At 45.9% G+C, this 60,908-nt stretch overlaps 4 protein-coding genes across 4 annotated transcripts; 2 read left to right on the plus strand and 2 right to left on the minus strand.

Annotated features, from left to right (window-relative positions):
• Positions 1 to 18,311: 18,311 nt before the first annotated feature.
• Positions 18,312 to 24,496, plus strand: LOC307088199 (visual system homeobox 2-like; the record flags this gene model as incomplete). The annotated part of the gene is made up of 5 exons (XM_079754018.1): positions 18,312 to 18,735; positions 18,961 to 19,051; positions 19,641 to 19,764; positions 22,957 to 23,137; positions 24,138 to 24,496. 5 exons carry the CDS (start codon positions 18,312 to 18,314, stop codon positions 24,494 to 24,496), a joined length of 1,179 nt encoding a protein of 392 aa, XP_079610144.1.
• Positions 24,497 to 28,887: 4,391 nt separating this feature from the next.
• Positions 28,888 to 39,446, minus strand: abcd4 (ATP-binding cassette, sub-family D (ALD), member 4). The gene is made up of 19 exons (XM_079754196.1): positions 39,169 to 39,446; positions 38,830 to 38,948; positions 38,146 to 38,273; positions 37,361 to 37,500; positions 36,006 to 36,122; positions 35,357 to 35,482; positions 34,869 to 34,919; positions 34,570 to 34,664; positions 34,329 to 34,450; positions 33,723 to 33,814; positions 33,516 to 33,605; positions 32,878 to 33,083; positions 31,960 to 32,051; positions 31,698 to 31,734; positions 31,537 to 31,586; positions 31,382 to 31,434; positions 31,038 to 31,114; positions 30,516 to 30,631; positions 28,888 to 29,363 (listed from the first exon to the last, which is right to left on the minus strand). The coding sequence occupies exons 1-19, from the start codon at positions 39,207 to 39,209 to the stop codon at positions 29,256 to 29,258; spliced, it is 1,860 nt and encodes a 619-aa protein (XP_079610322.1). The 5' UTR covers positions 39,210 to 39,446; the 3' UTR covers positions 28,888 to 29,255.
• Positions 39,447 to 40,717: 1,271 nt separating this feature from the next.
• Positions 40,718 to 43,497, minus strand: LOC307087771 (sphingosine-1-phosphate phosphatase 1-like). Its single transcript, XM_079753416.1, has 3 exons — positions 42,342 to 43,497; positions 41,789 to 41,878; positions 40,718 to 41,316 (listed from the first exon to the last, which is right to left on the minus strand). Exons 1-3 carry the CDS (start codon positions 43,026 to 43,028, stop codon positions 40,765 to 40,767), a joined length of 1,329 nt encoding a protein of 442 aa, XP_079609542.1. The 5' UTR covers positions 43,029 to 43,497; the 3' UTR covers positions 40,718 to 40,764.
• Positions 43,498 to 44,201: 704 nt separating this feature from the next.
• On the plus strand, positions 44,202 to 60,299 carry LOC307088362 (voltage-gated delayed rectifier potassium channel KCNH5-like; the record flags this gene model as incomplete). Its single annotated transcript, XM_079754219.1, has 12 exons — positions 44,202 to 44,274; positions 45,412 to 45,535; positions 45,967 to 46,073; positions 46,443 to 46,574; positions 47,866 to 47,978; positions 48,300 to 48,698; positions 50,329 to 50,758; positions 55,037 to 55,236; positions 55,907 to 56,159; positions 58,188 to 58,384; positions 59,093 to 59,413; positions 59,553 to 60,299. The coding sequence occupies 12 exons, from the start codon at positions 44,202 to 44,204 to the stop codon at positions 60,297 to 60,299; spliced, it is 3,096 nt and encodes a 1,031-aa protein (XP_079610345.1).
• Between the last annotated feature and the right edge of the window lie 609 nt (positions 60,300 to 60,908).

Consider the following 60,908-nt stretch of genomic DNA (forward strand, 5'->3'; position numbering starts at 1 on the left):
TGATCATCTTGCTTCAAGTATCAGTAGTAGGCCTACTAGTAGCATCCCTATAAACATATTTCATTCCTTGTTTTACTTTCGAGCATACTACATTAAATAAGTGTGGACCCGCTGTTCAAGTACAACAAAAAAAAACATGAATACCTCCAACGACCAATAGGGGGCAGTCTTGTACACATGTTACCAAATGGGATACGGAGTGTTAAATGAAAACAAGATACTATCCACCACGGATTATTGTGGTCATGTATGAACCAAAGAGACCACCAGTACGTACATATTTTGAAATGTCCTAAAAAGACTGAGTCCCGCTGTATTATTCAGGCTGAACTACAGCGTCTATTCACGGGCGCGAACCCACTACTGAGCGGCACGGGGGCTTTGACCTGCTCCGTTTCCGACCTGGGCCGATTCACCCCTCCTTAGACGACCTGGTAGTCCCGGGCTCCCCCAGGAGCACCATATCGATACCGAACTTAGCGCGGACACCCGATCGACATAGCCCACTGCAGCCCAGAACTCCTGAGCTCAAACGATCCTCCAGCCTCAGCCTCCCGGTAGCTTGGATTACAGGCGCACGCCACTGCGCCCGACGAGTGATGACAGCGCCAGTAGGAGATAGGACTCGTTTGCGTGTGACGTCATACAGGTGTGGTACGTGGTTTGGTTGGACCAACGCCTCTAGGTTTTCAGATCTCGAGTTAGGGTTAGGGGTTCCGATGGGAGGGGTTTTAAGGTTGGGTTTTTTATTTGAAGGATTGGAATTAGGGTTTGGGTTTCCCACTATTAACCCTAAAACAAACCCTGGAACCCCCCAAAAAACGTGTTGTTCTCGGTGTGATAGCGCCATCTAAAGGAGATTATATGGTAGAACACCGGTGGTATTAGACCTAATTTAGAACTCTCAATTGTATTGGTTCTTCTAGCGAGCCATTTAATATTAATGTTTTTATAGAATAGGACGTATTGTTTCTCCCTTAAATTAGGCAATGTGCTTTTACTGCTACAACCAATTGTCTTTTATTATCTGTCTTCCAGCCAGAGTAGAGACAATGTAGACCCGCCCTAGCTACTTTTAAAATAAAAATAGGGTTAGGGTTATGGTAAGGGTTGAATACACCTGCCATTAACATCTGCCGGATAAGAAGCAAAATGTATTAATTTGGTGTTTTACCTATTGATTCTTATTTTGGAACCGGCTCAAAGAAGGCTAATTGCAAAAGGAAAGAGTGAATAAAATACAATGTAGACTACCACAATATCTGAGGCCTTATTGAGTTAAAGTGTTGGATAGTCAATGGAAAAGCCAACGATATTAGTCCAACTTCATAGCACAATAGTATTTTCATAGTTAATGATCATCTTGCTTCAAGTATCAGTAGTAGGCCTACTAGTAGCATCCCTATAAACATATTTCATTCCTTGTTTTAGTTTCGAGCATACTACATTAAATAAGTGTGGACCCGCTGTTCAAGTACAACAAAAAAAAACATGAATACCTCCAACGACCAATAGGGGGCAGTCTTGTACACATGTTACCAAATGGGATACGGAGTGTTAAATGAAAACAAGATACTATCCACCACGGATTATTGTGGTCATGTATGAACCAAAGAGACCACCAGTACGTACATATTTTGAAATGTGCTAAAAAGACTGAGTCCCGCTGTATTATTCAGGCTGAACTACAGCGTCTATTCACGGGCGCGAACCCACTACTGAGCGGCACGGGGGCTTTGACCTGCTCCGTTTCCGACCTGGGCCGATTCACCCCTCCTTAGACGACCTGGTAGTCCCGGGCTCCCCCAGGAGCACCATATCGATACCGAACTTAGCGCGGACACCCGATCGACATAGCCCACTGCAGCCCAGAACTCCTGAGCTCAAACGATCCGCCAGCCTCAGCCTCCCGGTAGCTTGGATTACAGGCGCACGCCACTGCGCCCGACGAGTGATGACAGCGCCAGTAGGAGATAGGACTCGTTTGCGTGTGACGTCATACAGGTGTGGTACGTGGTTTGGTTGGACCAACGCCTCTAGGTTTTCAGATCTCGAGTTAGGGTTAGGGGTTCCGATGGGATGGGTTTTAAGGTTGGGTTTTTTATTTGAAGGATTGGAATTAGGGTTTGGGTTTCCCACTATTAACCCTAAAACAAACCCTGGAACCCCCCAAAAAACGTGTTGGTCTCGGTGTGATAGCGCCATCTAAAGGAGATTATATGGTAGAACACCGGTGGTATTAGACCTAATTTAGAACTCTCAATTGTATTGGTTCTTCTAGCGAGCCATTTAATATTAATGTTTTTATAGAATAGGACGTATTGTTTCTCCCTTAAATTAGGCAATGTGCTTTTACTGCTACAACCAATTGTCTTTTATTATCTGTCTTCCAGCCAGAGTAGAGACAATGTAGACCCGCCCTAGCTACTTTTAAAATAAAAATAGGGTTAGGGTTATGGTAAGGGTTGAATACACCTGCCATTAACATCTGCCGGATAAGAAGCAAAATGTATTAATTTGGTGTTTTACCTATTGATTCTTATTTTGGAACCGGCTCAAAGAAGGCTAATTGCAAAAGGAAAGAGTGAATAAAATACAATGTAGACTACCACAATATCTGAGGCCTTATTGAGTTAAAGTGTTGGATAGTCAATGGAAAAGCCAACGATATTAGTCCAACTTCATAGCACAATAGTATTTTCATAGTTAATGATCATCTTGCTTCAAGTATCAGTAGTAGGCCTACTAGTAGCATCCCTATAAACATATTTCATTCCTTGTTTTAGTTTCGAGCATACTACATTAAATAAGTGTGGACCCGCTGTTCAAGTACAACAAAAAAAAACATGAATACCTCCAACGACCAATAGGGGGCAGTCTTGTACACATGTTACCAAATGGGATACGGAGTGTTAAATGAAAACAAGATACTATCCACCACGGATTATTGTGGTCATGTATGAACCAAAGAGACCACCAGTACGTACATATTTTGAAATGTCCTAAAAAGACTGAGTCCCGCTGTATTATTCAGGCTGAACTACAGCGTCTATTCACGGGCGCGAACCCACTACTGAGCGGCACGGGGGCTTTGACCTGCTCCGTTTCCGACCTGGGCCGATTCACCCCTCCTTAGACGACCTGGTAGTCCCGGGCTCCCCCAGGAGCACCATATCGATACCGAACTTAGCTCGGACACCCGATCGACATAGCCCACTGCAGCCCAGAACTCCTGAGCTCAAACGATCCTCCAGCCTCAGCCTCCCGGTAGCTTGGATTACAGGCGCACGCCACTGCGCCCGACGAGTGATGACAGCGCCAGTAGGAGATAGGACTCGTTTGCGTGTGACGTCATACAGGTGTGGTACGTGGTGTGGTTGGACCAACGCCTCTAGGTTTTCAGATCTCGAGTTAGGGTTAGGGGTTCCGATGGGATGGGTTTTAAGGTTGGGTTTTTTATTTGAAGGATTGGAATTAGGGTTTGGGTTTCCCACTATTAACCCTAAAACAAACCCTGGAACCCCCCAAAAAACGTGTTGTTCTCGGTGTGATAGCTCCATCTAAAGGAGATTATATGGTAGAACACCGGTGGTATTAGACCTAATTTAGAACTCTCAATTGTATTGGTTCTTCTAGCGAGCCATTTAATATTAATGTTTTTATAGAATAGGACGTATTGTTTCTCCCTTAAATTAGGCAATGTGCTTTTACTGCTACAACCAATTGTCTTTTATTATCTGTCTTCCAGCCAGAGTAGAGACAATGTAGACCCGCCCTAGCTACTTTTAAAATAAAAATAGGGTTAGGGTTATGGTAAGGGTTGAATACACCTGCCATTAACATCTGCCGGATAAGAAGCAAAATGTATTAATTTGGTGTTTTACCTATTGATTCTTATTTTGGAACCGGCTCAAAGAAGGCTAATTGCAAAAGGAAAGAGTGAATAAAATACAATGTAGACTACCACAATATCTGAGGCCTTATTGAGTTAAAGTGTTGGATAGTCAATGGAAAAGCCAACGATATTAGTCCAACTTCATAGCACAATAGTATTTTCATAGTTAATGATCATCTTGCTTCAAGTATCAGTAGTAGGCCTACTAGTAGCATCCCTATAAACATATTTCATTCCTTGTTTTACTTTCGAGCATACTACATTAAATAAGTGTGGACCCGCTGTTCAAGTACAACAAAAAAAAACATGAATACCTCCAACGACCAATAGGGGGCAGTCTTGTACACATGTTACCAAATGGGATACGGAGTGTTAAATGAAAACAAGATACTATCCACCACGGATTATTGTGGTCATGTATGAACCAAAGAGACCACCAGTACGTACATATTTTGAAATGTGCTAAAAAGACTGAGTCCCGCTGTATTATTCAGGCTGAACTACAGCGTCTATTCACGGGCGCGAACCCACTACTGAGCGGCACGGGGGCTTTGACCTGCTCCGTTTCCGACCTGGGCCGATTCACCCCTCCTTAGACGACCTGGTAGTCCCGGGCTCCCCCAGGAGCACCATATCGATACCGAACTTAGCGCGGACACCCGATCGACATAGCCCACTGCAGCCCAGAACTCCTGAGCTCAAACGATCCGCCAGCCTCAGCCTCCCGGTAGCTTGGATTACAGGCGCACGCCACTGCGCCCGACGAGTGATGACAGCGCCAGTAGGAGATAGGACTCGTTTGCGTGTGACGTCATACAGGTGTGGTACGTGGTTTGGTTGGACCAACGCCTCTAGGTTTTCAGATCTCGAGTTAGGGTTAGGGGTTCCGATGGGAGGGGTTTTAAGGTTGGGTTTTTTATTTGAAGGATTGGAATTAGGGTTTGGGTTTCCCACTATTAACCCTAAAACAAACCCTGGAACCCCCCAAAAAACGTGTTGTTCTCGGTGTGATAGCGCCATCTAAAGGAGATTATATGGTAGAACACCGGTGGTATTAGACCTAATTTAGAACTCTCAATTGTATTGGTTCTTCTAGCGAGCCATTTAATATTAATGTTTTTATAGAATAGGACGTATTGTTTCTCCCTTAAATTAGGCAATGTGCTTTTACTGCTACAACCAATTGTCTTTTATTATCTGTCTTCCAGCCAGAGTAGAGACAATGTAGACCCGCCCTAGCTACTTTTAAAATAAAAATAGGGTTAGGGTTATGGTAAGGGTTGAATACACCTGCCATTAACATCTGCCGGATAAGAAGCAAAATGTATTAATTTGGTGTTTTACCTATTGATTCTTATTTTGGAACCGGCTCAAAGAAGGCTAATTGCAAAAGGAAAGAGTGAATAAAATACAATGTAGACTACCACAATATCTGAGGCCTTATTGAGTTAAAGTGTTGGATAGTCAATGGAAAAGCCAACGATATTAGTCCAACTTCATAGCACAATAGTATTTTCATAGTTAATGATCATCTTGCTTCAAGTATCAGTAGTAGGCCTACTAGTAGCATCCCTATAAACATATTTCATTCCTTGTTTTAGTTTCGAGCATACTACATTAAATAAGTGTGGACCCGCTGTTCAAGTACAACAAAAAAAAACATGAATACCTCCAACGACCAATAGGGGGCAGTCTTGTACACATGTTACCAAATGGGATACGGAGTGTTAAATGAAAACAAGATACTATCCACCACGGATTATTGTGGTCATGTATGAACCAAAGAGACCACCAGTACGTACATATTTTGAAATGTCCTAAAAAGACTGAGTCCCGCTGTATTATTCAGGCTGAACTACAGCGTCTATTCACGGGCGCGAACCCACTACTGAGCGGCACGGGGGCTTTGACCTGCTCCGTTTCCGACCTGGGCCGATTCACCCCTCCTTAGACGACCTGGTAGTCCCGGGCTCCCCCAGGAGCACCATATCGATACCGAACTTAGCGCGGACACCCGATCGACATAGCCCACTGCAGCCCAGAACTCCTGAGCTCAAACGATCCGCCAGCCTCAGCCTCCCGGTAGCTTGGATTACAGGCGCACGCCACTGCGCCCGGCGAGAGAGTACAGCGCCAGTAGGATATATGTCTTTGAGGAAAACATGACGTCAGTCAATCCAGTTACCGGTTGTGATCGCCATCTAGGGGAAATAGGCGGAAGTTACGAACCTTTAAAACCTTTCAGTTCATTGCATCTGTTGTAATTTCTGTTTCCAACACACGGTGACTCTCTCGGACAGGATACATGCTGAACTAACCGGATAAATTACATATTTTCTATTAAAACGTTTAATGTTCCTGCAATTTCACCTAGGTATTTTTTATTTGTTTCTGATTGCAACTGATTGTAGCCCTTATATCATGAATAATACTACATAGGCATAATATACATTACTTTCAGGCGTAACATAAATAACAGGTAAAATATAAAAGGATTCCTATCAGGAGTTGAATTGTATTTTTTTGGATCCAGTGTTTGTTTTAGGGTTATAAGTAGGAAACTCCAAACCCTAATTCCAATCCCTAAAATGGAAAACCAAACCTTAGAACCCATCCCATCTGAACCCCTTACACTAACCCTAACCCTAATACCAAACCTTAGAACCTAAAACCAAACCTGAAACAATAGGAAACCCTAACCATAATATCAAACCCTAACCCTTATACCAAACCCAAACCTTATAGGGAACCCTTACTCTGATACCAAACCCCAGAACCAAAAACATAACCCTAAACCAATAGTCAAGGCAAGTCTTTATTTTTGCCAAACGACGCAAATCGTCTGCAATTCATTTGGGTAATTTGGCTCACTCAGGACAGTACAAAACCACACAAGGGAGACAACAAGTCCGACCTGACATGCACAAAATACATCACATTAAAACTGGACACATGCGTTTTTACCTGTGTGAAAATACAATAAATAAAAGTAGCTAAGACAAAGTGCTAATGCGTTTAAATACATGAGGACATAGCTTTGTAAGCAAGATTCTGGATGCTGACCTAACCACCCTCATACCAAACCAAAGAACCAAAAACCAAACCCCAAACCTGACCTAATACCAAACCCTAACCCTTATACCAAACCCTAGAATCAAAAACCAAACCCCAAACCTGACCTTATGGGAAACCCTAACCCTAATACCAAACCCTAACCCTAATACCAAACCCTGGAACCAAAAACTAAACCCCAAACCTGACCTAATACCAAACCCTAACCCTAATACCAAACCCTGGAACCAAAAACCAAACCCAAAACCTGACCTAATACCAAACCCTAACCCTAATACCAAACCCTTGAACCAAAAACCAAACCCCAAACCTCATCCTATCAGAAACCCTAACCCTAATACCAAACCCTAACCCTTATACCAAACCCTAGAACCAAAACCAAACCCCAAACCTGACCTAATACCAAACCCTAACCCTTATACCGAACCCTAGAACCAAAAACCAAACCCCAAACCTGACCTTATGGTAAACCATAACCCTAATACCAAACCCTAGAACCAAAACCAAACCCCAAACCTGACCTTATGGTAAACCCTAACCCTAATACCAAACCCTAGAACCAAAACCAAACCCCAAACCTGACCTAATACCAAACCCTAACCCTTATACCAAACCCTAGAACCAAAACCAAACCCCAAACCTGACCTAATACAAAACCCTAACCCTAATACCAAACCCTAACCCTAATACCAAACCCTAACCCTAATACCAAACCCTAACCCTAATACCAAACCCTAGAACTAACCCTAATAGTAAACCCTGATATTAACACTAACTAAAACCATACAATAAAAATTCTTAGCAATTATACCAGTTTGCTAATTTTATGAACGTTATTTACCGAATGATTCTTCCATTTCTTCTTATATATCCATTGTTGAATGCACTTGTTATGAACTACTTTTGACAAGAGTGTTAGCAAAATAAATGTAATGTACCTCAATTAACCCTTTTACTAACCCTTCGCCTTAACCTTAACACTTAATCTTTACCATGACCTTACCCTATTACCCTAAAGGCACCGTTATAGGCTACGGCAAGTTGTATTTTCACCATTCCACAAGATTCAAACATTTGATATTCGTCTTGGAAATCAAGACGACACACTGACTTCTGTTTGCTGTGTTGGTAATATAAAATGGATAACAGGTTGCCATAGAGAGTTGATTGATCACTGTTGTACTTCACCGTTTTTCTTAAGCTGAGTTCCTTCAGTCAATCAAGTCAAATGGATTCTGTTAAGTAGCAGCAATCGTGAGCTGCATGTGTCTTACATGCAGCTCACTTACACATACAAATTCACCAGCACACACACGCGCGCACACACACACACACACACAGATGCACACACAAACCAGTGGGAGTGAGACACACCCACACACACACACACACACGCAAACAAGTGCGAGTGAGTGCAAACACACATGAACATACACACACACACATAAACATAAACACACATGCACACACACATACAGGTGCGAGTGAGTGCAAAGACACACACACACACACACACACACACACACACACACAGACACACACACACAGACACACATACATACACACACACACACACACACACACACAAACCTCCTTATCTTATGGCTCCCCTTGGGGATTGGCGTGTGGCGGGCCCCGGGGCCTCAGCTGTTGTCTCGTGATAGGGGAGGGGGGGGTAAAAACGGTGGAGTCCCCCAAGGGAGGGGAGATGAGTGGAGTAATGAGTCGGGGACAACGCCAGCATAGCTGAAGAAGCGTGGCTCCCAGGGGCCCTCAGAGACACGTGGCTCACCTGTGGGGCCCCTATCTCTGGTTGGAAGCTGTTACACTGAGAAGCCCCCCCCATGGAAACACATATTTATGATAAGATTATCGAAGAGTAAAGCTTAGAGAGGTCAGTTGAACCAAACGCAGTCGCTTGGTCAAATGAGAACTGATGAACTACTGTCAGCAAACCGATTTTCATCTATTTGTTTTATGTGACGGTAAACTGTTTCACTGTCTCTGAAGTGCGGCCAAAAGCACATTTCGTGCAGGACAATCAAGTCCTATTCTGTTCTCTATCCATCCGACGTTTTAATCATTAAAGTTAATCACAATTGTATCATTTGTGGTGTTTCTGTTTCTGTTTCTGGTGGGGGGCGTAGTGAACATGGATTTGGCAACACCATGGAAAGCATTTATCTTGCGTAGAGCTATCGCGTCACACACAACCCCCCCCCCCCCCCCCCCCCACCCCGCGATTAATTACATTTTATAAATCGGAAACAAATTAATCAGAGTATTTCACACACCCTTTTACCTTAATGCCTAACAAACGTAAAATATTTTCATCCAACAGTTTTTAACGGTGTTTGTAGTCCTAAGGAAAACCCAAATGAAACCAAAGAAGTCTTGGCGAGGGAAACAAAAACCTCGATACACGCCATGCTTAAACACACAACAGTAATACCTCACAATACGCCGAAAACAAAAAAAGTGAAATCATTCTCGGTGAGACCAAGTGAACGTGTAATAACCGTGGGGATGCTGTGTGCATGAACGCACGCGTCTCTGCCTCTCGGTGCGTCGGCGAGGCCCCCCGTGACGCCGGGATATGTAACCCGGTGATGATGACAAGCCGAGATCCAGCTGGAGATGTGCGGCCCGGAGAGCAAGCGGCCTCCTGGGAAATCACCGGAGCCCCAGCCCAGCCGCGCGTCCACTCGTTTAGCACCCTGACGACGTATCAATAATGTGGGTAATTGAATTTTTAGCACAAACACACAGGCGTCAGGTTTGGGTGGGGATTGGTGCACGTGTGTTTGTGTGTGTGTGTGTGTGTGTGTGTGCGTGTGTGTGTGTGTGCGTGTGTGTGTGTGTGTGTTTGTGTGTGCATGTGTGTGTGTATGTGTGTGTCAATGTGTGTGTGTGCCTGACGATATATGTGTGTGTGTGTGTGTGTGTGTGTGTGTGTGTGTGTGTGTTTGTGTGTCTGACAATATATTTGTGTGTGTGAGAGAGGGAGAGAGAGGGAGAGAGAGAGAGTCTGCATTTGTACGAGGACGGTTGGGAGACAGAAGGTGTATGTCTATGTGTGTGTGTTTGTTTATGTGTCAGACAGAGAGTGTGTGTGGGTGTGTCTGTTTGTGTGTGTGTGTGTGTGTGTGTGAGTGTGTGTGTGTGTGTGTTTGTGTGTCTGACGATATATTTGTGTGTGTGAGAGAGGGAGAGAGAGGGAGAGTCTGCATCTGTACGAGGACGGTTGGGAGACAGAGAAGGTGTATGTCTATGTGTGTGTGTTTGTTTATGTGTCAGACAGAGAGTGTGTGTGGGTGTGTCTGTTTGTGTGTGTGTGTGTGTGTGTGTGCGCGCGTGCGTGCGTGCGTGCGCGAGAACTGTTGTGTTTTGTGTTTAGCTGTGCAAATACCCTGCTTCCCTCAGGGCAGTTGGTCAGGAAGGATGATCCATTAAATAACAATTATACTCTTGGAAGACAGAGTGGCCGAGGCAGAGGAGGGGGGGGGCAGGGAGAGGGAGGGGGGGGAGAAACCATATAAAGCGGGGAAGACCTCCTGACCACCAGTATATGTGTTGCTTCTAGACGACACATCGAGATCTATGTAGCCAGATGTCTACCAGACGGACCATCACAGCAAGATTGTGAACATATCAATAACATAGAATCTTGACCCTAATATGGGGAATTTCGTGTTTTTTTGGGATTGGTGGGGGGGTTGGACCTACATGCGTCTGACGATGCATGTAGGTCCTCCACAGGAAAAAATAACTTGAAGAGCAACACCGGCCCTGGAACCTGATAGTTAACACTTATTCCTCTGTAACATCTTTTGGACATCCCATGTTAATGTTTGATGTTTTTTGGACAAAAGGGCAAGATAAAACGTTCATCATACATTTCCACATGCATGGAGGTTAACTGAATAATCCATTCTCTACAGCACCGCTATTCGAAAATAGAGGCCTTATCAACGACCGGACTGGGTGAATTAGTAGTCCTTATTGCCTTTTGACCTTTTAAATCCTAAAAATGAATGTGTTACATCTGTTATTCTTCATTAATTTCAGTTTCCCGATGTGTGTGTGTAAGTGTGTGTGTGTGTGACATGTTTGTGCGTGCAAATGTGTGTTTGTGTGTGTGTATGTGAGAATGTCTTCTTGTGTGTGTGTGCTTGTGGGTTTGTGCGTAGGTATGTGTGCATGAGTTTAATTAGTGCATGTATATGCAAGAGTGCATGTGTGTGTGTGTGTGTGTGTGTGTGTGTGTGTGTGTGTGTATTTGCACGTGCTACCAATCACTCTCGATTGAACGAAACAATAATAACTGTCAATAACCGAGCCGTTGACTTCCCGTGTCCGAGGGGCAGTTTCTCAGGTCTCAATGGGTGCTGCTTAACCTCCCGTTGGAGGAGCCCATCCAGCCAATCCAATTAGGGCCAGGGTGTATTGACTCATAAAGCCTGCGCCTCGGGGAGGAGGTGCTGTCTCATGCTCCCTCCCTACCCTGCTGCCATTAAGACGCTAAGCATGTAGCATCTTTCCTCTCTGAGCGTCTGACCGTAGCTACGTTCAGGAAGACTACGTTGTTCGTAGAGGAAGTAGCGACGATGCATCTGGAACAGTCTGCCAAAAAAACTGAGCCCCCCCCCGGAATCAGTCCATATATGTTTTTTACTAACTGACTGCTAACTACATAGCAGGAAACAAGATTTTTTGTTGGCTTTCTTTGAATTAAATATTTTGTCATATTTTTTTTTTATTGCTGTTGTCATTTTGTTCCAAGTTCTTGATTGTGTTGTGTGGTTTTGTGTAAAACAACATTCACAGCCAAACATAAAAAGCACGTTGCGTATCAATAAGATTTGGATAGATTGATCATCTCAGTACCGTAATGAAACGGCTCCATCTGAAAGGGTTTTGGGGAGGGTGAGTTGATGAATTGTATATGAGTGTACATTATATTTAATGAATGGATTGCATACAATTGATATCCAATCAGATACAATGTTGTCTCTTTCAGGGTTTCCAGCCATAGGATAGTTTTTTCAACTCATTTAATGTTTTTCCTCTCTACCACGCGATGAGGTGTTCTCTACAATGCAAAACTGTCTTTGCATAAACACTTGAGTGTTTAGTCTGTGTGTCTTTGAGTTCATGGATGCATGCACTGGTGCGTTTGGGGGATGTCACGGTCACCATCAATATCTCCAACTTAAAAGCTGCATAATATGTCAGTGGTGAAAAACACGGAGATTCAAATGTGTAAACAGTTGGTGTATTAAAACTTTGAAATACGTTCAAACTTCTGACCATTAGTTATGGTCATTGTTGTCTACTAAAGCTGTTTCCGAAGCATGCAGACAGACTCATACATAGACACACACTAACAGTGTCACACACACACACACACACACACACACACACACACACACACCCACACACACATACCATTACACGCATCGACAGTGCGATCGGTGAGTTGCACTTGTGATCCAAATTGAGTTTGCTAGCTGGGGTTTTCTCATGCTGCTCACACAATGGCATGTATATAAGAGCTGCCTGGTGGCATTGCTTAATTAGGCGAACAGTTGATTCATTTGCACTAATTGACAGCTAATTAAAGGACCAGGGGCACATCAAATTGATGTTCCCTAAGCCGCGAGGCCTTGACCGCAGGGGGTTGCTTGTTGCCGAAGTGTGTTTGCGCGTCTGTGTGTGTGTGCGTGTGTCTGTGTGTGTGTGTCTGTGTGTGTGTGCGTGCGTGTGTGTGTCTGTGTTTGTGTGTCTGTGTGTCAGTGTGGTTGTATCTGTACATGTGCATGTGTCAATGTGTTTGTGTGTGTCTGTCTGTGTGCATGTGTCAATGTATTCGTGTATGTGTGCATGTGTCAATGTGTGTGTGTGTGTATGCGTCTGCATGTGTGCGTTTGTGTGTTTCTGTGTGTGCGTGTGTGTGTGTCTGTGTGTGTCTGTGTGCGTGCACCTGTGTGTGTGTGTTATGCAAACTGTCGAGGTGGCTGCAGGGGGTAGCACCTGTCTCTGTGAGTGACCCCGAACATATGCAAAATGTCTGGAGCTAGAGCCTGCTAGCGCTTCAGCCTACAGTGCTGCAATGCGGAAGAGTTGAGCAGACACATGTAGCACTAGCCTTCTCCCCCTGCCGACACTTGTAGCACTAACCTTCTCCCTGTGTAGACACTTGTAGCACTAGCTTTCTCCCACTGCTGACACTTGTAGCACTAGCCTTCTCCCTGTGAAGACACTTGTAGCACTAACCTTCTTCCCATGAAGACACTTATAGCACTAGCCTTCTTCCCTTGTAGACACTTGTAGCACACTTGTAGCACTAGCCTTCTCCCCGTTAAGACACTTGTAGCACTAGCCTTCTCCCACTGCCGACACTTGTAGCACTAGCCTTCTCTCCATGCAGACACTTGTAGCACACTTATAGCACTAGCCTTCTCTCCATGCAGACACTTGTAGCACACTTGTAGCACTAGCCTTCTTCCCGTGAAGACAGTTGTAGCACACTTGTAGCACTAGCCTTCTCCCCGTGAAGACACTTGTAGCACTAGCCTTCTCTCCATGCAGACACTTGTAGCACACTTGTAGCACTAGCCTTCTTCCCGTGAAGACAGTTGTAGCACACTTGTAGCACTAGCCTTCTCCCCGTGAAGACACTTGTAGCACTAGCCTTCTCTCCATGCAGACACTTTTAGCACACTTGTAGCACTAGCCTTCTTCCCGTGAAGACAGTTGTAGCACACTTGTAGCACTAGCCTTCTCCCCGTGAAGACACTTGTAGCACTAGCCTTCTCTCCATGCAGACACTTGTAGCACACTTGTAGCACTAGCCTTCTTCCCGTGAAGACAGTTGTAGCACACTTGTAGCACTAGCCTTCTCCCCGTGAAGACACTTGTAGCACTAGCCTTCTCTCCATGCAGACACTTGTAGCACACTTGTAGCACTAGCCTTCTTCCCGTTAAGACACTTGTAGCACTAGCCTTCTCCCACTGCCGACACTTGTAGCACTAGCCTTCTCTCCATGCAGACACTTGTAGCACACTTATAGCACTAGCCTTCTCCCACTGCCGACACTTGTAGCACACTTGTAGCACTAGCCTTCTCCCCGTGAAGACACTTGTAGCACTAGCCTTCTCTCCATGCAGACACTTGTAGCACACTTGTAGCACTAGCCTTCTCCCCGTTAAGACACTTGTAGCACTAGCCTTCTCCCTGTGAAGACACTTGTAGCACTAGCCTTTTCCCCCTGCTGACACCTGTTATAACGTCACTACCGTTGACATCTCAACTAACTAAACGCCTGTTATAATGTCACCACCGTTGACATCTCAACTAACTAAACGCCTGTTACAACGTCACCACCGTTGACATCTCACTAAATGCCTGTTATAACGTCACCACCGTTGACATCTCAACTAACTAAACGCCTGTTACAACGTCACCACCGTTGACATCTCACTAAACGCCTGTTACAACCGACACCACCGTTGACATCTCAAGTAACTAAACGCCTGTTACAACGTCACCACCGTTGACATCTCACTAAACGCCTGTTACAACGTCACCACCGTTGACATCTCACTAAACGCCTGTTACAACGTCACCACCGTTGACATCTCACTAAACGCCTGCTACAACGTCACCACCGTTGACAGTGTGAGGCAGTAGAATAGTATTGTATTCTAACACCCTTACACGGAACATTACTAAACCACGCAACAAGCGGGTCATCATCCACCCTGATCCGGCACCGGGGCCAAATCCCAGCGTGCTCCACTTCCGAGGATAGGGAGTCCCAGCAGCTTACTGGGGGCCAGCTCCAGCTCCAGATCCTAGCAGTCCTCTGCATTGCTGCACGCAGGGGCCGCGGCTGCACGGCAGGGGATCGGGGCCAGACCGACACGCTGTCTGCTGGAAGGGCCCGCTGATAACCCGGGGGACAATGATGAGGGGGACAGGGGGAGACGGGGGGGACGGACAGGCCTTGGGAGATGAGTGGCTGGCCGCTGGAGCAACTATTCACCCGCTCAGCCCCTGACCTTCAGTCACTCCGCCACCGAAACAGTCGGGGCCATTGTCTCACCTAATTACTCTGAGAACAGGGGCCCCCATTTTCTTTCCTCTCTCTCTCTCTCTCTCTCTCTCTCTCTCTCTCTCTCTCCCCCCCCTTTCTCTCTAGCTCTCTCTATCTCCCCCCCTCTCTCTCTCTCTCTCTCCCTCTCTCTCTCTCTCTCCCCCCCCCTCTCTATCTCTCTCTGAGACTCTCCCTCCCTCTCTCTCCCCCTCTCTCTCTCTCTATCTCCCCCCCCCCCCACTCTCCCCCCCCCCCCCCCCCCCCTCTCTCTCTCTTTTTGTGTGGCTGTTGCCATGCCTGTCCGATCCCCTTCTTCTGCCCAACTGCTAGCCCTCGTCCACTCTGGAAGTGTGCTAATTAGAGGAGAAATGTGCCCGAGTAATTATGTCAATGCTGATTACTGGGAGAAGCCCGACGTGAGGGAGATTTTTTTTGTCAAGGATTGTTTGGTGAGAGGGGCCCCGCTCTCGCTCTCTCCCTCTCGCTCTCTCTCGCTCTCTCTCCCATGATTTCCTTTCCCCAAACTTGCTGTGTTTCTCCCCCTTCTCCTCATTGTGTGGATATTACGTCCGCACATGTGACGGCATGTGGTCTAGTTGGCCTGACACACGCACACGCGCAAACACACGCACATGTGCAGACACACACACACTCCATAACGCGGTCTTCTATGCATTCACATACAGGGATCACACCAATGGACCGTCAGCAGCATGACATTATTGGCCTAATTAATACGTGGTGCGTATATCGCCATTGTGAAACTCATAAAGCCTGTGTTTTGTATCCCCTGCAGGGCTATAGAAATACGTTTTGATCAACAAGTTAAGTTTCGTCACCAAACTCTTAATGGTGAAAGTTCAGCACTGAACAAAACAATTAGCCGGTTTAATGGCCGTTTTGACGTCACCTTAAACCAACGATCCACAAAAAGGGGAACATTGCGATACGTCACTAAAAAAATGTTTTGCTCAAAATGCTAAATGCTATGACCAAATGTGTATCCCTCAATAAAAACAGTGAGGGACACACAAAGAAGTTGTTGTTTCCAACACGTACTGTCGAGGCGTTTTTATTCCTCTGATCAGCCTTTTGAATCCGTGCACAAAAAGCAACTTGGAGTGATTTTCTTATAACGAAATATAAAAAAACCACATTGGTACGACTTTGAGAACTATAAATAATTACAACGATGCTATAACATATTGAGGCTACTTAGAAAAAGTTAAAGGAAGGCTATAGACCTACATTAATGTAAGGTTTCCTGTGCGAGATAAATCCAAAACTGCTTACATTTATACTGATCCTATTTGAAGAATATTGCAAAGCACTATAATAAAATAAAAAACTATGAACATTTCTTGTACATTTTTTAAGTGCTTTTTTTTTTTTTTACCTCCGCAACCATTACGGTCCACAAGTGACCCTCTAGACACAAAATACCCTTATGGCCAGGGTCCTGACACACACACACACACGCGCGCACGCACGCACGCACGCACGCACACACCCACAAAGACTGCGTCGCGGTAATTGGGCGGCGGTGTCCACTCGCAGAACGTGACAACCTGACGCACGACCGTCGGTCCGCGCGCTCCCCAGAGGATCACTCACGTTTACTTATTCATCAGCGCCGCCACATGTCGCGCGGATGAGCGCCCCGTGCACGCGCTATCGTGTCATCTCCGCTTCCATTGAAGGCATCTTCCCATTGATGCGAGGGGCCCGTCGCTGCAACTAATTTTCCCTCCAGATGTTCGAAAATGTGGGGCGAATTATTTCTAATCGAATATGTAATATAATCTAAAATCATGCGGACCGTTTCGGGTCAAAACTAAACAAAAACGTTTATTCAGCTAAACGAGGCCCCTTGAAACACAGGGGCTCCTAACCTCTTGGGCTCTTTTACCGAGCTTCCTTTCCAAATCACTTCCAAAACAGGCTCTATCTAGTAAATAAATCTCTTTAAATTGACATAAATTAGGCCTTGATGCTATTTGAGTCGCTGCAGCAGGTATACAGTTTTAATAGACAAGTTGACGGGACCAGTTTCTGTTTTTATTATTGTTCGCCACGGCGTTGTGTCCTCAATATCAGACATTAGTATACTGCAGGTTACTCCTCCGCATGATCTGGTCGAATAAAACTCAGACACACACACTCGCCCACACACGTAAGCGTGCACACAGCCACAAACACAGATACAAACACGTACACGCGCGCGCACACACACACACACACGCACACACGCGCACACACACACACACATACACACACACACACACACACACACACACACACACACACACACAAAAGCCTATCAACAGATGCGCAGACTGCAAAGACAAAACACTGTGTGAGCAAATAATTTGAATATGCAAATCAAGCACACGTTATTCGGGCCATAATGGATGATATTAGGGTCTGTCCGTTATTTTTTTTACTCAACAAATTAACCTCATATAGCGGCCTAGACGCCTATAGGCTACAAGGCTACGGTTAGAAGCTTAATAAGTAACCCAATTATTGTGTAAGACTCGCATAATAGGCTTTTATGTTTGTAAAAAACAACACGTATTTTTCTATGTCGGCATTTTCTAATAGCCCTTCGAAGTCTTAACATTGCAGTTATTTATTAAAAAGCTTTGAGACAAATAAACTCTATTTAACCAACCCTTCTTTTGATGGACCATTTCTGAGAACAACATGCTGGTCGTCATATATAGGCCTAACGTTAGGCTACATTTGGAGGGACGGTTTGTCAATCAGAATCGTTTTAATTTAAATACCCATGGTCAAATGATGAGACCTAAAGACTATTTTAAGAAGGGATAAAATAAGAAAGAAGAAAACACAAAGAAAAAATAATTCACATTATTTTGGAGAAATGCAGAAATTGGATCAAACCAGGATTACAATAATCAACCGCAATCTGTGAGGGCAATGAGCAATAGGCCTAATAAATAGCGTGAACAACCGATTACTTTCTTTATTATTAAATATACAGGTTGTCTAGTTAAACTAAGGTTGCACTATGTCTCATTCCAGGGAACTAACCCTCACTTTCCTTAGTCTACTGTTGAACGTGAAACTCAACTCAGCCTCATCCTCCATGTGATTGGTCGACGGCAGACGACCGCCCCCTCCATTCGCTGTAAAACCATTGGATAAAAGGTTCCTGGGAGCCAGACTGGAACACACCGTGGTCTGAGCACAGGGGGACTCTATACCCAGGACTTACTGCTATGACAGGTGCCGACGGGATGTTTTCGGACTCTAACATGAAGAAAACGGGGTCCCCGTTAAATCTTGGGATGGCACATCCACCAGCCGCCAAGATGGGGGCCACCACCACAACCACCCCCACCCCCACCCACAGGTGCACCGGGTTCGGGATCCAAGAGATCCTCGGGCTGAATAAAGACCCGCCCGCGGTAACCAGGCGTCCGCTGGAGTCACTGCCGCCCAGGGCGCACCTGCTGGCGGGCAGAACGGCTCTGGGCCACGGGGGGTCCGGGGTCGGAATGGGCATCATGGGCCACGGAGGAATACACCCGTTTTACAGCCAGCCCGCGTTTCTCGAGGTTCTGTCCGAGGCGCAGAACGTGCACCTGCAGCCGCTCAGCAGGGGGGTCCCGGGGCAGATGGAGACCAACCACTCCAGCTCCGGTATGCAGATGTTTCACAGGCTGGGGGTGTTGGGTGTTAAAGTCCTCATGAGAGACACGTTCCCCTTCGGGGTTTCATAGAAGGGGCTTCGCCTGTAGATCTTCACTAATGACCCCTCGCCCGGCCTTGGTTATTATTCTCGGCCTATTTGTTCGTTACCGTGTGCCACTGTTTTCTATCGGTGTTTAAGGGGTTTGTGTTGATCTGTGTTGTGTTTCTCTGCAGATTCGGATGATGTGAGTCTGTCTCCAGGGGATAATTCGTTTTCCAAATTGTCGTTGAGCCAGAACAAGAAGAGGAAAAAGAGACGTCACAGGTACAACCGTAATAGATCTACTACTAACTTATAACCCGATGATGATAATATGAGTCATAATAATAACAGTAATAATAGTAGTGATATTTAAAATACAAATAATTATAATAGTACATTTAGGTTCATTTTTAATTTGTAATGAAACCATTGACTTTTCGTTAAAACACATAATTTAAAATAGATTCACTGCATCTTCTGATATCATTATATATAATACTATTTTTATTATGGTCATTATTAATATTATTATTTTTAAAAGCCTTTTATTATTAGTCTTTCATCTTATAGTTATTATAATGAGATGCCTTACACTCCTGATACACAAAGACAATATAAGGAGGTACATAATTCTACAATGATTTTAAATGTAAGATTTTAATAATCTTGATCTCCTGAAATTCGTAAAGGCCTATAGCCCATTTGTAGTCCGTTGTCATGATTTTACTTCCTTTTACTGACCAGCATTAACGACGAATGGCGTTCTTCATGAATCGTATTAGGCCCAAACATCAAACGGAAAATGTAACAGATTTATCCTTTATATTTTTAATCCAAATAAAATAACGATTACCTTCCCAATCCTTCGCAGAACCATCTTCACGTCGTTCCAGCTGGAGGAACTGGAGAAGGCTTTCAACGAAGCCCACTACCCTGACGTGTACGCCAGAGAGATGCTCTCCATGAAAACCGACCTGCCAGAAGACAGAATACAGGTGTGTGTGCGTGTGTGTGTGTGTGTGTGTGTGTGTGTGTGTGTGTGTGTGTGTGTGTGTGTGTGTGTGTCCATTCGGGGTGTGAAAAAATACATTACATAATTCATATTGATTTATTATTTAATTATCATTTATCTTCTAACCTTTTTTTGATCTGAGAAGGCAGCTCATTCAGTTGTATATGTCTACAGCCACATTTTGTATTTGATCATTCTCTTAGACTAAATTAAGTAAAAATAAGCATTATCAATTTTACTGGTCAAATTTCGATACAGTTCCACCACATGAAATTAAACAAACAAACAAATTAATGCATATGTTTTAACTGGGTCCAATTAAATCTCAGAAGGAACCATGAATACTTTCTGATTGCACCCAAGGAAAGAGAATTGTGACCTGCGAAAATGTATTTAAGATTTATAAGTTAGAGTTTCTACTCAAATATTAACCTATTAACAACAAGTGGCACAACGCATTCATTAAACCAGTTTCCGATAACAGCATGAACAGTGCAAAGTGATCTATCAATTAGGGTCATTCAGTAATATTTAGCCCATTAATCCCCGTCCATAACCGAAGTGAATATCAATTATAATGTAGCTGTGGTGTGGAACGTGAAGGGGCGGTGAGGAGATGAGTTAGACCATAGGGGGGGGGGGGGGGGTCTCCTCTCCGGGCTGATTCCCCCCCGAAGTGGAGAGACACACAAAGAGAGGAAAACCTTCTAGAATCCGCTTCAGACGGACAGGTGTCTAATCAGCTGTCAATTACAGCTTCCACTGCACACCCCCCCCACTTCAAAACCGTCTTTCACCACTACAATCATTATCATCTATTGTTATCACCACAACTACCTTCATCATCATAGTCATCACCGACACCATCATCACCGACACCATCATCATCGTCATGACCATCACCCCCACTATCACTCTCTTTCTCACCACCACCACCCCTTTCATTATCACCATCGCCGTCACTATTTTAATCACCAACACCACGTCCATTAATATTGTCACCCCCACCACCAGTGTCTTCATCACTAACATCACCACGACAACCACCTGCGTCTTCGCCACCAATATCATCATCACCACCACTTCCAACAGCCTCAACACCACCAGCATCTTTATCGCCACCAGTAACATCATCACCATTAGCGTCATCAGCACACTGCCACTTCCATCGCCAGCACTGCCTTTATTACATCATCACCACTTCCACTCTCATCCCCACCACCATTATCACCGCCAATATCCTCATCATCATTAGCATGACCAACACCTCTATAACCACCACCCTCCCCTTCATCACGGTCCATCATAACCCTCCTCTTCACTACTCCTTCTGCTCCCACATTAACCACCGCTTCGACCGCGCCGCCGATAATTAGTTAATTCAGGGGAAATTACCACTTTGTGGCCCCCGGGGGCCGACAACAGACTTGAAATGAAACGATAACTACATAGAAATTAATTAGCACAGGTCAGCAGGCCCTGGCCGGCCTGCTCTCAGCCCTCTAATTTCCCATGATATTTGAACGCCTGTCGCCCATCGATCGCGGCTGGAAATTACCTTATTTTTCAATCAGCCCCGACTCACCCCAGGGCTCGTCTTCTAGATCACTGGCTCCTCACACACACAGGCACAGGCAAACGCACACACAGGCAAACACGCACAAAGACAAAGGCACAGGCAAACGCACACACAGGCAAACATGCACACACACCGGCAAACACGCACACAGACAAAGGCACAGGCAAACGCACACACAGGCAAACATGCACACACACAGGCAAACACACACAGGCATACGCACACACACACACACAGGCAAACGTACGTGCACACAGAGAGATACAAACACACACACACGTATACACACACAGGCAAATGCACACACACACACACACACACACACACAAAAACACAAAGACAGATACAAACACCCACTCAGACACACACACACACACACATACAGACACACGCACACGTAAACATACACACACCCAGACACTCATAAATCACATACACGCACAAACACACAGATATAAAACACTCACACAGATACGCAGACACACACACAGACACACACCCAGATACACATGCACACACACATGCACAGATACCCACACACGCAGATAAATACACACACACACAGGCAGATGTGCACATACACACACAGATACACGTACACACACATCGACACACGAACACAACACAAAAACGCACAGATACCCACCCACGCACATACATACACACACACAGACAGATACACACACATAGATAACTATACACACACACACACACATACAGACACACACATGCGCCAAACGCACACACACAGTTACTGTTCAAATCATGATTGCTCATCTGAGCAGGATCTTTTATGGGAGTGAGGCTATCATCGTTCGATCTCACCTAACAGCTTTCAAGGCTTGGCGTTGGTGGTTTTTAATTCCCTGAGCCACACACACACACACACACACACACACACACACACACACACATCACCGTTTTAGTGCATTCATTTTTCCTGGTCTTCCTCATTAATATTCATGAGCTCCAGCCCGGCACGTTGGAAATCAATTTTGGCACTTGAGGAGCGAAGAGGGAGGGACACGCACACACACACACACACACACACACACACACACACACACGCACACACACACACACACACACACACACACACACACACAAGAATAGAAATAGGCTAATGGAAATATCATGGCTCTTGGTTATATTTTCACATCCAACAAAAAGAAAAAAATCTTGGTTTTGCGTATTTTAGTGTTGCTTTGATGATCTCATCCTTTATCGTTGTGTCTATCTCAATGTTGCCTCATTTTGATGATTATCTTTAGCTTCAATTGACCACTGCATGCCAAACGTATCCGACACATTTAGGACCAATGCAAGGTACAGTGAATTCAGATACGAGTCCTGAATGAGCCGGTAGGGGGAAGATATCTTGGATAGATGACTCCAGGTCCACTGTTGCGGACACGTGGAATCGAACCCAGACCCTTCTGCCAGCACACCATCCTACCCCTTCTCCAAAATCCCTGTCTTACAATAACTTACGGTTAACACTGTTGGCGTCGCCTCTGGTCGAATTCGAACCCCTAACCCTGGTCGTGTTACCACGCTCCACCGAGTCCTAATCAGCCAATCATGTGGTCACTCCAGGTGTGGTTCCAGAACCGACGCGCCAAGTGGAGGAAGCGGGAGAAGTGCTGGGGCCGCAGCAGCGTCATGGCCGAGTACGGCCTGTACGGTGCCATGGTCCGCCACTCCATCCCGCTGCCCGAGTCCATCCTCAAGTCCGCCAAGGAAGGCGTCGTGGACTCCTGCGCCCCCTGGCTGCTCGGTAAGGCACTACAGGCTTCAGATAAAAAAAAATCGGATCTAACCAAAGAAATACAAAAGCCAGTATTTACATTTTGTTTGTTTCGTAACCGTCTACTCATTTGGGCATGTTATTCAAATTTCACTATGTGGAAAAGATGTTGGGACATATAACGACCTTGGGGAAAATGGGGTTTAAAAGAGAAAAACTGAATATGAAGCCTATTAAATAATATTGTAACCTTCCAACAATCCAGCAATCACAAAATGTCGCTACGTTTACTGCTGGCACGTTTTCTACATTATAACTTCTCAGAAGTCATTGAAAACTAGACTACCTACCAGAAGTATTGTTGAAGTATAGGTGAAAAAGATTTAAAATAGGCTACATCTATAACTATTGTAATATAATATATTTAAAATGGGAAAAACAGGAATACTGTGGCTTTTTTCAGTCATTGTCATCAACAAAAAAAAAGAAAATGCTGACTAAATTAAATCTTGTTCATAGATTTCCTATTATCCGATGTAATCCACACCTTTCCTTTGTATGGAGTAAAGGTGCGTGAGTAAATCAATGTCACATCTGAGGAGGGTTTAGGAGCCAATCGCTGCTCATGTTAACAACGCCAATAAAAGGAGACGGTCGATCTGGGGATAATCCCACTTTATCAGGACAGATTAACTCTGATTTTCTCTTTTGACACTCGCAATTGATCCCCTTAAATCAATGTACTTACTCTAATTGAATGTTAGATTCTTGTTCCCCCTCAATAACGTCTTTACTCGCTTTGAACTTTGTGCAAGCCACTCTGCTTTAATGTCAAACTGCAGTCTAATAAATAAACTAATAAATACATATCAATATCGACAGGGGAAGCCATTATCAACTTCCAACATCCAAAGATATTGTGACTTTTTTAGATCATAAATCTCAGACAAAAAAAAAACATGTATTATTTCATTAACTTTTTTGTCTCTATTGATATAATCTAACGGTCGCCACCGTTTCCTCTCTCCAGGCATGCACAAGAAGTCGATGGAGACGCCGTGCCACACCTCCCCGGAGAAACCCAAGAGCACGCAGACGCCTCTGCAGGATCCGGCGCCGGGGGAGCGAGGCGTGGAGTCCGAGGAACAGGAGAGGCCGAGGAAGGACCGCGTTGCACCGCCTCCCATCGTCTCCATCTCTAAGGAGGAGCTCCGGGAGAACAGCATCGCGGCCCTGAGAGCCAAGGCCCAGGAGCACAGCGCCAAGATCCGGAGGTCCCCCGCGCCTTTCGCGTCGAGTCCCACCGAGACCGAGAGGCCGAGCGGGCAGACGAGGGAGGAGAGTCCCGAGGCGGAGGACAAACACACGGCAGAGCAGTTGACGCACTGAAACACGCCGTTACCGCGGGGTGGACGGGCCTTGTGACGGGCAAAGACATTCTCCTTCTCCTCCTTCTCACGCTCCTTCTACAGCTACACAAATCGACAGATGCAGGGATGTTTTTCCCAAGATGTCGGTTAGCTATTGGACTTTAAATCCTGTTCATGTGTCCCGAGTTAGTTGGAGGATTTCCGTTATGTTGAGCTCAAGTGTGTTGAAGCTAACATAGGCCTGCTTGGGTTATGTTGAACTATGTTGATCTTCACATGTCAGCAGTAGCACCATGATGATGTCCTCGCCGAGGACTCACACTGCCATACCCCCAACCCTCATTTTGTATATACTGTATATTGTAAATTCTGAAAATTAGCGTTAATACAGTTGACATGGTTATAGGCCTATGTGTGATGAAAAATGACTTGTTTGTCTCTGTATTAGTGCAATTGTAGCTCAAATAAAATCTTCTAAATTGTTCTAATTATTGATCTTGTCATTTGTTTTTTAAGTTCAAAATAGCTAAAAAGGCTTTGTTGGTATACAACCGAACCAATATCAGTTATTCTTATATAGCCTGAGATAAATATGAATATAAATATATATATGTCCAACGATTTGATGAGATGATTGGTCATCATTTCAAAAAGGGACATCAATTGTACATTCACTTAATCTAGCACGCAAAGACAGATACAAACAACACAAATGCATAGGGGCATTGCATATATCCAAGGGCGTAGGAACCGGGGGGGACGGAGGGGACGTGTCCCCTCCAATATCGGAGACAGGCGCATTTGTCCCACCTTAAAATTATACCGGATCTGTCAGGTTTCCGATATGTGTCCCCCCCCCAATGTTAAACTCAGTCCTACGCCCCTGCATATATCTATTCTCAGAACAAAAAAGGGAACATCCAAAGTATTCCCCCAAATCAGAAGGCTATCCTTCTAACCGGGATTTCCAAAACGGTCAACTAAAATCCATCAACTTCTGTTTGCTCGACACACACACATTGTACTTCTCATGCTCCCCTCTCCCCGATGGTTTTAACACCATCTACTGACCTCACAGCAGCAGCCATTGTGTGTGATATTGCAGAATGCAGGTGTGATATGGCTGCCACACAAGACATTTGCCTAAATGAAACGTGAACGCCCAGAGAGACAATAGCTCTGTCAATCTTTATGGCCCTCTCTTCCGCTATAGAGAGGGAGAGACAACTCATAAAATACACACCACACACGCTGGGTGTAATTCCCTGCAGTGGAAAGCCATACTTGGTGTATCATATAGGGTATCAGATGTGTCTTTTTGGATACTGATTGCAGGGCTGACCCGATCAACATTAAGGGATTTGTCATTAATTTTACAACTGAACATCCGCACCTGCACACATTAAGAGGCAAATCAAAAGCTCTATTTAGTTGAAATGGCATGGTCAAGAAAATTTCTAAAAGTCTCTATTCTAGATTTGCCACATGAGTGATAATAACATAACTTATATTATAAGAGTATTAATTGCTGATTAACATTGAATCCATGACTGGTGCTTAGATACTTTCTGATATCACTACAGGAAACCATGATAGATCAACAAGCTTTCGCTAGTGAAAGAGATTTTTTGAGGACAAGGGCAGGATGAGATTGACCCAATAGATGGATTCCCATCACAATCCCAATAAATTAGATTTATTGAAATGGAGCAAAGCTGTTGTAATTAACATACAAGTGGTAAATAACTGTAATTAATTCACCTTAATTAAACATCGGAGCAGCATGAGCTTGTGAATTACAGACACAGATATGACCTAAATACCCTACTTCAGCAAAACGGATTATGTTGTTATGGTGGGTTAGCCTTTTCAATTATGAATAAATGGCATTATTATTGACTTTGGTTTGATGGGGGCAAATATAACCTGTATTTAATGATAAACGTGGGTTTATCAGATCCTTCTTTATGTATCCTAGGGGAATTGTTTTAGTTACAAATTGATAAACAGATAATATTAATAATAGGCTTTATAAAAATATATAAACTGGCAATTTACAATTATAAATACAACTATAAACTAAACAAGCTAAGTAGATGAATCTCATCATACTTAATCAAAGACACAAACTCACAAACTCTAAATACAGATACATAACTATTACCATGAATTAGCATGCAATTATGGAATAATGAATGCGCTTTTATCCTTCTGTGCAGGAAGAGAAAAACACCTTGATTCCCTCAGGCTCTCGCTCGGCTCTGAAAGTGAAGCGCGACATGACGCTCAACCTTAAATCCACAAGTGACGACGAGGACGACTCTATAGTCTAAACAGACACGGTTCACAAAGAAACTCGGATGCAGCACAGCGTTTATTCGTTCGTTAATGCTATTAGCGGATTTATCTGGTGGCCCAGATAGCGCAGGTCGCTACGACCACCGCACACATAGCTTATCCCTCTCTAAAACCTAATTGGGTTTAATGTGCTTAACGTGGCTATAATTCGCCGAGCAACATCTGCACACATTGGAGAGTGGCTTAATACGCTAGGTAAATTATATGGGTCCCAGGGGCATGCAGCCGCCCCTGGCCTTTATGACTGAACCCCCTGCCCCCTTGTTTCACACAGAACTTCAATGTCAAAGGGTATTGATTAATCTGGGTATCATGATGGTTCTAATGAGTCGTTTGTTTTTGGTCAGTTCATTTAAAATGCAATACATTTGTGTTTTTGAGTCACCAAATGCGTGTGTGCCGGTCGGAAACTTATTAGATAATTGTTTTTCTTGAAAGATACTTTGTGTTATCAAGCAGAAGTTTTGTACATCATTTCAGGAACCTTAGCGACACTTGGAGCTAAAACGATCAACACATCTTTTTTTCCTACAGAAGAACCACAACTTCCAACAGTTACAGTTTTTCTACCATCAGCACATGTTGTCCTGCCAACTAGTTGTTTATGCTTTGAAGCCTGTCAATCTATGTCTCTGGTTCATTTAACGGATGGTTCATTAGTCTGTTTCAGAGACAGGTGGTCCCTACATTGCCCTGCGGACATCACAGGCCGGCATGGGAACGGCCATGGGAACCATTTTATCTGCATCACACAAACGGTGGTCAGAGAGGAGGAGTCTTGGTCATCCTGTTTATGTGTGTGTGTGTCTTGTCTCTGTGTGTGTGTGTGTGTGTGTGTGTGTCTTGTCTGTGTGTGTGCGGGTGTCTCTGTGTGTGTGTGTGTCTGTCTCTCTCTGTGTGTGTCTTGTCTCTGTCTCTCTGTGTGTGCGGGTGTGTGTGTGTGTGTGTGTGCGTGTGTGTCTGTGTGTGTGTGTGTTTCTGTCTCTACTTGTGTGTGTGTCTCTGTGAGAGTGTGTGTCTGTGTGTGTACAGTATATATGGGAAATCGCCTGGGGGTGTGTGTAGATTAGGATTACCAAAAAAAAAAAAGAACCAGCTGTGTCACTTTTCACACGCACGCACGCACACACACACACACACACGCACACACACACACACACCTGCCCTTGTGCATCTCAATCCCTCTCAGTCCCTGCCACATGCTCCATCTATTAGAAACGTGACATATTGCCCCCAGAGTGCACAGATTGGCCAGACAGTTGGGGTTTGTGTGTATGCGAGCCAATTTCTCAGACTCAGACAGAGACAAACTCTCCCTAACACACACACACACACACACACACACACACACACACACACACACACACGACAATGGCCCCGGGCTAGGGGAGCAGGCCCCAGGGCCCACTTCTGCGGTCCGAGATGGTTATCACAGCATAGGGGTTATCCAGCGTTTCGGACCCGTGACCTCATTTTTGGGTTAATAATTGCAACCCAGAATTCTTGCGCCCCCAACGACTGGTGTCCACAACACATCGTGTTAACCCCCTCCCCCCCCCGGCAACGCACGAAGTTGGGTTCGGATTAGTTTGCTGTTGGTTAGGAATAGGTTTTTTTGGGGGGTTTATAAGAAAATGCACCGTTAAATAATTTTAGCTCGCAGCAATCTCCCGTGACCCCTTACTCATATCAGGCCAGCTCAAATTTGGTCCTCATCGGACTGTTGGTGAGAGAGGAAGGGTGAGGAAGAGGAGGTTGGTTACATCTAAAACCTCAAGGTTCATACGAGGAAGCAGGGAATCCACGAGGAGCCACTTGTTTCCATTTTGAGACCAAAGTTCACGGAAAGGCAAGATAATGTGTTGCATGCTTTTCCACGTACGATTTTGAGGTCATATTCTTACCATTATATTGTTGATTAACCCACTTAGATGAAACTGATACGAGTTTTGAAATACTGTATACCGTTCATAGGAGTCAAAAGTCAGAAGGGAACAATTTAGCTTTTTTTATTTAAAAAAACTGAAAATCTATTGATCAGTGCAATGATTGTAGACATGAGATCATATAACAAGTACATTTTGGTCTAATAACAGGCACACAACAAAATGTAGACCCATCCAGTCTAAATTTCCATTTATATTTACAATAAATCATATTTTACAAGAAAGCTTAGCCAGCCAAACATTGCTTTGTAAAACTCCCCTAAACATTTCTGCGTAACGACCAAATAACCAACTGTAAACTTTATCACACTGCTTTCAGCAAAATAGAGTCAACGCCTCCCGATTCCATCAGTGTTCCAAGTCGGCAACAAAAGAACCCCCTGCAGATGGGTGCCTTGCCTCATCCTTCAGCATTTGTTGTTCATCCGTTACACACCTGGTTTTGGGGCTGTTCAGGTGTTCACAGACAGAGGCTCACAGGCTGGTGTCCTCTATAACATGGCCGTCGTCAGCCCCGTCCTCCATCAGTGTGGTCAGCTCCCAGCGGCCTCCTCCACACAGCCTCAACGAGACGTCGTGGTACTGCCAACCACAACAACAACAACGACGATGTAGGGTTTAACAACGGAGGTGCATAACGCGCGTGATAGATTCTGGTATTATCTTGGAACGGATCGCAGGCACAACTTGTGACATCGTACTTGTAATGAGGAACGTGTCTCTAGTGAGCTCTTGTGATTTGACGTGGATTGCCCACCACAGTTCTTTAAAAATACGATATACAAGCGTTTCTTCTGTACAGCAATTTTACCTTGAGTGGCTTTCCAAAGTAAAATACCGAACATACACTTGTGTGGCCTCTAATTTCTGATTACACCAGGAAAGCAGGCTACCTCTATAATTTAGCAACATGGCACTCTTAGCATTATAGGTAGGTATAACATGAATAGTGTGAATAGCAACATGAATAGCTAAGAGTGCAAAAGCAACATGGCACTCTTAGCAATATACATTGTTAGGAATAGAAAATATAGTATGAATACATGTTGATAAATCAAAGCCTCTGTGTATATCTAAACAGTATAACATGTATATACATGTAGATAAATAGAGAGCGACCATGTTACATCTAAACAGTATTCATGTGATACTGTTAATATGTAACATGGTCGCTCTGTATTTATCTACATGTAGATAAATACAGAGACATCATGTTATATCTATACAGTATAACATGCATACACAGGTTTGTGAATACATGTTAATAAATAGAGACACCATGTTATATCTACACTATAACATGTATGTACATGTAGATAAACACAGAATCAACATGTTATGTCTATAAATTATAACATGTATATATGCAGGATGTGAATACATGTAGATAAATACAGATAGACAATGTACTATCCATACAGTATAACATGTCGATAAATACAGATGTTACATCTACAGTATAACATGTAGATAATGTAGATAATACAGATGTTACATCAACAGTATAACATGTACATACATGTAGGTGTTACATATGTTACATCATCAGTATAACATGTAGATAATACAGATGTTACATCAACAGTATAACATGTAGATAATATAGATGTTACATCATCAGTATAACATGTAGATATGACAGATGTTACATCATCAGTATAATATGTAGATGAATACAGATGTTACATCAACAGTATAACATGTAGATACAGGATGTGAACGTGATGGACCTACCTTCTCCAGGCTGCTGCGGTGGCCGAGGCTGATCAGGGTCATGCCAAGCTGTTTGCAGAGCCGGTACAGCTGTCCCTCGGCCTCCTCTGTGAGCGCACTGGTGGCCTCGTCCAACACTACCACAGACACACAATCAGCTCGGTCCATTTCGAAAGAAGACACTCAACCGCTGCCGCGGAAAAGGCTTGACCGCGCGGCAAGTCACGCCGACATCTACCGACAGCGCGTTCGATAGGACCCGTACAATGACCTCGGGTCGTATCAAACTCGCTGTCGGGTAAATGTTGCCCTGACTAATAAACAGTCAAGACTTTTGTTTTGAAGGAGCCAACCTTTGTATTTGGGCTTGATGGTGCGCTAGTCACGGTAACATTTACTGACAATTAATGTCAGTCATTTAATGTTGGTCAAGCCCAACATTAAATGACCTGAGGTCATTGTATGAGTCATATCAAACTCGCTGTCGGGTAAATGTTGCCCTGACTAATATACGGTAAAGACTTTTATTTTGAAGGAGCCAACCTGCGTATTTGGGCTGCAGGTAGAAGAGGCGAGCGAAGCAGAGGCGCTGCATCTCGCCCGGCGACAGGACGTCATACCTGCAACAAAGAGAGCAATTAGAGGAGCGCGCGCGCGCACACACACACACACACACACACACACACACACACACACGCAGGGAAGGGAGGATTCACCCTGGGATGATTTAGTTGGTGTAGCAGCTAGGGGGCACTCCTCCCCGCTAAGGGGTACAGGGTTGCATGCCCTCCTTAATGCTCTGATCGTCTGAATTCACTCTTAATCACTTATAACAAATAGTAATATCAAGGTAAAAGCACGATTCATCTATTTTTCTTTGCGCTTACCAGTTCCAGTCCACCTTCTCGTCCAGACCTCCGGTCCTCTTCAGTAGGCTGGACTGTTAACCAGGAGACAGAGAGGGAGTTCAGCTCAGGATGGACTAAACCTCAGGCCTAATAAACTCCAATAGGACACAACGTGTTCTGCTCTGTTCCCTTACCACCCCCGCCAGTTCCAGAAACTGGATTATTCTTTCATCGTCCACCGACCCTGAATGAATCAAAACAAAACACTGCTTAAACACCAATTCTGCAATATTTCTAATTCGTCACATATGCCAGATTTCTTTTCAAGATCATTTTAAAGCCTTTGAGATCCTACCTGATGCAGGGTAAATATCCTTCAAGGGGTAGATCACCTGTGACCAGATTGTAAATAAAGAGGATTTAAAACGCCATTAGGAGTATTAACAACCTTATTAAGTTGGGAGGAAATGTTATGTATGAAATGGATAGTTGCGTTGTTATTCCCATGCTGTAGAGCGCCCCCTAAGGCATGGGAATAACAATGCACCTATCCATTGCATATATAAACCATTCACTATTGACCTCGTCATGGAACAGAACAATGTGTGGAGGTCTACCTGCTCGCGCAGCGTCCCATCTGTGAGGTACGGCTTCTGGGGCAGGAACAGAATCCCTCGGGGCCCGAAGCACGTGGTCATCTGAACAAAACCTAAAGAACACAAATAAAACTCAAATAACATGGATCAAATCGGTAATTCATCACTGAGGACATATTCAACTTCTAAAGTTGAATATGTCCTAGAGACATATTAAAGACATATCAACTTTAAAAACTACACTTTTTATAATTTAACATGTCCTAGAGACTTATTAAAGACATATCGACTTAAAAAAGCTACACTTCAGGGACACCGACGGCCCGTTCCGTCTCGCTCGCTGCGGTTAACAACAGACAGTGAAGGAGGTTCACCCATATGTTATTTTCTTCGACCGTACATGATCTGCACATTACAAAGATCAACAGATGTCCCCAAATGAGTGATGTTTGGAGACTTGGGAGACCGCTCAGCATCGCTGATACGCAGATAAACACACAATCCGTCCTTAGGCCGCGAGGCCTAGAGCCTCGCGGCACACAGACTGAGGCTAACGCTAGCCCCTTTTCACAAAGGCGTCATCAGAGCCCAAACAAAGGTCTCTGCCCCTTTGATGACCCGGGGTGAGGCAAGTAGACCAAACCAGTGAGACAAGTCTGATGCCTGTGCACCGGACCATCAAAGTATCGCACCCATATCAAGTGATGAGCACCACCTTTTGCTAGCCCCTTTTCACAAAGGCGTCATCAGAGCCCAAACAAAGGTCTCTGCCCCTTTGATGACCTGGAATGAGGCAAGTAGACCAAACCAGTGAGACAAGTCTGATGCCTGTGCACCGGACCATCAAAGTATCGCACCCATATCAAGTGATGAGCACCACCGTTTGATGATGCCTCGTTGAAAAGGGGTATTTTGACCGATCGACTGCGTCCCACCCACCGCTGTCGGCCTCCCAGAGGCGGTTGAGCACGCGGAGCAGCGAGGTCTTGCCGGTGCCCGTGTTCCCCACCACCAGTAGGTGGCGTCCCTGGCTGATCTTCAGGCTCAGCTCCTCCACCAGGAGCTCGTCCGAGTCGGGGGAGCGGTACGACAGCCGGTCCAGGACGAAGGCCGTGTCGGCCGGGCCTGCGTGGATGTTGAAGTCACTGGGAGGGGGGAGAGAGGAGGGGACAGGGGGAGGGGGGAGAAGGGAGGGGAGAGAGAGGGGGAGAGAAAGAGGGAAGGGAGGAGGAAGAGGAAAGGGGAGGGGAGGGAGGAGAGGGGAGAGAGGGGGGGAAGGGGGGAGGGAGAGAGAAAATAGAGAGGGAAAGGGGGGGGATCGGAGAGCAAAGGAGAGCGGGGAGAGGGAGGCGGGAGAAAGAGGGAGAGATGGGGGGAGGATGAGAGAGAGATGTGACATCCTGCGACAAGAAGATAACATCATTTTTTATTTAAACTTGACTTTATCAGGGTAATCTCCTTGAGGTTGCGAGCCTCTTTCCCGAGATACCTGAGAAATTAGGACATATTTTAGAATTCCCCATTCATTTTATATAAGGCATTAGCTTTCATCCTGGGACAAGGCTATCCTGCCCTACCTGTCAAAGTCGTAGTTGTCCCCTGAAGCTGGGTCGTAGTCACACTGTCTCCGCAAGATGTCCGCCATCGCCTCCCTGAGCTCCCCGATCCTGACACACACACACATTAAATGTTACACTTTCTAAACTCACACACACAAAAAAACATTCCAACACACACACACACACACACACACACACACAGACCAATGGTGGGGAGTATATTACCTGTGGGTGTACCCAGCCACGTCTGACAGAGTAGTGGACAGGTCTATTAGCTGAGAGAAGCCATTTATCAGGTAGATGCACACAAACGCATTCTGAACAGGGAAGAGAAACACAACTCAGCTACCAGGTCCAACAGTAAGAGAGACAAAAAGAAGGTTACAAAGAAGAGTGACATAACTTGGAGGGAGGCTCACGTTTGAGTAATTCACAGTCATTAAAGAAGGAGAGATCTGGCCAACTTTGACATTTTATATATATTTTAGGAAACAGTGGTCTTTGCTACCACCTAGTGGTCATTAAAAAATAATGACGATTTAACGTCCTCATAAGAGTGTGATCTACTAGTACTACCAGGGCCGTAGCACCAAATTCTGGGCCCTGTATGCAAGAGGTACTGATGGCCTGATGGGGGGGCGGGGGGGACGGCAGTGTACGGCTCCTACCACTAGGGGGTGGTAGAAAATTCAAACGAAATAAGAAACTTTTTTTATTTTTATTTTTTATCCCAATGGGCCGCCCTCTGCCTCGGGGCCCCCCACAACTACTATACAATTATATGAATGGAAGGACTAAAACCCAGTGAATGAGTGGCTGTTAGAGACCCACCCTGCTGATGAGGGCACTCAGTTCCCCGGGGCTGAGGTCATCGTAGATGCCCGTGAAGATGGGAATGGCGATGATGATGTAGCTGAGGAAGCCGCCAAGGTAGTCAAAGGTGTTCACCCCGACTGAGTAAGGGAGGAACGTTGGTGAACACGTTAGCGCTTAGCGCCACCGCAGCGGGGAACACCCAGTGTGTGCCTGTGTGAGTGGACGTGCCACGTAGCATGAAGGTAACGGTGCTTACTGTACAGCCAGAGCTCTTTGTTCATCAGCCTCTTCTGAGTCTGCAGCAGAGTCTGCAGTCTCCGGTCGGTCCTCATGTGTTCCACCTTACCCGCTCTGCATGCAAAGGGAAAAACGAATATGGAAATTGTGCGGGGGAAGAAGAGAAACTCTCTCTCTCTCTCTCTCTCTCTCTCTCTCTCTCTCTCTCTCTCTCTCTCTCTCTCTCTCTCTCTCTCTCTCTCTCTCTCTCTCTCTCTCTCTCTCTCTCTCTCTCTCTCTCTCTCTCTCTCTCTCTCTCTCTCTCTCTCTCTCTCTCACCTGTAAAAGGCGGCGGACTCCGCGTTGACCCTGATCTGCATGTGCTTGAACCTGCAGACACAAACACAAAACAAACAGGGGATTTTACGTCTTCAATGAAAGATTATGGAGTTAAAGAGGGGAGATGAATTGTGTTTATTTTCTTTCACTCTGGTTACTGCTCGTCATGTACAACCCTTGCCAGGATGTCCAATTTTAAATCTTCATCAACATGTGTGAGGAAATCTTTCCGACAGCTGACACAGATCCTGTGATAAACAAACTCAGAAAGCCGACGCAAACATTAACTTCCTTATTCTCCGATTTCCAAGACAAACTATTAAGACATCACACACAGGGGTTTTTACACAGCATTTAAACGTTCAGAGTATAAACATCTATTAACTCTTTTTACAGGAGAACATCTATTTACATATATCCACGAAGCAGGCCACAAATTAGCGACTAATCGATAAAGCGATTCATTGTCGAAATGTGATCAAATGTACCTGAAGTCGCCCTCTAGTTTCTCCTGTTGGAACAGAGTGTTGACAATCGGACCCATGAGCATTTTGTTGGAGATGGTCCCCACCACAAAGTAGCCGAAGATACTCACTGGACCCATCCAGCCAGTACTAGAAGAGCGTAGAAAAACATTCTGTTCACACTCCGTTCACACAAATATTGGACAAGATTTACTTTTCCAATCCGAAGATTACACATCTCTACTGCTTTGCTTGAGTTGTATCATGGGTGATTTGTGTTTATTTTGGGTGGTTATACACTTTTGTCCCGTGACCATGTAAGGCCACTACAGAGATTTTGCCACATTAAATAAGCAAATGCTCGCCTTTGATCCACTCATTTCCTGCCTCTTCCTACTGTCAACAATCCCAAACAGTCCGTTAATGGAGGCATTGGCTCCGTCACGTATACCTATACACAGTAATCCTCCAGTGTAAACCAAGCCGGCTGTTGCACCAGAATCATAGTCTTGGAAGTAAGAGTTTATTCACATTTAACAATATGTCTAACAGTTTTTTGATATGTGAAAAGACGATTTGGATCATTTGCATACAAGAGCTCTGATCGAAAGTCCCAACATACAACCGGAATGGCGGTACGGTTGCTAGGCAACAGCGCTGTGCCGCGCATCACCTGTGGTAGCACTGGTAGGTGTAGTAGGCCAGCGTGAAGGGGGAGACGATGATCCGACTGGCCATGTTGCTCATCTGCTTGCAAAGCCTCTCCGTGTCTTGGCTGATCCGCTGGTCTCTAGAGAGGCAAAACCAAGAGGGAAAGAACTACAAATCACTGGTCGAAGGACTACAATTGGCTGACGCTACCTTATTACATCGTGGCAAACGACACGTTGGCTTTCCATGGTGTATGGCAGCATTACTCATTGCGCGGCTCGCAAGCCACATGCGGCTCGCCAAGCCTCTATTTGCGGCTCGCATGGCGGTAAAAATATACAGTGATATGATCATGCAGTGAATACAGATATTTAAAAAAACAATACAAACAATTAATAAAAAAATAAATCAACAGCGGCATTAAAAGGTGGAAATATAGCCTTGTCTAGAAAATATTTTTAAACTTGCTCGGCTCTACGCTGACAGCGGGGTAGCCAGATTGGCGGTTTTCCTTCATAACAAGAGAGAATGTGCTCTTTGGATGGACTTATTCTTATTAACTTATTCTTCAATAGCTTCCATGTTATGTGACCCAGTGTCTCCACATTATTCCAGAAAATAGCACACAGTCACACAAGTCTTAATTTTCCTCTCAAAGTGCACCAGATTGATGCATTCCAGGTTAAAAGGTACCAAATTTTCTTCCGGGGGAGCATGCCCCCGGACCCCGCTAAGGACCGGGTTCCCTCCACAGTTTCACAAAATTCTGTGGGAAACACTGCTTCAGGGAGGACATATTATTAAGCAGGCATACTTATTTATGACTGGATTTATAGCTTTTGATACTTTGCGGTAAAAATGGCTCTCCTGTTGACGTCGTCCTGTCAGTGCGGCTCTCCTGAAAAAAATAGTGAATACCACTGGTGTATGGTATGACCGTTTAGGTTGAAAAGATCGCTTAGGCCTTTCAGTAAAGCTCATATGTATAATCAAAATGGATTAACTAAAGTCAAGTATAAAAAGCGAAAATTTGACTCACCACTCGAATGTAAAACCAGCTAACAAAAAGCATCAGTCATGCTTTCCTGACCGATCAGGGGACAGATACTGTTCCTCTGTGACGCCCCCCCCCCGTGGGGTCCGACAGTACACCGAGCTCACCCTGATTATTGACGTCGCTTGGGTTCAAACACAACGCCTTCGGCTGACCATCTGCTGACGGCCCCCACTACTCCCCCCCCCCCCCCGCTTCTTGGATTATAGATTCACGGACGGCCTATCGTTGCTCGGATGATGATGTGAAATACCCAGAGCCGCGGGCGGACTCTGGTCCCGCCCACACAGGTTCAAAGGTCAGGGGTCCCCGGGGTCACTCACGGGTTGTCTATGTCCTCCCGGAGGACGTTGAGGGTGTAGTACACCCTGCCCCGGAAGTAGTCGGCATGGAGGTTCTCCGTGAGGGTCTGCCGCCAGCCCACATACATCTGGCTGCAGATGTACTGGTCCAGGCTCTTCAGCTGGGGGCGGCATAAAGGGAATGGTCAACGGACTGCATTCACATAGCGCTTTCATCCGAAGCGCTTCTTGCAACATTGCAGCCCGACGTTCACCCGTTCACGCGCGCATCCACACGCCGACGCCGGGGTCGACCGCGCAGGGCGACAGCCAGCTCGTCGGGAGCAGCGAGGGTTTGGTGCCTTGCTCAGGGGAACAACCTTGCGGTTACCAGCCAACCCGCTCTCCCCTCCTGAGCTAATGCCGCCCCGGAGGCGGAGCCAAGAGCGAGACATATACAGAAGACCAGGGGCCGAACCAACTGTGGGCCATACCATAACATACCGGGGTGATGTATGGTTGCACGCGGTACAGGTTAGAGCCAAGTTCTTCATTGTTCGTATTTGTGTTTTGTAAAGTTATGTTAAAGCAGCAGATCTTGTGTTATAACACGATTAATATGGGTTTACAATATATATATATATGGGGTGTTTTGAGACTGTTTAGCAACTGCTGATTGCATCTTAACATGTTTGGTGGGGGGATTTACATGGAATAGTCGACGTGTGATGAGCTGAGATTAAACTGATTCCTGATCAATAATGGGAGGTAGATAGGAGTCAGTTGTAGCAACCAAAACACAGAAAGATAACTGAGGAATGACCTACGGTGGAGTTGAGCAGGATGAGCAGTATAGCAAGGGTGATCAGGTTGCGGAAGGCTGCGTAATCCTTGTCGGCCAACACCATGTAGAACTGGCTGGGAAGGATACCCACCTGGTAAATGATCAGCTGCTCTGAAACAGGAAGAAAGAACAAACGAGTAAGCAAATTGTAAAACAAAGGGACATGTTTTACAAGTGAACTTGTGAAATGAGGTGGAACAGGTGGAGACGTGCAGACTTGACTGAGCTAAAGGTCATGAGGAATAAAGTCTTCTGTGAAATGACTGCGCTCGAAATGACGAAGGGAAGGAATTGAAGACATCCTGTACAAAAGTCGTACAGTAGAAATAAAATACAAAAATGTACACTTATCGGCTGTTTTTATATATTCCATGTATCATCCCGTTTTTGTTAAGAGCGTGTTGAATATAGCATTATATGGGTTATAATGAGGCACTGTAAAGTTATGGCAAGGCAACTTTATTTATCTAGCACTTTTCATACACGAGACACTCAAAGTGCTTCATATTGTATCATAGTCATAACATAGTCATACATTAAAACAGAACACGAGGAGTACACTTTAATTCATTCAGTTGCATGCTAAAGAAACACTAGATAGCTGAAATGCTAATCTATCCCTATACCGTTCGATTTATATTGATCTGTCCCTGTTGGGTGAAGTTACCCGTCAAGGTGATCACTAGAAGCGTTCCGAACATAAGCACGCTCTGGCTGGTCCAGGATGGAAACAGCACCTTCTGGATGCTGAGAAACCTCTGCACAAACCTCCAGTCAAGCTGTAGTCTGGGGAGGAAATTAGGACATCACAGACACAGAACGAGAGAGACAGAGAGAGAGACAGACACAAAAAGAGACACCGTGAGAGCGACAGAGAGAGACAAACAGACAGAGACACACACACCGACACACACACAGAGAGACACACACACGTTAAGTGACCTGGTGAAAATATCACGCATTGAAAGAGAAAATAGGGAGAATAAAGTACCTAAATTCGCCTTACCTCTTTTTTTCTCGGACATTTTTCTTTGCAGAAATCGGCATTGCCACAGCGCATGTGGCAATGTTTAAACCTTGAAACTTAAAAAATAAAGTGCGGTAGTAAAATAGTTCCGGAGATGCATTCACGTCTTAAGATCCCTTATTTCGGATCATCGATGACAATCGCTGGAAAAACTGTTTACAAAACTAAAACTTAGGGAGAGATTATTAAACACCGGGGAAGTCGAAGTATGAAGAGCTGAGGGATGACTACGAGGCGCAGTCACTGCAACACCGGCAGGTAAGCGAAACAAGTAAACATCCCTCACACGCTCGTTTCCGGTCCAGGATATGCGACGTGTATTTTTTCAGAGTAAAAGTTCCCCGGATCAAAAGTCTCGTTATGAAAGAATGCGACACCAGTGTCCGAAAGAAAGCATTTATTTTCTACCAACAATGCATTCCATTGTCATCACCAGGAAAACAAATGGGTATAAAAATCACGTTATTCAGCTTAATGCCTGAAAAAAGTTTAGTTTATTCGGATTTCTGAATGTAAATTAAAAACATTAAAATTCATTTTGATATACTTTGTACACGTTTTATATTGCAATTAGTCATTAGTGCAGCATAGTTAAATAATATATATTAGCGAAACAAAACAAATCAAAACAAGCAAAGAAATAATACATGATCACAGCAAATAGGCGTTTAAAGCATTAAAGCAATGCTGACTCCCATAAAAACCACTAGGTAGTATATTTGTACGACTCAAAGAGCACTGTTAACGCAATGGGGGGTGCTGAATCTTTGTGAGGGGATGAATGGCAAATCCGTATCTCTTATCAGAGGAATACAAAGGTTAGTCCTATTGATATAAAGTGTCAGGTACATGAACCCAATACTATTTAGGTTCAATGTGCCAAAAGATTATCTCTTACCATTAACTTTGCACATATCCAAAGTAATGAGCCAGATTGCACTGGTTTCATTAGCTCATTCTCTGGACTTCAGGGGGATATTGTTTGCTATACATTCTGGTGTGTTAAGATACTGTATAAACATGTCCCTCACTCGAGCATAACCACGGTACAATAATACAAAGCTTTCCCGGAGGCTTCACTTATTCATGCTTGTTTGTCAAGAGGCAAGAGAGTGGTCGGCCACGGGAAGAACTCTCCGTGACAAAGGCATCGGCCCGTTCGGGTCAAACAGGAACCAAACACGAACCAAACACTGTTATCTTGGTACAGAAACGTGTGTGTGTGCGTGTGGGTACCCTTGACCCCAGCAGTGGTATCAATCCCCCCTCCCCAACGTCCAGGAAGACCACTAGGGTCGCACAGGTTAGGTTTAGTTTGGTTTGGCTGGACACCCCCCCCCCCCCCAACCCCCCAACCCATACGTCCAGAGAGACCACAAGCAGTCGCACAGGTTAGGTTTAGTTTGGTTTGGCTGGAACTCCCCCCCCCCCCCCCCCCCCCAACCCATACGTCCAGAGAGACCACTAGCAGTCGCACAGGTTAGGTTTAGTTTGGTTTGGCTGGAACTCCCCCCCCCCCACACACACGTCCAGAGAGACCACTAGCGGTCGCACAGGTTTGGGGTTTCCGCCCGCTCAGGCCAGGTGGACCAGGCTGAAGACGAAGGGCACCACGCACACGCAGCAGAAGCCCACCGCGCTGTACACGATGTAGCGGTATGGCAGCTCCACCCTCATGTACTGCCGGGCCCGCCGCACGTCCCCCGTCGGCATGCCGAACGCGCGGCACAGCGCCGGGATGGTCAGGGCCTTCATCGCCATGCGGCACACCAGCAGCACCGCCACGCCCAGGACGAAGCGCGCCAGGGAGCGCCCCACGAGGCCCACCCCCACAGGGGGCAGGGCCAGGGGCAGGGCGGACTGCGGCGCGTCGGCCAGGAGACCCAGCCGGTGGTTGACGTGGGTGCCCAGCGCGGTGCCCACGCCCGTGCCCAGCGCCTGGGCCGTGTCCCCGCGCGAGGTGCTCCAGGAGTCCAGGCTGAAGGCCAGCAGGCCCATGCCCACGTGGGAGAGCACGATGGCGAGCGGCGCCGACGGGCTGGTGGCGTAGAAGCCGTCGACGGCGTCCAGCACGGGCTGCATGGCCGCCAGGATGAGGAGGCTGTAGAGGAAGCCCGTGATCACTTCCTGCAGGGGAGGAAGGAAACTCGGGGGGGTTAGAGAGGGGGTGGGGGGGTGCATTGTTGTGTTGGACTGGTTTTGTTTAGGAATGTGATTCTGTGGCGTTCAGTCGTACTGACTCGAAATCGACTCCACGTCAAGCCCCGGCCGTTTCAAAAGCTTATCTAGAGAATGGGATTGATTAACTGCTCGAGGGAGAACTCACTGACCATATTTTCAGGGTTTTTTCGACATAAGGAGAGAGAAATTGGAAAGATAAGAAGGAGATATGAGCCCTCGGAATGTCTTTGTTATCGCGGGGTTCATATTAGAGCCGGCGGCGTTGATCGTTGTGTCGAAAGTGCAGCTAAACGATTTTTAACCACGTTCATAAATCGAATCGACAATGATTGCGATTCCTCTTTGCGCCGCTAGAGGGCGGTGGTGACAGTTCAAGTGATTGGCATTCAGTCATCAGTGGGTTGATAGAAATGCTCACCAGTACAGAATGCATCCCCATGTAGACTCTGCTTACACAGACCAGCAGACTCCAGCTGAGGGCCGCCGTCAGGCCAAAGCTGAAAGAATACTGAGAATCCAGAGACACACGTTTAGTTGGTCTAATGCAAAACAACACAGATACTGAGTGGCTAAGGCACAATAACATAACTAATAAGTAGCTAAAAAAGTACAATAACAAAGCTTTTGAGTTGCTAATAAAGGCAGCCAGAGTGAAAGACAAGTTAAATTATATTCAGATGACCTGGGGGGAATTGGTGTGTAGAGCTATATTTAATACATGACTGACTAGAATTGCTCTGTAGATTTCCCTGTACAATATGAGCTTAGCTCATGCACAGATGCTTCCCCTTCCTGTGCCAGATAGTTTGAGGACGCATTTCATGGTCATTCAAGACTCTTAATGCCAAAGACTTGGCAGTTGTGCTGCAGCCGCAGCGGCGTCTATACAAACACAACCTGACACCGAACGGCTCAATGAATAAGAATGAATGAGTCCAGTACCCCATGGACGAAGCGATGAGTCTGCTTACCTCCCAACGTCCATACGACAGCATGAACAGAGAGAACGACATAGCCGTCCCGGTCATGGCATGCGTGGACGGCATGCTGTACTCGGAGTTGTAAAACACCTCCACCTTCACCACAGGTGGCGAGGCTGGCCGCGACCAGCGAACCAAGTCTTTGGTTGACTGTCCGATGAAGAGGTTCCAGGCCCAAACAATAATAAGCCTCCGACTGACCAGGGAGTCGATGTTCCAGAAGACGAAGGGGAAAAAGACGATGAAAAACATCTCGTTGCCCAGCTCGGTTCCAAACGTGAATAAATAAAACAGAAACTTGTTGTTGATGATGAACTCGTTTCCAACATCCCCGGTCAGAGAGTTCTTCCGGAGCGGCTTGGCTCTCGCGGTATCTGCTGCACCCCCGCAGCCGGCGGCCTGCATCTCATCCCCGGCTCCCCTTGACCGCAGCGTCGCTGACCCGTTACCCAAGTCCCTGGACCGGTTTTCCTCCGTGTCCGAGTGGTTTCTTTGCCTGGGATATTCCCGTGTTCCCCCATCATCGTTCGCACTCGCACCACTTGAAAGTTTGTCCCCCGAATCGCTCGGTTTCTCCGAGAAGGTCCCCTGAACGCCGCATAGCTTCTGAAACCCTGCCACAAGGCTCGGGTCTTGGAGGTAGTTGCATAGGCGTATAAACATCGCTCCGAAGGCCATGTCTAAAGGTTTAAAGCGGTGGCTGTATATAAAACGTTTAAACCAGTCTACTTCGACATGCAGTTAGCCCCCATCGTCCGCGAAACGCGCCCTGTGTCTCCGTAAAAGCCCGGTCGAATTAAAGTAGGCTGCACACGGGGATCAGTCACTGCCTATCCGGATCTCATTGCCAATACAACAGAGCATCATTCACAGATGCAATATTACATTAACATTAAGCCGATCACGAGATATTCGGGAAACCATCCAGGTGTTTCTTATGCAGACCGCGCTTTGCGGTCGGCGATCGGTTGTCGGACTTTTAAACGTAACGGACTGGATGTAACCGGGAAGTTGAACGCCAGAGTGTGTAGATCACCGGCTTCCAAAGTTCAGAGAAGTTAATCATTGCCGTGCGAATTAGCGTCAAACCCTAAACTGCGTCAAACAGCCGTCTTCGTGATGCCGCTTCCCGTTTTTCCTTGCCACCTCTTCCTAATCGTCTTCTGGCGCAGCCGCAGTCGGCGGTTTGATGACGCGGGCTCTATCCGCCCTCTAGAGGATAGAGGTGGAATAACACATGTGTTTATTAGGCTTTGATCAGATGTAAAACACATGCTTAATCAATGCATAGTCCACTTGTGGCTACTAACTTTATGCACCACGACGACGGCGCTCTTCTCCTGTTGCGCCTGCCACAGTTTTGGTTGTCGTTCTTATTCTGTCATTCTTGTAAAACAAAAGTAACACTTTTGTTCAACTCAGGTTCACTGTCTGTCACTTCATTGTCATGTTGCATGCACCTACACATTATACACGTTTTGCGCACTTGCAAAATAAACAAATAATAATCATACACATATACAAATCAAATAAGTGAACGTCCTCAGAGAACTGCATCAGTCGTTGCATTTGAGGCAGCGTTCACCAACAAATGTTGATTTATCACACACTACATTGGACAGCGGGCGGTGAACGCAGAGACGAGCGGTCCCATTCCTAAACGCTCTCTCTCAGCGTTGTCTTTGTTGTGCCGCTGGCTGGTGAGCGTAAATTGACCAATCGAAGCGTGTTGTGAGTGCACGCAGGTCCCAGTTCATCGCACACACACAGATCGCGGAGGGAGATGTTACAGGCTACCACAGGGCAGACGACAGAGGAGCAACAACGACAGCATCGTCCGAATAAATCAAAATGCATGGAGGAAAGCGAGGATTGGTGGCACCTCAGAACACTTTTTTGGAGAATATCGTCCGCCGCTCCAATGGTAAGTTGGTCTTATTGAGTAGGCTATGTGTGGAGCCTATAGTGCTGTTTTTTAAAATAATTAGCCCTGCATCTTAGATTTTCTTCACTTGGAACTCAGTAACGCGCAAGTTCAACGGTCTATGCCGAGAAACACTTGCAGCCTTTAAACAACTTATTCAACTCATGGGAACACCAACTGTAGGTCGAATTATTGTTCACAAATCAATGTTTATCACTCGTCTAACGGTTTGATTATCTCAGTAATTATTTTGTTTGTTCCAGTGGCAATGATTTAGTGTTTATATGGACGCAATACAATCCTATGCGGTGAAGTGTCCTATATATAGAACGGGATGCGACAATATCTAAGGAGCGCTTGTGAAGACTATAGCAGCCAGCGTTGCGCTGGCTGCTAGAAAAGGGAATTACTGGCATAAGGATGAGCCTGAAAGGAGACTGTGTTTTGCAAGTCAATATGCGTCAGATATCAACACATGAAGCCTTTAAAGATGATGACTTATAAATATTAATGCGCGATCTGCAGAAATATTGTAGGCTACAAGCCATATCCGATTTGCCAAGTATAGGACTTACTTAGGAGGCGTGGAAATGAACGTGTAGGTACACACAGCGTTGGATAAGACCGTCCGGAAAGATTGGATTATTTGAGAACGTTTCACACTGTTTGAACTAGCTTCCATCCACACGTATGGCTCCAACATAACTATGTTATCAATAGATTCTTCAAATGATTTCCTCTCCCCTCCCCCCCCCCCATTGTAAATTTGATTTCCTGCTAACGCAGTGTTCAAGGAGGGTTAAAACATACATTATTTTAAAACCTTTGATATGTATTCAATCTTGGGATCACGGTTGGAGATCTATAAACGTCAAACTAAAAGTAAAGCCATGCAAATGAACACACACACAAAAAAAAAGAATATGTGGTCCAGCACGCAAAGCACAACTTGTGTTATAATCTTACTTTTCTTTCCCCATTCCTTCTAATTGGAATAGGACTACTATCATTATCCATTGTGTTGCTCAGTATTCCCTGAGCAATGAGAGTTATCAACTCAAATGTGTTTTCTTTTAGAGAGGGGTGTGCTGGAACAATTCACTTCAGATCTTGCTCCCTGTTGGCTCTCTGTTTCAGAAACGAGCTTCCTGCTGGGTAACGCTCAGATCCTTGAGTGGCCGGTGGTGTACAGCAACGATGGCTTCTGCAAGCTGTCTGGCTACCACAGAGCAGAAGTCATGCACAAGAGCAGCACTTGCAAGTATGAGCGGACACACCGTCACTTAGAAGTATCTATACTGGACCAGAGAGTGAGAGCGATAGAGACCATATATGAGAGACCATATATGAAAGAGCAAGAGAGAGAGAGAGAGAGAGCGAGAGAGATTCTTGTTTCTGTTTCTTCAACCATTATGCCTTTTTTTTTATTAAATGCTATTCCTCACAGCAATAAAGTATGAGGTATTTCATCTCAATAAAAACCTGCCAAGAGAATACACAGATAGAAGCAGATGTTAAAAGTCTATGTAAATTCAGCTACAAAGCTCATACAAACTTTGGGCTTTCATTGGCATACAATGGCCGTATTTGCTGAAAACGCATCACACCATCACCAAGGACATCTTCATCCACTTGACTTGTGTATGTATGAACCATCTTATGTCTCCACCCTACTCTCATCCACGCACACAGCTTCATGTATGGAGAGCTGACTGACAGAGGGACCATAGACAAAATCAGACGGACCTTCGATAGCTACGAGTCCAGCTTCGTCGAAGTCCTGCTGTATGCAAAGAACAGTGAGTATATCGCCGCTGGACCGCCCCCTGTTTAACCACCGCGGTGCAATGCGGTTTAGATGTATGACTTAAAGATCGGTCTACAAGCTGAGCCTATCCAGTGGACTGGGGCAACTGGTTGTCTGATCAATCCATCAAAAATCGAGGTGGACATGGTTGAGACTATGAAAATACAAATATGAAAATATAATAGGAATTTGAATATGGCTTATAATAGCTGATCACCGATACAGCTGATGGTTCAGGCCCCTCCCCTTTTATGTCATGAACTATTTCCCCACAACAATTGGACCATCATCGTTGACATCCATAAGAGACATCCATTGTTCCATGGCTCTTGTGTCCCCCCCCCCCACACACACACTCCAGGGACCCCTATATGGCTGTACATGCAGGTGGCTCCCATCAGGAACGAGAACGACAAGGTGGTCCTGTTTCTGTGTTCCTTCCGGGACATCACCCTGTTCAAGCAGCCCGTGGAGGAGGAGGAGTCAAACAAAGGTGTGTGGCGCCCGGCCATCCCTTCTTTACAGCGATGATCCATCGTGTCCCAGACGCTTTAGAATGGACTATTCATTGTCTATTTTTACCCATTTTTCATGCCTTTGTAGGTAGAGATTGTGTGTTTTTTTTGGAGTTCTTTAAACATTCGTGATCTCTTTCGTCTTTGTTTTATGTTGTGTATCTCCGCTTGCGGAGATACACAACATAAAACACTTTTAAAAACACTTTTAAAAAACACTGGGCTCAACACTTTTTCGGTCCGGGATTCATACAAATGATCATATCTTATAATATATGAAAAATATCATCACCATGAAGGACATTCCATATTCATAACGATTGTGCTTATTAATTAATAAGATATCGATTTACTATTCACATCTTCGCTCTGATAGCGCATCGAAGACATCACATTACATCCATTCAGCGGACTCTTCTGTCCACAGAGACTCATAATAAGCCCCCATAGACCAGTAAACCCAGTAGTATTCCATAGGGACACTGGTGGCCAGGCTCCTGCCATCAAACCAACCACTGACCAGGTGTTGTGTGTGTGGATGGCTAAACACTGTCCTCCGTGGGTCTACACTGTACAGCGTTGGGTTGTTTCCCCTGGGGGGAATAGTGTCGCTCTGCCCACTAACGTCTTTCCATGTCCAGTGCCACACAACGCTCACCCAAGTCAAACTAACTGACGGGAGAGGTTGGGTCGATGAGAGCCATGGTGCTGTGTTGTCAATACGGTAGTCATATTATATTTAGGGTGTTTAGAAGACCCTTAACACACACCGATGGCGTGACTGTTAGCTCGTCAGGAGCGGCTACGGTTGGGAATCTTGCTCAGGGACACCTTGACACTAGGAGGAGCCGTGAACGAGCAACCTTCTGGTTACAGTAGCTCTGCCTCCTGAGCTAGTGCCATTAGTCATAGCACAGCTGGTAGGATGTGCAGCGCAGGATTAAGAGTTAACTGCTGGAGCACAGCCATGGACGGGTTAAGGCTGGTTGGGAAGAGCAGAATTTAAAGAGTTAATTTTCAAAAGCACAAACATTGTGTTGTACAATGTGGCCCGTGAAGCCCTTTGAGACTAACTGTGATTAAGGGCGACACCAATACAATGTACTTGGCTCCCGTCAAATATATTTTTTCTGTTTTTTTCCCGAGAGGTATTTCATGACCAAGTGTTTTGTTTTAAATACGAGGTTTGGAGCGGCCAAACTGAATAATCTTCTGCTCGTGTATCATGTTATATAAAGCTGGGATATGGTTGTCCTTTGCGTCTTCCAGCAGGATGGACCAAGATTGCCCGGTTGACTCGAGCGTTAACCAACAACCGCACAGTTGCCCAGCAGTTGACCCCGCTGGGCAACCCAGAGATCAAGACCTCCAGACTGGCAGAGGTGAGCCGTCGCCAGGTGGAAGAAGTGCCACCTGGTTCCAATGTGTTTGACTGATCATCCACCATAGCTTGACCGCATGCAACTCTCAGCTTTGACTTTCGTCCCCACCAATATTGAAAAAAAGTGAATATATATTTGATTTTCGGTGCGTATAAAAAAAAGAAAAGAAAGAAAAAGCGAATATATTTGATTTTTGGTGCGTATTAAAAAAAGAAAAGAAAAAAAAAGTGAATATATTTGATTTTTGGTGCGTATTAAAAAAGAAAAGGAAAAAAAAAGTGCATTTCCGTTTCCCAACTTTTTTGTCCTTAACCCCGAAAGGCCCTCCAGCTCGGCTCGGACATCCTCCCTCCGTACAAACAAGAGGCCCCCAAGACCCCCCCACACATCATCCTTCACTACTGCACCTTCAAGACCACCTGGGACTGGGTGATCCTCATCCTCACCTTCTACACGGCCATCATGGTGCCCTACAACGTGTCCTTCAAGCACAACAAGCCCAGCACCAACCTGGGCTGGCTGGTGGCCGACAGCGTGGTGGACATCATCTTCCTGGTGGACATCGTGCTCAACTTCCACACCACCTTCGTGGGGCCGTCCGGCGAGGTCATCTCCGACGCCCGGTCAATCCGCATGAACTACCTGAAGACCTGGTTCGTGATCGACCTGCTGTCCTGCCTGCCCTACGACATCATCAACGCCTTCGAGCACGGCGAGGAGGTAAGGGGGGGGGGGGGGGGGGGGGGGGGGGCTAGGAGGATGAGGTTAAGTTAAGGCCAGGGTCAGATGGGAGAAGCTGGGTTAGGATAAGGAGGTTAATTTAAGGAAGGAGGTCAGTTGTGATTATCATGAAGAGGTGAAGTTAGGGCATGACCTTAGATATTACGAAGAGTTTAAGTTAAGGCACATGGTCAGTTTGATGATGAGGAAGAGGTGAAGTTAGGGAAGGAGGTCCGATGTTATGATGAAGATGAGCTGAACTATTTTTCTATACGTTCCTATATGTATGCATTTTTATTTTTGTTGTGTTTTCAATCCCATGGCTGCAAATGACCTCTAGTAGGGGCAAAATAAATGCAAAAAACCTATACAAAATCCTTCCAGGCTAATGCAAGTCGATAAATTTGAGATGTACAGGGTACCTAAGAAAAAGTCAACGCTGCAGGTAATAACTATTCTTGGGCCTACCTGGACGGCAAAATTTAGTTTCTGCAACCTTGCGAATATCTCCCTCCCTGCCGGGCTGATGAGGTCTGCAGCGGGGGCGACGTTTTGGAAGTGGCTTCAACATTGTAGCATGTAGCATCTTCGCTCCCTGTGTCAGAAATGCATGTGTACTCACTTTACCGTTTCGCTGTGTTTCAGCAGGAATACATGAACGTCAACGCCTCGGCAACAAGCCCCTCCCCCAGGAACAGCACGAGGCCCGAGGACTCTATGCTACCCGTAAGAAACGAAGTGACACCCGAATGTGTTTCAGGAGTGACTCCAGGGCTGATATGACAGTTCTCCTGGACGTACTTTGCTAACTCTCTTCTCGTCTCTTTACACCTCTGAATCTAGGAGCATAGGTAACGCTTCTAAAGAGAGGCTCGTTTCAGGCGTACATGTTAGAATAACTCAAGACAACATTTGGGGCTGAAGGAAACTCATTTACGCACTAGAAATTAATACTTTTAGTATCTCTTTAAGTAAATTCAATCTTTCACCCCATTCCCCAACACCTCCCCCCCCCACATCCCCCTCCTCCTCCACCACCACATCCAACACCCCCCTGGCCCTCACCTCAACCATATCGTTCTCCTCCTGACCACCACCACCACCACCACCTCCTCCACCAACTCTCTCTCCCCACCACCACCTCTCCCTGCCACCAATCCCCCCACCATCACCACCTCCACCACCAACCAACTCTCCCCACCACCACCTCCACCTCCACCACCAACCAACTCTCCCCACCACCACCTCCACCACCACCACCACCACCTCCACCACCAACCAACTCTCCCCACCACCACCTCCACCACCAACCCACTCTCCCCACCACCACCACCACCACCACCACCACCACCAACCAACTCTCCCCACCACCACCTCCACCACCAACCCACTCTCCCCACCACCACCATCACCATCACCGCCTCCACCACCAACCCACTCTCCCCACCACCACCATCACCATCACCGCCTCCACCACCAACCCACTCTCCCCACCACCTCCATCACCATCACCGCCTCCACCACCAACCCACTCTCCCCACCACCACCACCACTCTCCCCACCGCCAATCCCCCCCCAACACCACCACCAACCCTGCCAAACCCCGACCACCAACCAACCCTTACCCCAGGGCCTGAGCAGCCTCTTCAGTTCCCTGAAGGTGATCCGCCTCCTCCGGCTGGGCCGCGTGGCCCGCAAGCTGGACCACTACCTGGAGTACGGCGCGGCCGTGCTGGTGCTGCTGGTGTGCGTCTTCGGCCTGGTCGCCCACTGGCTGGCCTGCATCTGGTACAGCATCGGGGACCACGAGGTCATCGACCACGACACCCACGCCATCAAGACGGACAGCTGGCTGTACCAGCTGGCGCTGAGCATGGGCACGCCGTACCGCTACAACGTGACGGGCTCGGGCCGCTGGGAGGGCGGGCCCAACAAGGAGACGCTGTACATCAGCTCGCTGTACTTCACCATGACCAGCCTGACCACCATCGGCTTTGGGAACATCGCGCCCACCACCGACGGCGAGAAGATCTTCAGCGTGGCCATGATGATGGTGGGATGTGAGTAGACGTGGGTGGGAGACGGGGTGATGTGTGTGACTGCCCCACGAAACCCCCCAAAAAGTCGATGTCATCTGTAAATGGAGATTTTAGAAATGTTTACGACGGCGGTTTCGTAAAAAGAAAAAAAGTGTTTGTAAAAGCTTTTCGGGCAAAATAATTGGGCCGCAGTTTCCGAACTGTCAGCCCAATTATAAGTTTCTATGTTTTTATTTATGATGTCTTTACCACCACCTCCATGGCCAGTGGTTTCTCATAGTCATGCCTCACATTTACAGCAAAATATCCCCCGTTCTGAGAAGTTTCAATTCAAGTTGACTCCGTTCAATGGCTGTGTGGAGCTCGAGTCACATCACTGGATCCTGACTTTTGTGGCGGTCTATTTTGGACGGGTTCACTTGTGAGGCTGATGCTGTCAGCTGGAGGGAACTTTATCAGCACCTGTCTTAGTACCATTGATGGGACAGGACAGAGACCGCTAATTCTAACAGGATGGCTGCACAAATGCAAACACACACACCCACACTAACACACAGACACACACACTTCTTCGATGGTTGAGAAATGGACATTTCAACAGAGCAACTCCAACCATCTTTTAACCGCGGCTTCCAAAACCACAACAACAACAACAACAGCTTGTAACAAACCAAAGTAACAAACCCAAACACATTCTTGTGTGTGTGTGCAAGTCTATACATTCTGTAATGCACTTCAAACCAACCGTGCACCCTTGTATGCGCCGGGTGATCATCCATTGGTAATTCGCTGGCAGCAGACCTCGCAGGCAGGGAAGAGGGGGGGGAGACAATCTGGGTGCATTATCATTGTGCATGAGGGACGCGATAATGCACTCCTCAACACCCCAGGGCCATCTCTCTCACAGCTTTCCCCAGGGGAACATGTATCTGAGGAAGGGTGAAGGGCTGAGTATTTGTGTGTGGATGTATGACTTTAACCAGACGTTACCAATGTGCGGTGCTCATACTGTATATTTCGCTGTAACTCGAACAAAATGTATACTATTGTAGAAACTAGGGAGTATGGCTTCTTTAAGTAAGTTGTTTGGTGGAGAGACATTAATTTAGGGCTTGAGAGCTGGAGCATCAACAGGGGCCGTGGAATGAGCAACATGAATGATTTAATGAGAGAGCATTAGCTCCATTATCTCCTACCGTATATGAACGGGTCATAAAGAATGGAGCAGCGCTTTCATGGGACATGAAGACTTTCCAAATATACACACACACACGGATTTCTCCCGAGCACACACTCATATGGATTTACGCACACAGCATGCACACGCACACTCAGCACAAATACAGTCTAGTGCCACACTGACGGGGCTCCACACTCGAAAGTTTAGTTCAACCTGAATTGCTGAAGGGCACAATAATGTCTCCCTCTCTCTTCACGTCATAAGATACAATTAGATATGGAGACTTATACTATACCTTCCATATTTATCTTCTTTAAGCAGAATGTAGTCGTGGCGGCAAACTCCTGGGGGGCAGGAGATGGACAGCTCTGACTGATCTATTTTTAGCTCTCCCCCCCCCCCCCCCCGAGTGTTGTAATGACAGGCCGGATCACCTTGTCAAACCTCAACACAACTCTGACACAAATCCGCACGAGTCACAATGCGTCACTGGACCCCCGGTCTTGTCAGAAAGCATAAAGATCGTCGGGCTCATCTAGGGGCGGAACCCAACCACTCCGCATGATTGAACGAGAAATATTGAGCTCTTTTGATGATCGATAGACTCAGAAGATGTGCTGGGGTCGGCACAATTAGGAGATCGTGACCTTAGCTACACAATGTGTATGAGAACTCTTTATGTGTACACCGTGTGAGGGACAGACATGCAATGGAGATGCAATGCTCAGGATGAGCTTGTTGTATCGACATCGTTTCTGTCCATTACTTTCACATCTCTGATTGCAAATATATATCAAAGCAAAAGCAGTGTACACCAATAATACATTTACAAAACAATTTACCCCAAACCTATCGGTAACACAATTCCCTTGAAGCTGCTACCTTGTCCCAAAATATAAAACATATATTTTTAATGTAAAAACATCAGCACCAGGACCTGATAAAACCACTGCGCTGCGTTTTTCACTGTTTTCATCATTTGTCAATCTCCCCCTCCCAGCTCCCCCAGTTGCAACTCAGTCCACTTCCGACAATAATAGGGATGAGGAGAACACCAGCTGACAGCCTCGCCTCCAGCTCCACCCCCCTCCCCCCCCGCCCCAAAGTAAACACCCATTTCCCTGGTATCGCGTTCGCCAATCCGGGAGCGACCGCTGTGTATACGATAGCAATGCACGCTTCAGTTACAGCCCCACCGATCGCCCGATAAAGATACTGTAATTATGCGCGGCGAGAAAGCGATTGCGTCGTAAAAAAAAAAAGGGAGCGATAGTTTGGCCCCTGGGGTTTGAGCGTAGGAAAATGGACCCTGATGACCCATCAAGTCGGATCCGTCGGGCTAACCTCGGCGCACCGTGGAGCGCGGGGACCGTGGAGAGGGCTTCCTTCCTCTTGAGTGGGTGCCGCGTCACGGAATAAGTGATACTAACTGACTCATTGGGGTCGTGGCAGAGCTGTATCCCGGCGCCCCGGCCCTGAGAACATGGAGCCTACATGTTCAATTAGGGTATAGGGCCGCTGTGGCCACAGCCTTGGAGTATGTGTACACACACATGTATATGTGTGTGTGTGTGTGTGTGTACACACGTGCATGTGTGTGTGTGTTTGTGTGTGTTACTTTGTGTGTGTACGTGTGTTTGTAGACACGTGTACATTTGTGTGTGTGTGTGTACATTTATGTGTGTTTGACTATGTATGTGTATGGGTTTTAGTACACACACCAGCACATTTATGTCTGTTTAAGCGACCTTGGGTACTATGAAAGGCGCTATATAAATCCAAGTTATTATTAACTATGTGTGAGCAAGTAAACACTCACGTGCATGTTTAACTTTGTGTGTATAAGTTTATGCGTTTATTTTTAAGTTTATGTAAGTGTGTTTGGTGAGGTGTTTGTGTGCATATACTGCAACCAAGGGCGTAGGAACCGGGGGGGGGGGGGGGGGGACGGAGGGGACATATCCCCTCCAATATTGGAGACAGGCGCATTTGTCCCACCTAAAAATTATACCGGGGGACAAAAATATTTTATTTTGTTTTGAAAGCGCAACACAGCGTCTTGTCACCTGTCACCTGCTTATTCTAAAAAACTGGATGATTGAGCGTGCAATTAAATAATTAATTTGATATTTATCAGTTCATTACTGCCATTCAAAATGTGTTTTCCTTTACATTTACAAATGTATCTTTTTTGTAGAATAAAATATATTTGTGAATTTTTTCAGTGTAGTTAATTTCTGACATATTTCTGTTCAAACCATTAACGGATCTGTCAGGTTTCCGATATGTGTCCCCCCCAATGTTAAACTCATTCCTACGCCCCTGACTGCAACCACATGTTAACACATCTACATGTAAATTGTGATACTTAGTCATCCATATTGTAAGGAAAAGGTACTTTTTTCCACTCAGAGCGCTGAGATTCATTCATTCTACAGCTGAACCCCATTCAGAGGGCATTGAGCAGGGGCACTGTGGATTTGGTTCAAATCAGAGACAATAATAGGCGGGGGTTTGTGAAAGTGTATAGAGCACTCATGCAATATTGACTCTGCTGTCTGCAGCTTTTTACATGAACGCAGCTATAAATAGGATGGTTTTATTTGGTTCAGGCTTTATAGAACTGTTTGTTTGCATAATGTCGAACTGTAGAAATGTGCGTACAGCAAAACATGATACAGTAATACCCTCAGCTATGCAAAGTACTCATTATAACATCTTTGAGTCAGTCGTTTGCCCCACATGCATATGTAATAAGTACCTATAAGTAAGTAAACATACATGTTTGTATTCCACTGGTATAAAGAACTTTTGCCAACTATAACTGTATCATGTGAGCCTGCATTATTTTGTCTTAGTTAAATGTAATCATGTTCCCTGGATTAATTTGTTTTGTATCTTCTTATCATTTTCTATTTAATTGTTGTAATTATATTGTGTAGCAGTGCATTTTCTGAATACTGTTATGTACAGCTCATCCCCCTTATATATAATCGTGTCTTTTGTCTTGCCGATTTCCTTTAGTACCATCCATCTAGCTACAACTCTTACCAGCCATTACCCCATCCTGCTATGTGCCTCATTCTAAAAACCCATTCACTCTTTCCCCTCCGTTCCAGCCTTGCTCTACGCGACCATATTTGGAAACGTCACCACCATCTTCCAGCAGATGTACACAAACACCAACCGCTACCACGAGATGCTGAACAACGTGCGGGACTTCCTGAAGCTCTACCAAGTGCCCCGGGGCCTGAGTGAGAGGGTGATGGACTTCATCGTGTCCACATGGGCCATGTCCAAGGGCATCGACACAGATAAGGTGACTACAGATCCCAACTCGGGTGTGTGTTTGTGTGTGTACAACCAGAATCATGAGTCATGTATTTTAGGATTTGTATTGTTGCTGTATTCTACAACTACTACTACTACTACTATTAGATATTAATTACAATTAAAATATGATTATTATTGTTGTGTTGTAATAATAATTCTAACTGTGATTATCAGCATATGGTGCCACTAGCTTGTTGAGCTCAGAATGCAGCTGGGTTACAGGGTAGGGAGGGGGGGCGAGGGGGGTTATAAGCATGACCCTTCCGCGAACCCACAACGGCACGTAATGTCACGCGTTGCCATGCAACGTCCAAAGGTGCACCTGAGAGCAAGTGACTTGGAGTCACCTCTCACCTAGCGAACATAAAAAAATGCTATCATCTCTAGATATCGTAAAAGAATAGAAAGACAGAAAGAAAGAGGATGCTCAGGTTGGCAGGACGACGTGGAAAGACAAACCCCAACAGGCCTCAAAGGTTACAGATTGGACCATTTATCATTCAGGTTCACGGGAATCTCTCGTGGCGTTGTCCTGCAGTAGCACCGCGTACTCTATCCTCTATACTCAGTCCACTCGTTGTGTTGTAAAAGTTCTGTGTCCTAATGAACCTCATCATCGCGCTTAATCTGTCCTGTCTCCGTCGACTCCCTCTCAGGTTCTCTCCATTTGTCCCAAAGATATGCGGGCGGACATCTGCGTCCACCTGAACCGCCAGGTGTTCAACGACCACCCAGCCTTCCGATTGGCCAGCGACGGCTGCCTGCGCTCGCTGGCCGTGGAGTTCCAGACTACCCACTGTGCGCCCGGCGACCTCATCTTCCACATCGGCGAGAGCGTGGACACCCTGTGCTTCGTTGTGTCGGGGTCGCTCGAGGTCATCCAGGACGACGAGGTGGTCGCCATCTTGGGTGAGCCGTGGACGCGGTCGGTTGGTTGGGGTGGGCGAGTCTCGGCCTCCTCCGTTCATCTTGGGAGAAACTAGGAGGAGCCGGGGATTGAACCAGCAACCGTCCGGTTACCAGCAAAACAGGGGGGGGTTTGCAGGGGTCAAGATGCTACGGTATACTATGTTATGCGCCACTAGCACACTGTTATTATCAGCTGCTTTTGGCTGGGTTGTCAATGCGGAGGGTGACCTGTCAGCAGTGCTTCACTGATAGCCTGCTAAACACATGAAAAGGATCTAGACCATTGTAACTCTGCAAGTCAATGGAGGTGGCTAACAGAAAGCAAATGCTAATCAAGCAAACTCGCCATCTCGACGTACAATGATTAATTTGGAATTAAACAACTTATCAGAACCTAGGTATTTCAAGTATTGTTCGGCCAATGATTGTTTATGATGCATATCAATCAAGACATCTTCTGGACAAATAGGCAGTACTTAACACTCCCTATGGAAAATCTGGTGAGGTACTAGAAGGTCATCGACTGGTATCTGAATCTTCAGGATGTACGCAATAGCTTATCCTAGTGCTAAGGGGGCAAAAAGGAGAACGCTCTGTGTGGGTTGAAGGGAAGTTATGTAATGTTCTGATTCATACACATACATGTGATGTGAGCACAGTGGGAGGGCACATTGAAGGCTATGAATTATGGTGACCAATAAGGGAGAAATGCTTTCAGTCATTGAAATACCTAGAAGATTATTATCATAGCGCTTTGAGATTGGTCCCAATGAAAGGCTCATTAAATGTTTGATTTATTATTATTAATATTATGAGTTACACCCATCTAGGAGAGGTCATGAACTATTGTTAGTGGTGCCCTCTATATCGGCCTCCTCTATTATTCCGGCTGTCCATTAAATCTGATCTTGCGGTGCTCGCTGCATTGCTAATGTATTTGTTGCTAATGCATTACATAGGGTACTATTTCCAAAAGCACTTATAAGCAACTTCAGAAGTTTGAAACTAGGAAAATAATGAGGCTGGTCAAAAGGCTGAAAAGCATAACATTTAAAATTCAGTACCTCCAGGTGACATAATAACCAGGAAATTGCATTGACATTTTGCTAACAAGCACGGGATTCAATAGTTAAGATGACTCAAAGTATTGAGTCCAGACTATGGAGGAGTCAAAGGCACTGTGCTATAGTGCTGCATTCCTCGGATACCCCCCCCACCATCGAGACAGAGAACATGGGGAGGGGGTCAATGGGTTCATAGTGCTCTCCTGAATGCAGTAGCAAACAGTGACTCTTAGTTGACAATTCCAGCTCTGAAACAACATTAAGACGCTTTAAGTGTTGTTTGTTGAGAATCGATAAAATAAAATTGGAATATCTGGAAGGGCCCTAAATATTTTGAATATCAAAAATATTTGAATATCTTTAATATCTTATGCCTCCTCTGATGGCCTAACATATTCTAGATTTTATTCAAAATAAAATTAGAAATTTTATTAATTTATTGTTTTAGATGCCTCTGCCTGAGCTTGAACGTGATGTTTTTGGAGCCTAGTTTCAGGTAAACAAAACATAATGATTTTTGGTACCTGGTTTCAGCTAAACAATGTTTCTTGGCACCTGGTTTCAGGTAAACAATGTTTATTGGCACCTGGTTTCAGGTAAACATGTTTCTTGGCACCTGATTTCAGGTAAACATGTTTCTTGGCACCTGGTTTCAGGTTAACAATGTTTCTTGGCGCCTGGTTTCAGGTAAACAATGTTTCTTGGCGCCTGGTTTCAGGTAAACATGTTTCTTGGCGCCTGGTTTCAGGTAAACATGTTTCTTGGTGCCTGGTTTCAGGTAAACATGTTTCTTGGCGCCTGGTTTCAGGTAAACATGTTTCTTGGCGCCTGGTTTCAGGTAAACATGTTTCTTGGCGCCTGGTTTCAGGTAAACATGTTTCTTGGTGCCTGGTTTCAGCAAAAAATAATGTTTCTTGTCGCCTGGTTTCAAGTTAACTTGATGTTTCTTGGTGCCTGGTTTCAGGTAAAGGCGATGTGTTTGGGGACGTCTTCTGGAAGGAGACGAGCCCGGCGCGAGCGTCGGCCAACGTGCGCGCCCTCACCTACTGCGACCTCCACGTGATCCGGCGGGACGCGCTGCTGCGGGTGCTCGAGTTCTACACCGCATTCGCCAGCTCCTTCTCCCGCCACCTCATCCTCACCTGCAACCTACGGAAGAGGGTCAGAACTCATCCCTCATTGGCTATTCGATCTTCTGAGCGATTGATATTTGTATTCCGCTTAAAAATGTCCCAGTTCTAGAAACAATCATCAAATGGGATTCATTCATTCAAATTTCTAAGCAGTTGGGTAAAGAAATTCCCACTTTATACATATTAATAGATTCAGTTAGGCCTACATTTGGATACGCTGAGAAATGGGGCCTCTGAGATTGAGGGTGTGCTGCTTAAAATCAAACACGGAACAGAAGAAAGGGTGCAGTCAGCAGTAAATTCACCACCTCTGCCTCTTTGAAAAACAAAACATGAAAAATACAGACGTGGTCCCTAATAATTTAGAGGAAGAGTAGTAGTGAGGAAACAAGTATACAGCAAATTTAGTTTTAGAGACCACTGTAGACTTAGATCAGGGTTAGCAGATGTTTAAGCTTCACCTGGTGTTTAACAGTTGGACATCTCCTTCCACAAGGTCAATGCGTATGGGCTCTGGCACTTGATGAAGGATATCGCAAAGATATAAAAAGGTCTGCATTATTGTCCACGCAAAAAAGCTCCATGTTAAAGATGGTACTTTATTATTCCCAGACGGGAATACAGGTCATATCGAAATGTGTACATTCCTTCCACACTGCAAAGGTAGCATTGTCTCAAAGCGATGGTTCACTTGATCCAACGAAAAACAAATGGGATCTTTCTCCCGCTCCCGCAGATCATCTTCAGGAAGATCTCTGACGTGAAGAGGGAGAAGGAGCACCAGAGGGACCAGGTCGCTCTCTCCATCCCCGACGACCATCCCGTCCGCAAGCTCTTCCAGAAGTTCCGGAATCAGCGGGACATCCAAACCCCGGGAGACATCCACATGTACCCCCGACAAAACTGCAACGCACTCGAGCCCAACGCCGACCCACAGAGTGACCCGTCCCTCTACCCACAGGGCCCTGAGCCCTCCATGCAGGATTCCCCGGCCAACGGGAACGCTAGCGCCGACCCTAGTGCCATTACCCTCTCCTGCTCAAAGAATTCATTGCAGGTCCTGCATCATCGTCTTGTTCATGTTGTATGTGTATGTTGTTGTGTGTCACGTGTTCAAGCAACTGTGACTATGTATTCCCCCTGGGGATCAATAAAGTATCAATGTATCATCTATCTATCTATTTATCTATCTACAGATTCACCCGGAGAAGTTGGACCGGGTTGGCATACAAGAGGCGTTGGAGCTGAAACCAAAGGGCGGCGTGGAGGGTACAGAGATCCTCAGCCCTAAGCGTCCCAGCGGCGGAGGAGGTGGTGGTGTTGGCCGTGGCTGGGCCAAGTTCAGGAGCCCCGCGGCGGTGGCTCCGGCGCCCCCGGCCCCCGAGCCGGTGAAGCCGAGAGAGCAGGAGAAGTGGGTCGAGGGATCCATGTCCATGGGCCAGCTGAGTACAACGGACGGCAAGGGCCTTCAACCGGCACGCGGGCACGCGGGCAGTGGAGGGTTCAACGACGCCGGGGAAGGCGACGAAGAGAAGAGCGCCCTGCACAAAACGGAGTCGTGCGACAGCGGCATCACAAAGAGCGACCTGCGCATCGACCGGGCCGGGGATTCGCGCAGCCCGCTGGAGCGGAGCCCGTTCGGACAAGTCCCGGGGCTGGACGCTGAGGGCGCGCTCAGGCACTCCTTCACGCAGCCCGCGAGCGAGCAGGCGTTGTTCCACGGCACGCTCCACCAAACCAAGGTCGAGATAAAGGGGGACATTAAGATGCTCAGTTGCCAGCTCTCGGTGCTCGAGGTGCAAGTGAGCGAGATCCTCAGACTGCTGTCGGTGAAGAGACGGCTGTCACTGCCACAGACGTCCACCCCCAAGAGGATCAAAAGCCCGGGGTTCGTCTGCGTGCCCGAGCCCATCTCGCCAGATATGGACGACGGGCCGTTTTGAACGAAGGGAAACATTTGTTTATATATTTGACAAAAAGAAAGGTGACTTTTGTTTGGACCTCGATTTAAAGTGGTGTACATACCTATTTGCATGTCCAGCTGGATTCTGGCCTTGCCATGTAATTGCTTGCATTATGCAAATTACAGCATGCAGAGCTACGTTTCGTCCTCTTACCTCAGTTACAACAAACCTGGGTGGTTGATTTTAACACTTTATATAAGAGGCGGTGAGGTAGTCTCATCTTAGTTTTAGCAGCACTTTTGCGTCGAACGGTCTTCCTTGGTAAATGGAAACCTTAGTATTTATATATCTTTATGCTGGCCGAAATGGTATCAAGCAGCTCCTGCACCAAACGAGCAACTTGATCCCCTTGCATTTAGCGCTACATGCACGGAGCACATATATTCAGTATATTCAGGTCAGATAGTGTTAGAGTGTTCCCCCAACTCGGGGTAGAGACCCCACTTGGGGTCGCCCTGATGTGCAGGTTGGGTTGATATGAGAGAAAGGTTTGATGGTGCATTTTTGATAAAACGAATTATACTCAAATAGGCTTGAAAAGTCTTATAAAAGCACACTATCTACAAAGAGGCTAATGACGCATACTAC

The sequence above is a fragment of the Pollachius pollachius genome (assembly GCF_949987615.1).
Source record: "Pollachius pollachius genome assembly, chromosome: 16".
NCBI lineage: Eukaryota > Metazoa > Chordata > Actinopteri > Gadiformes > Gadidae > Pollachius > Pollachius pollachius.

Bases quoted from the DNA above. Each gene is read 5' to 3' on its own strand.
- abcd4 (XM_079754196.1), bottom strand. From the start codon at position 39,209: ATGCCGATTTCTGCAAAGAAAAATGTCCGAGAAAAAAAGAG. The intron at 36,123-37,360 runs GTGAGTGACCCC...TTGCCTCTCTAG, and splicing joins CGGGAGGACATAGACAACCC to AGACCAGCGGATCAGCCAAG. The intron at 31,435-31,536 runs GTAAGGGAACAG...CCTGGTTAACAG, and splicing joins TTCTGGAACTGGCGGGGGTG to TCCAGCCTACTGAAGAGGAC.
- LOC307087771 (XM_079753416.1), bottom strand. From the start codon at position 43,028: ATGGCCTTCGGAGCGATGTTTATACGCCTATGCAACTACCTCCAAGAC. The intron at 41,879-42,341 runs GTAAGCAGACTC...CTGGATTCTCAG, and splicing joins TGTCGTATGGACGTTGGGAG to TATTCTTTCAGCTTTGGCCT. The intron at 41,317-41,788 runs GTGAGCATTTCT...CCTCCCCTGCAG, and splicing joins TGGGGATGCATTCTGTACTG to GAAGTGATCACGGGCTTCCT.